At 45.9% G+C, this 72089-nt stretch overlaps 10 non-coding genes across 10 annotated transcripts; all 10 read right to left on the bottom strand.

Moving 5' to 3' along the window:
* Positions 1 to 15365: 15365 nt before the first annotated feature.
* On the bottom strand, positions 15366 to 15437 carry TRNAH-GUG (transfer RNA histidin (anticodon GUG)). The gene has a single exon. It is a non-coding gene; the product is annotated as a tRNA-His (tRNA).
* Positions 15438 to 17840: 2403 nt separating this feature from the next.
* On the bottom strand, positions 17841 to 17912 carry TRNAH-GUG (transfer RNA histidin (anticodon GUG)). Its single transcript has one exon. It is a non-coding gene; the product is annotated as a tRNA-His (tRNA).
* Positions 17913 to 22547: 4635 nt separating this feature from the next.
* TRNAH-GUG (transfer RNA histidin (anticodon GUG)) lies at positions 22548 to 22619 on the bottom strand. Its single transcript has one exon. It is a non-coding gene; the product is annotated as a tRNA-His (tRNA).
* A 9557-nt stretch (positions 22620 to 32176) lies between these two features.
* TRNAH-GUG (transfer RNA histidin (anticodon GUG)) lies at positions 32177 to 32248 on the bottom strand. Its single transcript has one exon. It is a non-coding gene; the product is annotated as a tRNA-His (tRNA).
* Positions 32249 to 34527: 2279 nt separating this feature from the next.
* TRNAH-GUG (transfer RNA histidin (anticodon GUG)) lies at positions 34528 to 34599 on the bottom strand. The gene has a single exon. It is a non-coding gene; the product is annotated as a tRNA-His (tRNA).
* Positions 34600 to 48982: 14383 nt separating this feature from the next.
* TRNAH-GUG (transfer RNA histidin (anticodon GUG)) lies at positions 48983 to 49054 on the bottom strand. The gene has a single exon. It is a non-coding gene; the product is annotated as a tRNA-His (tRNA).
* A 2161-nt stretch (positions 49055 to 51215) lies between these two features.
* Positions 51216 to 51287, bottom strand: TRNAH-GUG (transfer RNA histidin (anticodon GUG)). Its single transcript has one exon. It is a non-coding gene; the product is annotated as a tRNA-His (tRNA).
* A 4481-nt stretch (positions 51288 to 55768) lies between these two features.
* TRNAH-GUG (transfer RNA histidin (anticodon GUG)) lies at positions 55769 to 55840 on the bottom strand. The gene has a single exon. It is a non-coding gene; the product is annotated as a tRNA-His (tRNA).
* Positions 55841 to 58118: 2278 nt separating this feature from the next.
* On the bottom strand, positions 58119 to 58190 carry TRNAH-GUG (transfer RNA histidin (anticodon GUG)). Its single transcript has one exon. It is a non-coding gene; the product is annotated as a tRNA-His (tRNA).
* An 11567-nt stretch (positions 58191 to 69757) lies between these two features.
* TRNAH-GUG (transfer RNA histidin (anticodon GUG)) lies at positions 69758 to 69829 on the bottom strand. The gene has a single exon. It is a non-coding gene; the product is annotated as a tRNA-His (tRNA).
* Between the last annotated feature and the right edge of the window lie 2260 nt (positions 69830 to 72089).

Below are 72089 nucleotides of genomic sequence, written 5' to 3'. Positions count from 1 at the left end.
AAAAACTCCTCACTGTGTCTAAGAACGCTTTTTTTCACAGGACAATACAGATCAGATTGACTTGAAAGGTCCTTTCACGCGACTACAGAATGCCTCTCATTCCACTAAAAGATACGCCAGTGCCTACAATAGCCTAGGACTAGACTATGAGTCCCAATGTAGAAAGACCACAAGTCCACAGATATGCCTGTTTATTTAAACATCTGTATTATCATCAGCGTGTGACTGTAAAGGCGGGACTTTGCGCTCTCTGTAACGCGCTCCATTGGCAACATCAGTTAAATGTCGTTGGTTCAATCCCTCGCGGATGTTGTTTTTATTCCCATTTGTAACTGGGAAATACTGTCGCTGCAATACATATGTCTTAATCAAGCTAGTGGTTATTGACGTAAATGGCAGTGTTATAATGTTTCATGTACTGCAAATGTCACCATATAATGCGCTCTTAATTAGATTTGGTTGAAATACATTACAGTCACCCGATGAAAAAGTGTGCAAAGAGCATTAAAGAAACAAAAGGTTCATAACAGTAACAGGACATATCGAATTGTTTCAGTCCTCCACTGAGATTGCCAATGTATTAATGGAAATTCTAAAATATCTGCCCAACTGCCGTGACATTGCCTCTGCTGCGGCCACAACGCAGAGTACTAACCACTATACGATCACGGCGAGCTACTTGGGCTGCTACAATGTGACGTTCCACCTCTATCATAAGCTGTACTCCATCTGTGATGTCATGACTCATGTTTGAATTAAAGGTTGGTTGTGATGTTATACATGAGAATAAGTGGACACCTGATCCCCAGTCACTTATTTAAGATCTCAATAATCAAGTCAGAATCCAAATGAAAGTCATCAAAGTGGAGCCAATTAGAAATAATATAGTTACACAAACCTGGCAATGGTGCGGCAGCCAGGGCCGATAATGGCCCGCCAGCCTGAGAGCAGGAAAGTGTGAGAGCAGTGATGGTCTTGTGAGAGTTTACAGCTGTTATTGACCCTGTCCCCTTCCATTGCAGAGTTTTCTCCCTATAAGAAGTGCAGAGGCTCCCTCCGGGGTGCTAATAGTAAATTTATTTTTTTGCACAGGAGAAGTGCTCTTTGCCAATTGCACGTGCCAAATCACCCGAAGGCCACCACCATAAAATTCAGGCATTCATGTTCATGCGTCCTCCATGTTATGTCCTTATAAAGGGATGCATGTTCATGATGACTCCATGTCACACCTGCATACAAGGATGCATGTTCATGCCGCCTCGTTCTCTTGGCTTCATAAAGGGATTTTATCTCCTCCCTGTCTCACCCTCATGCAGGGATGCATGACCAATGCTCCTTCCCTTCTCGCCCGCATACATGTATGCACGTTCATGTCTTCTCGTTCTCTCGGCTTCATACGGGGATTTTATCTCCTCCCTGTCTCACCCTCAGGAAGGGATGCATGACCAATGCTCCTTCCCGTCTCGCCCGCATACATGGATGCACGTTCACGCCTCCTCCTTCTCTCGGCTTCATACGGGGATCATATCTCCTCCCTGTCTCACCCTCATGCAGGGATGCATGACCAATGCTCCTTCCTGTCTCGCCCGCATACATGGATGCACGTTCACGCCTCCTCCTTCTCTCGGCTTCATACGGGGATCATATCTCCTCCCTGTCTCACCCTCATGCAGGGATGCATGACCAATGCTCCTTCCCTTCTCGCCTGCATACATGGATGCACGTTCACGCCTCCTCCTTCTCTCGGCTTCATACGGGGATCATATCTCCTCCCTGTCTCACCCTCATGCAGGGATGCATGACCAACGCTCCTTCCTGTCTCGCCCGCATACATGGATGCACGTTCACGCCTCCTCCTTCTCTTGGCTTCATACGGGGATCATATCTCCTCCCTGTCTCACCCTCATGCAGGGATGCATGACCAATGCTCCTTCCCTTCTCGCCTGCATACATGGATGCACGTTCACGCCTCCTCCTTCTCTCGGCTTCATACGGGGATCATATCCCCTCAATGTCTCACCCTCACTTCCAACATGTGTAACTTCTTGTTCTCTTTGACGTCTGGGGCATGGGTGGCTACTGCACAGATCTAGATGTCGCCCACCTGCAAGGTGCTATGGAAAGCACTTTTCCACATTGGACGTGCTATATTAACCCCCTCTCCCCAAATACAATAAAAATAAAGAAATATATGTGCTTCCATAATGTCTACCTTCTAATGTTTCATATGTGTAAGCACATTGTCCTCCTCCTGACCACATTCTAAAACTATGTGCAAATTGTTCCTTCCATAAACTGTCACTTCCTTGGCCCTTTATTTATAATGACTGTTATACTCACTCTCTTTCCGCCACAGTATAAAAAAGCCTAGCACACCTCATGATTGGACTAAGAAATTCCTGTCATTTAGTTGGAAATGATTTTCCCATTATCCCCAAAAACTCCTCACTGTGTCTAAGAACGCTTTTTTTCACAGGACAATACAGATCAGATTGACTTGAAAGGTCCTTTCACGTGACTACAGAATGCCTCTCATTCCACTAAAAGATACGCTAGTGCCTACAATAGCCTAGGACTAGACTATGAGTCCCAATGTAGAAAGACCACAAGTCCACAGATATGCCTGTTTATTTAAACATCTGTATTATCATCAGCGTGTGACTGTAAAGGCGGGACCTCGCGCTCTCTGTAACGCGCTCCATTGGCAACATCAGTTAAATGTCGTTGGTTCAATCCCTCGCAGATGTTGTTTTTATTCCCATTTGTAACTGGGAAATACTGTCGCTGCAATACATATGTCTTAATCATGCTAGTAGTTATTGACGTAAATGGCAGTGTTATAATGTTTCATGTACTGCAAATGTCACCACATAATGCGCTCTTAATTAGATTTGGTTGAAATACATTACAGTCACCCGATGAAAAAGTGTGCAAAGAGCATTAAAGAAACAAAAGGTTCATAACAGTAACAGGACATATCGAATTGTTTCAGTCCTCCACAGAGATTGCCAATGTATTAATGGAAATTGTAAAATATCTGCCCAACTGCCGTGACTCGGATTCGAAACGAGGTTGCTATTAACCACTATACGATCACAGCGAACTACTTGGGCTGCTACAATGTGACGTTCCACCTCTATCATAAGCTGTACTCCATCTGTGATGTCATGACTCATGTTTGGATTAAAGGTTGGTTGTGATGTTATCCATGAGAATAAGTGGACACCTGATCCCCAGTCACTTATTTAAGATCTCAATAATCAAGTCAGAATCCAAATGAAAGTCATCAAAGTGGAGCCAATTAGAAATAATATAGTTACACAAACCTGGCAATGGTGCGGCAGCCAGGGCCGATAATGGCCCGCCAGCCTGAGAGCAGGAAAGTGTGAGAGCAGTGATGGTCTTGTGAGAGTTTACAGCTGTTATTGACCCTGTCCCCTTCCATTGCAGAGTTTTCTCCCTATAAGAAGTGCAGAGGCTCCCTCCGGGGTGCTAATAGTAAATTTATTTTTTTGCACAGGAGAAGTGCTCTTTGCCAATTGCACGTGCCAAATCACCCGAAGGCCGCCACCATAAAATTCAGGCATTCATGTTCATGCGTCCTCCATGTTATGTCCTTATAAAGGGATGCATGTTCATGATGACTCCATGTCACACCTGCATACAAGGATGCATGTTCATGCCGCCTCGTTCTCTTGGCTTCATAAATGGATTTTATCTCCTCCCTGTCTCACCCTCATGCAGGGATGCATGACCAATGCTCCTTCCCTTCTCGCCCGCATACATGGATGCACGTTCATGTCTTCTCGTTCTCTCGGCTTCATACGGGGATTTTATCTCCTCCCTGTCTCACCCTCAGGAAGGGATGCATGACCAATGCTCCTTCCCGTCTCGCCCGCATACATGGATGCACGTTCACGCCTCCTCCTTCTCTCCGCTTCATACAGGGATCATATCTCCTCCCTGTCTCACCCTCATGCAGGGATGCATGACCAATGCTCCTTCCTGTCTTGCCCGCATACATGGATGCACGTTCACGCCTCCTCCTTCTCTCGGCTTCATACGGGGATCATATCTCCTCCCTGTCTCACCCTCATGCAGGGATGCATGACCAATGCTTCTTCCCTTCTCGCCTGCATACATGGATGCACGTTCACGCCTCCTCCTTCTCTCGGCTTCATACGGGGATCATATCTCCTCCCTGTCTCACCCTCATGCAGGGATGCATGACCAACGCTCCTTCCTGTCTCGCCCGCATACAAACGGGGATCATATCTCCTCCCTGTCTCACCCTCATGCAGGGATGCATGACCAATGCTCCTTCCCTTCTCGCCTGCATACATGGATGCACGTTCACGCCTCCTCCTTCTCTCGGCTTCATACGGGGATCATATCTCCTCAATGTCTCACCCTCACTTCCAACATGTGTAACTTCTTGTTCTCTTTGACGTCTGGAGCATGGGTGGCTACTGCACAGTTCTAGATGTCGCCCACCTGCAAGGTGCTATGGAAAGCACTTTTCCACATTGGACGTGCTATATTAACCCCCTCTCCCCAAATACAATAAAAATAAAGAAATATATGTGCTTCCATAATGTCTACCTTCTAATGTTTCATATGTGTAAGCACATTGTCCTCCTCCTGACCAAATTCTAAAACTATGTGCAAATTGTTCCTTCCATAAACTGTCACTTCCTTGGCCCTTTATTTATAATGACTGTTATACTCTCTCTCTTTCCGCCACAGTATAAAAAAGCCTAGCACACCTCATGATTGGACTAAGAAATTCCTGTCATTTAGTTGGAAATGATTTTCCCATTATCCCCAAAAACTCCTCACTGTGTCTAAGAACGCTTTTTTTCACAGGACAATACAGATCAGATTGACTTGAAAGGTCCTTTCACGCGACTACAGAATGCCTCTCATTCCACTAAAAGATACGCCAGTGCCTACAATAGCCTAGGACTAGACTATGAGTCCCAATGTAGAAAGACCACAAGTCCACAGATGTGCCTGTTTATTTAAACATCTGTATTATCATCAGCGTGTGACTGTAAAGGGGGGACCTCGCGCTCTCTGTAACGCGCTCCATTGGCAATATCAATTAAATGTCGTTGGTTCAATCCCTCGAATCCCTCGCGGATGTTGTTTTTATTCCCATTTGTAACTGGGAAATACTGTCGCTGCAATACATATGTCTTAATCAAGCTAGTGGTTATTGACGTAAATGGCAGTGTTATAATGTTTCATGTACTGAAAATGTCACCACATAATGCGCTCTTAATTAGATTTGGTTGAAATACATTACAGTCACCCGATGAAAAAGTGTGCAAAGAGCATTAAAGAAACAAAAGGTTCATAACAGTAAGGACATATCGAATTGTTTCAGTCCTCCACAGAGATTGCCAATGTATTAATGGAAATTCTAAAATATCTGACCAACTGCCGTGACGTGACATTGCCTCACCGCAATGCCGTGACTCGGATTCGAACCGAGTTTGCTGCGGCCACAACGCAGAGTACTAATCACTATACGATCACGGCGAGCTACTTGGGCTGCTACAATGTTACGTTCCACCTCTATCATAAGCTGTACTCCATCTGTGATGTCATGACTCATGTTTGAATTAAAGGTTGGTTGTGATGTTATCCATGAGAATAAGTGGACACCTGATCCCCAGTCACTTATTTAAGATCTCAATAATCAAGTCAGAATCCAAATGAAAGTCATCAAAGTGGAGCCAATTAGAAATAATATAGTTACACAAACCTGGCAATGGTGCGGCAGCCAGGGCCGATAATGGCCCGCCAGCCTGAGAGCAGGAAAGTGTGAGAGAAGTGATGGTCTTGTGAGAGTTTACAGCTGTTATTGACCCTGTCCCCTTCCATTGCAGAGTTTTCTCCCTATAAGAAGTGCAGAGGCTCCCTCCGGGGTGCTAATAGTACATTTTTTTTTTTGCGCAGGAGAAGTGCTCTTCACCAATTGCACGTGCCAAATCACCCGAAGGCCACCACCATAAAATTCAGGCATTCATGTTCATGCGTCCTCCATGTTATGTCCTTATAAAGGGATGCATGTTCATGATGACTCCATGTCACACCTGCATACAAGGATGCATGTTCATGCCGCCTCGTTCTCTTGGCTTCATACAGGGATTTTATCTCCTCCCTGTCTCACCCTCATGCAGGGATGCATGACCAATGCTCCTTCCCTTCTCGCGCGCATACATGGATGCACGTTCATGTCTTCTCGTTCTCTCGGCTTCATACGGGGATTTTATCTCCTCCCTGTCTCACCCTCGGGAAGGGATGCATGACCAATGCTCCTTCCCGTCTCGCCCGCATACATGGATGCACGTTCACGCCTCCTCCTTCTCTCGGCTTCATACGGGGATCATATCTCCTCCCTGTCTCACCCTCATGCAGGGATGCATGACCAATGCTCCTTCCTGTCTCGCCCGCATACATGGATGCACGTTCACGCCTCCTCCTTCTCTCGGCTTCATACGGGGATCATATCTCCTCCCTGTCTCACCCTCATGCAGAGATGCATGACCAATGCTCCTTCCCTTCTCGCCTGCATACATGGATGCACGTTCACGCCTCCTCCTTCTCTCGGCTTCATACGGGGATCATATCTCCTCCCTGTCTCACCCTCATGCAGGGATGCATGACCAATGCTCCTTCCTGTCTCGCCCGCATACATGGATGCAATTTCACGCCTCCTCCTTCTCTCGACTTCATACGGGGATCATATCTCCTCCCTGTCTCACCCTCATGCAGGGATGCATGACCAATGCTCCTTCCCTTCTCACCTGCATACATGGATGCACGTTCACGCCTCCTCCTTCTCTCGGCTTCATACGGGGATCATATCTCCTCAATGTCTCACCCTCACTTCCAACATGTGTAACTTCTTGTTCTCTTTGACGTCTGGGGCATGGGTGGCTACTGCACAGATCTAGATGTCGCCCACCTGCAAGGTGCTATGGAAAGCACTTTTCCACATTGGACGTGCTATATTAACCCCCTCTCCCCAAATACAATAAAAATAAAGAAATATATGTGCTTCCATAATGTCTACCTTCTAATGTTTCATATGTGTAAGCACATTGTCCTCCTCCTGACCACATTCTAAAACTATGTGCAAATTGTTCCTTCCATAAACTGTCACTTCCTTGGCCCTTTATTTATAATGACTGTTATACTCTCTCTCTTTCCGCCACAGTATAAAAAAACCTGGCACACCTCGTGATTGGACTAAGAAATTCCTGTCATTTAGTTGGAAATGATTTTCCCATTATCCCCAAAAACTCCTCACTGTGTCTAAGAACGCTTTTTTACACAGGACAATACAGATCAGATTGACTTGAAAGGTCCTTTCACGCGACTACAGAATGCCTCTCATTCCACTAAAAGATACGCCAGTGCCTACAATAGACTAGGACTAGACTATGAGTCCCAATGTAGAAAGACCACAAGTCCACAGATATGCCTGTTTATTTAAACATCTGTATTATCATCAGCGTGTGACTGTAAAGGCGGGACCTCGCGCTCTCTGTAACGCGCTCCATTGGCAACATCAGTTAAATGTCGTTGGTTCAATCCCTCGCAGATGTTGTTTTTATTCCCATTTGTAACTGGGAAATACTGTCGCTGCAATACATATGTCTTAATCAAGCTAGTGGTTATTGACGTAAATGGCAGTGTTATAATGTTTCATGTACTGCAAATGTCACCACATAATGCGCTCTTAATTAGATTTGGTTGAAATACATTACAGTCACCCGATGAAAAAGTGTGCAAAGAGCATTAAAGAAACAAAAGGTTCATAACAGTAACAGGATATATCGAATTGTTTCAGTCCTCCACAGAGATTGCCAATGTATTAATGGAAATTCTAAAATATCTGCCCAACTGCCGTGACGTGACATTGCCTCACCGCAATGCCGTGACTCGGATTCGAACCGAGGTTGCTGCGGCCACAACGCAGAGTACTAACCACTATAAGATCACGGCGAGCTACTTGGGCTGCTACAATGTGACGTTCCACCTCTATCATAAGCTGTACTCCATCTGTGATGTCATGACTCATGTTTGAATTAAAGGTTGGTTGTGATGTTATCCATGAGAATAAGTGGACACCTGATCCCCAGTCACTTATTTAAGATCTCAATAATCAAGTCAGAATCCAAATGAAAGTCATCAAAGTGGAGCCAATTAGAAATAATATAGTTACACAAACCTGGCAATGGTGCGGCAGCCAGGGCCGATAATGGCCCGCCAGCCTGAGAGCAGGAAAGTGTGAGAGCAGTGATGGTCTTGTGAGAGTTTACAGCTGTTATTGACCCTGTCCCCTTCCATTGCAGAGTTTTCTCCCTATAAGAAGTGCAGAGGCTCCCTCCGGGGTGCTAATAGTACATTTATTTTTTTGCGCAGGAGAAGTGCTCTTCACCAATTGCACGTGCCAAATCACCCGAAGGCCACCACCATAAAATTCAGGCATTCATGTTCATGCGTCCTACATGTTATGTCCTTATAAAGGGATGCATGTTCATGTTGACTCCATGTCACACCTGCATACAAGGATGCATGTTCATGCCGCCTCGTTCTCTTGGCTTCATACAGGGATTTTATCTTCTCCCTGTCTCACCCTCATGCAGGGATGCATGACCAATGCTCCTTCCCTTCTCACCCGCATACATGGATGCACGTTCATGTCTCCTCGTTCTCTCGGCTTCATACGGGGATTTTATCTCCTCCCTGTCTCACCCTCGGGAAGGGATGCATGACCAATGCTCCTTCCCGTCTCGCCCGCATACATGGATGCACGTTCACGCCTCCTCCTTCTCTCGGCTTCATACGGGGATCATATCTCCTCCCTGTCTCACCCTCATGAGGGGATGCATGACCAATGCTCCTTCCCTTCTCGCCTGCATACATGGATGCACATTCACGCCTCCTCCTTCTCTCGGCTTCATACGGGGATCATATCTCCTCCCTGTCTCACCCTCATGCAGGGATGCATGACCAATGCTCCTTCCTGTCTCGCCCGCATACATGGATGCACGTTCACGCCTCCTCCTTCTCTTGGCTTCATACGGGGATCATATCTCCTCCCTGTCTCACCCTCATGCAGGGGTGCATGACCAATGCTCCTTCCCTTCTCGCCTGCATACATGGATGCACGTTCACGCCTCCTCCTTTTCTCGGCTTCATACTGGGATCATATCTCCTCAATGTCTCACCCTCACTTCCAACATGTGTAACTTCTTGTTCTCTTTGACGTCTGGGGCATGGGTGGCTACTGCACAGCTCTAGATGTCGCCCACCTGCAAGGTGCTATGGAAAGCACTTTTCCACATTGGACGTGCTATATTAACCCCCTCTCCCCAAATACAATAAAAATAAAGAAATATATGTGCTTCCATAATGTCTACCTTCTAATGTTTCATATGTGTAAGCACATTGTCCTCCTCCTGACCACATTCTAAAACTATGTGCAAATTGTTCCTTCCATAAACTGTCACTTCCTTGGCCCTTTATTTATAATGACTGTTATACTCTCTCTCTTTCCGCCACAGTATAAAAATGCCTAGCACACCTCATGATTGGACTAAGAAATTCCTGTCATTTAGTTGGAAATGATTTTCCCATTATCCCCAAAAACTCCTCACTGTGTCTAAGAACGCTTTTTTTCACAGGACAATACAGATCAGATTGACTTGAAAGGTCCTTTCACGCGACTACAGAATGCCTCTCATTCCACTAAAAGATACGCCAGTGCCTACAATAGCCTAGGACTAGACTATGAGTCCCAATGTAGAAAGACCACAAGTCCACAGATATGCCTGTTTATTTAAACATCTGTATTATCATCAGCGTGTGACTGTAAAGGCGGGACTTTGCGCTCTCTGTAACGCGCTCCATTGGCAACATCAGTTAAATGTCGTTGGTTCAATCCCTCGCGGATGTTGTTTTTATTCCCATTTGTAACTGGGAAATACTGTCGCTGCATTACATATGTCTTAATCAAGCTAGTGGTTATTGACGTAAATGGCAGTGTTATAATGTTTCATGTACTGCAAATGTCACCACATAATGCGCTCTTAATTAGATTTGGTTGAAATACATTACAGTCACCCGATGAAAAAGTGTGCAAAGAGCATTAAAGAAACAAAAGGTTCATAACAGTAGCAGGACATATCGAATTGTTTCAGTCCTCCACAGAGATTGCCAATGTATTAATGGAAATTCTAAAATATCTGCCCAACTGCCGTGACATTGCCTCACCGCAATGCCGTGACTCGGATTCGAACCGAGTTTGCTGCGGCCACAACGCAGAGTACTAACCACTATACGATCACGGCGAGCTACTTGGGCTGCTACCATGTGACGTTCCACCTCTATCATAAGCTGTACTCCATCTGTGTTGTCATGACTCATGTTTGAATTAAAGGTTGGTTGTGATGTTATCCATGAGAATAAGTGGACACCTGATCCCCAGTCACTTATTTAAGATCTCAATAATCAAGTCAGAATCCAAATGAAAGTCATCAAAGTGGAGCCAATTAGAAATAATATAGTTACACAAACCTGGCAATGGTGCGGCAGCCAGGGCCGATAATGGCCCGCCAGCCTGAGAGCAGGAAAGTGTGAGAGCAGTGATGGTCTTGTGAGAGTTTACAGCTGTTATTAACCCTGTCCCCTTCCATTGCAGAGTTTTCTCCCTATAAGAAGTGCAGAGGCTCCCTCCGGGGTGCTAATAGTAAATTTATTTTTTTGCGCAGGAGAAGTGCTCTTCACCAATTGCACGTGCCAAATCACCCGAAGGCCACCACCATAAATTTCAGGCATTCATGTTCATGCGTCCTCCATGTTATGTCCTTATAAAGGGATGCATGTTCATGATGACTACATGTCACACCTGCATACAAGGATGCATGTTCATGCCGCCTCGTTCTCTTGGCTTCATACAGGGATTTTATCTCCTCCCTGTCTCACCCTCATGCAGGGATGCATGACCAATGCTCCTTCCCTTCTCGCCCGCATACATGGATGCACGTTCATGTCTCCTCGTTCTCTCGGCTTCATACGGGGATTTTATATCCTCCCTGTCTCACCCTCGGGAAGGGATGCATGACCAATGCTCCTTCCCGTCTCGCCCGCATACATGGATGCACGTTCACGCCTCCTCCTCCTCTCGGCTTCATACGGGGATCATATCTCCTCCCTGTCTCACCCTCATGCAGGGATGCATGACCAATGCTCCTTCCTGTCTCGCCCGCATACATGGATGCACGTTCACGCCTCCTCCTTCTCTCTGCTTCATACGGGGATCATATCTCCTCCCTGTCTCACCCTCATGCAGGGATGCATGACCAATGCTCCTTCCTGTCTCGCCCGCATACATGGATGCACGTTCACGCCTCCTCCTTCTCTCGGCTTCATACGGGGATCATATCTCCTCCCTGTCTCACCCTCATGCAGGGATGCATGACCAATGCTCCTTCCCTTCTCGCCTGCATACATGGATGCACGTTCACGCCTCCTCCTTTTCTCGGCTTCATACGGGGATCATATCTCCTCCCTGTCTCACCCTCATGCAGGGATGCATGACCAATGCTCCTTCCTGTCTCGCCCGCATACATGGATGCACGTTCACGCCTCCTCCTTCTCTCGGCTTCATACGGGGATCATATCTCCTCCCTGTCTCACCCTCATGCAGGGATGCATGACCAATGCTCCTTCCCTTCTCGCCTGCATACATGGATGCACGTTCACGCCTCCTCCTTCTCTCGGCTTCATACGGGGATCATATCTCCTCAATGTCTCACCCTCACTTCCAACATGTGTAACTTCTTGTTCTCTTTGACGTCTGGGGCATGGGTGGCTACTGCACAGTTCTAGATGTCGCCCACCTGCAAGGTGCTATGGAAAGCACTTTTCCACATTGGACGTGCTATATTAACCCCCTCTCCCCAAATACAATAAAAATAAAGAAATATATGTGCTTCCATAATGTCTACCTTCTAATGTTTCATATGTGTAAGCACATTGTCCTCCTCCTGACCACATTCTAAAACTATGTGCAAATTGTTCCTTCCATAAACTGTCACTTCCTTGGCCCTTTATTTATAATGACTGTTATACTCTCTCTCTTTCCGCCACAGTATAAAAAAGCCTAGCACACCTCATGATTGGACTAAGAAATTCCTGTCATTTAGTTGGAAATGATTTTCCCATTATCCCCAAAAACTCCTCACTGTGTCTAAGAACGCTTTTTTTCACAGGACAATACAGATCAGATTGACTTGAAAGGTCCTTTCACGCGACTACAGAATGCCTCTCATTCCACTAAAAGATACGCCAGTGCCTACAATAGCCTAGGACTAGACTATGAGTCCCAATGTAGAAAGACCACAAGTCCACAGATATGCCTGTTTATTTAAACATCTGTATTATCATCAGCGTGTGACTGTAAAGGGGGGACCTCGCGCTCTCTGTAACGCGCTCCATTGGCAATATCAGTTAAATGTCGTTGGTTCAATCCCTCGCGGATGTTGTTTTTATTCCCATTTGTAACTGGGAAATACTGTCGCTGCAATACATATGTCTTAATCAAGCTAGTGGTTATTGACGTAAATGGCAGTGTTATAATGTTTCATGTACTGCAAATGTCACCACATAATGCGCTCTTAATTAGATTTGGTTGAAATACATTACAGTCACCCGATGAAAAAGTGTGCAAAGAGCATTAAAGAAACAAAAGGTTCATAACAGTAAGGACATATCGAATTGTTTCAGTCCTCCACAGAGATTGCCAATGTATTAATGGAAATTCTAAAATATCTGACCAACTGCCGTGACGTGACATTGCCTCACCGCAATGCCGTGACTCGGATTCGAACCGAGTTTGCTGCGGCCACAACGCAGAGTACTAATCACTATACGATCACGGCGAGCTACTTGGGCTGCTACAATGTTACGTTCCACCTCTATCATAAGCTGTACTCCATCTGTGATGTCATGACTCATGTTTGAATTAAAGGTTGGTTGTGATGTTATCCATGAGAATAAGTGGACACCTGATCCCCAGTCACTTATTTAAGATCTCAATAATCAAGTCAGAATCCAAATGAAAGTCATCAAAGTGGAGCCAATTAGAAATAATATAGTTACACAAACCTGGCAATGGTGCGGCAGCCAGGGCCGATAATGGCCCGCCAGCCTGAGAGCAGGAAAGTGTGAGAGAAGTGATGGTCTTGTGAGAGTTTACAGCTGTTATTGACCCTGTCCCCTTCCATTGCAGAGTTTTCTCCCTATAAGAAGTGCAGAGGCTCCCTCCGGGGTGCTAATAGTAAATTTATTTTTTTGCGCAGGAGAAGTGCTCTTCACCAATTGCACGTGCCAAATCACCCGAAGGCCACCACCATAAAATTCAGGCATTCATGTTCATGCGTCCTCCATGTTATGTCCTTATAAAGGGATGCATGTTCATGATGACTCCATGTCACACCTGCATACAAGGATGCATGTTCATGCCGCCTCGTTCTCTTGGCTTCATACAGGGATTTTATCTCCTCCCTGTCTCACCCTCATGCAGGGATGCATGACCAATGCTCCTTCCCTTCTCGCCCGCATACATGGATGCACGTTCATGTCTTCTCGTTCTCTCGGCTTCATACGGGGATTTTATCTCCTCCCTGTCTCACCCTCGGGAAGGGATGCATGACCAATGCTCCTTCCCGTCTCGCCCGCATACATGGATGCACGTTCACGCCTCCTCCTTCTCTCGGCTTCATACGGGGATCATATCTCCTCCCTGTCTCACCCTCATGCAGGGATGCATGACCAATGCTCCTTCCTGTCTCGCCCGCATACATGGATGCACGTTCACGCCTCCTCCTTCTCTCGGCTTCATACGGGGATCATATCTCCTCCCTGTCTCACCCTCATGCAGGGATGCATGACCAATGCTCCTTCCCTTCTCGCCTGCATACATGGATGCACGTTCACGCCTCCTCCTTCTCTCGGCTTCATACGGGGATCATATCTCCTCCCTGTCTCACCCTCATGCAGGGATGCATGACCAATGCTCCTTCCTGTCTCGCCCGCATACATGGATGCAATTTCACGCCTCCTCCTTCTCTCGGCTTCATACGGGGATCATATCTCCTCCCTGTCTCACCCTCATGCAGGGATGCATGACCAATGCTCCTTCCCTTCTCGCCTGCATACATGGATGCACGTTCACGCCTCCTCCTTCTCTCGGCTTCATACGGGGATCATATCTCCTCAATGTCTCACCCTCACTTCCAACATGTGTAACTTCTTGTTCTCTTTGACGTCTGGGGCATGGGTGGCTACTGCACAGATCTAGATGTCGCCCACCTGCAAGGTGCTATGGAAAGCACTTTTCCACATTGGACGTGCTATATTAACCCCCTCTCCCCAAATACAATAAAAATAAAGAAATATATGTGCTTCCATAATGTCTACCTTCTAATGTTTCATATGTGTAAGCACATTGTCCTCCTCCTGACCACATTCTAAAACTATGTGCAAATTGTTCCTTCCATAAACTGTCACTTCCTTGGCCCTTTATTTATAATGACTGTTATACTCTCTCTCTTTCCGCCACAGTATAAAAATGCCTAGCACACCTCATGATTGGACTAAGAAATTCCTGTCATTTAGTTGGAAATGATTTTCCCATTATCCCCAAAAACTCCTCACTGTGTCTAAGAACGCTTTTTTTCACAGGACAATACAGATCAGATTGACTTGAAAGGTCCTTTCACGCGACTACAGAATGCCTCTCATTCCACTAAAAGATACGCCAGTGCCTACAATAGACTAGGACTAGACTATGAGTCCCAATGTAGAAAGACCACAAGTCCACAGATATGCCTGTTTATTTAAACATCTGTATTATCATCAGCGTGTGACTGTAAAGGCGGGACCTCGCGCTCTCTGTAACGCGCTCCATTGGCAACATCAGTTAAATGTCGTTGGTTCAATCCCTCGCAGATGTTGTTTTTATTCCCATTTGTAACTGGGAAATACTGTCGCTGCAATACATATGTCTTAATCAAGCTAGTGGTTATTGACGTAAATGGCAGTGTTATAATGTTTCATGTACTGCAAATGTCACCACATAATGCGCTCTTAATTAGATTTGGTTGAAATACATTACAGTCACCCGATGAAAAAGTGTGCAAAGAGCATTAAAGAAACAAAAGGTTCATAACAGTAACAGGACATATCGAATTGTTTCAGTCCTCCACAGAGATTGCCAATGTATTAATGGAAATTCTAAAATATCTGCCCAACTGCCGTGACGTGACATTGCCTCACCGCAATGCCGTGACTCGGATTCGAACCGAGGTTGCTGCGGCCACAACGCAGAGTACTAACCACTATACGATCACGGCGAGCTACTTGGGCTGCTACGATGTGACGTTCCACCTCTATCATAAGCTGTACTCCATCTGTGATGTCATGACTCATGTTTGAATTAAAGGTTGGTTGTGATGTTATCCATGAGAATAAGTGGACACCTGATCCCCAGTCACTTATTTAAGATCTCAATAATCAAGTCAGAATCCAAATGAAAGTCATCAAAGTGGAGCCAATTAGAAATAATATAGTTACACAAACCTGGCAATGGTGCGGCAGCCAGGGCCGATAATGGCCCGCCAGCCTGAGAGCAGGAAAGTGTGAGAGCAGTGATGGTCTTGTGAGAGTTTACAGCTGTTATTGACCCTGTCCCCTTCCATTGCAGAGTTTTCTCCCTATAAGAAGTGCAGAGGCTCCCTCCGGGGTGCTAATAGTAAATTTATTTTTTTGCGCAGGAGAAGTGCTCTTCACCAATTACACGTGCCAAATCACCCGAAGGCCACCACCATAAAATTCAGGCATTCATGTTCATGCGTCCTCCATGTTATGTCCTTATAAAGGGATGCATGTTCATGATGACTCCATGTCACACCTGCATACAAGGATGCATGTTCATGCCGCCTCGTTCTCTTGGCTTCATACAGGGATTTTATCTCCTCCCTGTCTCACCCTCATGCAGGGATGCATGACCAATGCTCCTTCCCTTCTCGCCCGCATACATGGATGCACGTTCATGTCTTCTCGTTCTCTCGGCTTCATACGGGGATTTTATCTCCTCCCTGTCTCACCCTCGGGAAGGGATGCATGACCAATGCTCCTTCCCGTCTCGCCCGCATACATGGATGCACGTTCACGCCTCCTCCTTCTCTCGGCTTCATACGGGGATCATATCTCCTCCCTGTCTCACCCTCATGCAGGGATGCATGACCAATGCTCCTTCCTGTCTCGCCCGCATACATGGATGCACGTTCACGCCTCCTCCTTCTCTCGGCTTCATACGGGGATCATATCTCCTCCCTGTCTCACCCTCATGCAGGGATGCATGACCAATGCTCCTTCCCTTCTCGCCTGCATACATGGATGCACGTTCACGCCTCCTCCTTCTCTCGGCTTCATACGGGGATCATATCTCCTCCCTGTCTCACCCTCATGCAGGGATGCATGACCAATGCTCCTTCCTGTCTCGCCCGCATACATGGATGCAATTTCACGCCTCCTCCTTCTCTCGGCTTCATACGGGGATCATATCTCCTCCCTGTCTCACCCTCATGCAGGGATGCATGACCAATGCTCCTTCCCTTCTCGCCTGCATACATGGATGCACGTTCACGCCTCCTCCTTCTCTCGGCTTCATACGGGGATCATATCTCCTCAATGTCTCACCCTCACTTCCAACATGTGTAACTTCTTGTTCTCTTTGACGTCTGGGGCATGGGTGGCTACTGCACAGATCTAGATGTCGCCCACCTGCAAGGTGCTATGGAAAGCACTTTTCCACATTGGACGTGCTATATTAACCCCCTCTCCCCAAATACAATAAAAATAAAGAAATATATGTGCTTCCATAATGTCTACCTTCTAATGTTTCATATGTGTAAGCACATTGTCCTCCTCCTGACCACATTCTAAAACTATGTGCAAATTGTTCCTTCCATAAACTGTCACTTCCTTGGCCCTTTATTTATAATGACTGTTATACTCTCTCTCTTTCCGCCACAGTATAAAAAAACCTGGCACACCTCGTGATTGGACTAAGAAATTCCTGTCATTTAGTTGGAAATGATTTTCCCATTATCCCCAAAAACTCCTCACTGTGTCTAAGAACGCTTTTTTTCACAGGACAATACAGATCAGATTGACTTGAAAGGTCCTTTCACGCGACTACAGAATGCCTCTCATTCCACTAAAAGATACGCCAGTGCCTACAATAGACTAGGACTAGACTATGAGTCCCAATGTAGAAAGACCACAAGTCCACAGATATGCCTGTTTATTTAAACATCTGTATTATCATCAGCGTGTGACTGTAAAGGCGGGACCTCGCGCTCTCTGTAACGCGCTCCATTGGCAACATCAGTTAAATGTCGTTGGTTCAATCCCTCGCAGATGTTGTTTTTATTCCCATTTGTAACTGGGAAATACTGTCGCTGCAATACATATGTCTTAATCAAGCTAGTGGTTATTGACGTAAATGGCAGTGTTATAATGTTTCATGTACTGCAAATGTCACCACATAATGCGCTCTTAATTAGATTTGGTTGAAATACATTACAGTCACCCGATGAAAAAGTGTGCAAAGAGCATTAAAGAAACAAAAGGTTCATAACAGTAACAGGACATATCGAATTGTTTCAGTCCTCCACAGAGATTGCCAATGTATTAATGGAAATTCTAAAATATCTGCCCAACTGCCGTGACGTGACATTGCCTCACCGCAATGCCGTGACTCGGATTCGAACCGAGGTTGCTGCGGCCACAACGCAGAGTACTAACCACTATACGATCACGGCGAGCTACTTGGGCTGCTACAATGTGACGTTCCACCTCTATCATAAGCTGTACTCCATCTGTGATGTCATGACTCATGTTTTAATTAAAGGTTGGTTGTGATGTTATCCATGAGAATAAGTGGACACCTGATCCCCAGTCACTTATTTAAGATCTCAATAATCAAGTCAGAATCCAAATGAAAGTCATCAAAGTGGAGCCAATTAGAAATAATATAGTTACACAAACCTGGCAATGGTGCGGCAGCCAGGGCCGATAATGGCCCGCCAGCCTGAGAGCAGGAAAGTGTGAGAGCAGTGATGGTCTTGTGAGAGTTTACAGCTGTTATTGACCCTGTCCCCTTCCATTGCAGAGTTTTCTCCCTATAAGAAGTGCAGAGGCTCCCTCCGGGGTGCTAATAGTAAATTTATTTTTTTGCGCAGGAGAAGTGCTCTTCACCAATTGCACGTGCCAAATCACCCGAAGGCCACCACCATAAAATTCAGGCATTCATGTTCATGCGTCCTCTATGTTATGTCCTTATAAAGGGATGCATGTTCATGATGACTCCATGTCACACCTGCATACAAGGATGCATGTTCATGCCGCCTCGTTCTCTTGGCTTCATACAGGGATTTTATCTTCTCCCTGTCTCACCCTCATGCAGGGATGCATGACCAATGCCCCTTCCCTTCTCACCCGCATACATGGATGCACGTTCATGTCTCCTCGTTCTCTCGGCTTCATACGGGGATTTTATCTCCTCCCTGTCTCACCCTCGGGAAGGGATGCATGACCAATGCTCCTTCCCGTCTCGCCCGCATACATGGATGCACGTTCACGCCTCCTCCTTCTCTCGGCTTCATACGGGGATCATATCTCCTCCCTGTCTCACCCTCATGAGGGGATGCATGACCAATGCTCCTTCCCTTCTCGCCTGCATACATGGATGCACATTCACGCCTCCTCCTTCTCTCGGCTTCATACGGGGATCATATCTCCTCCCTGTCTCACCCTCATGCAGGGATGCATGACCAATGCTCCTTCCTGTCTCGCCCGCATACATGGATGCACGTTCACGCCTCCTCCTTCTCTCGGCTTCATACGGGGATCATATCTCCTCCCTGTCTCACCCTCATGCAGGGATGCATGACCAATGCTCCTTCCCTTCTCGCCTGCATACATGGATGCACGTTCACGCCTCCTCCTTTTCTCGGCTTCATACTGGGATCATATCTCCTCAATGTCTCACCCTCACTTCCAACATGTGTAACTTCTTGTTCTCTTTGACGTCTGGGGCATGGGTGGCTACTGCACAGCTCTAGATGTCGCCCACCTGCAAGGTGCTATGGAAAGCACTTTTCCACATTGGACGTGCTATATTAACCCCCTCTCCCCAAATACAATAAAAATAAAGAAATATATGTGCTTCCATAATGTCTACCTTCTAATGTTTCATATGTGTAAGCACATTGTCCTCCTCCTGACCACATTCTAAAACTATGTGCAAATTGTTCCTTCCATAAACTGTCACTTCCTTGGCCCTTTATTTATAATGACTGTTATACTCTCTCTCTTTCCGCCACAGTATAAAAATGCCTAGCACACCTCATGATTGGACTAAGAAATTCCTGTCATTTAGTTGGAAATGATTTTCCCATTATCCCCAAAAACTCCTCACTGTGTCTAAGAACGCTTTTTTTCACAGGACAATACAGATCAGATTGACTTGAAAGGTCCTTTCACGCGACTACAGAATGCCTCTCATTCCACTAAAAGATACGCCAGTGCCTACAATAGCCTAGGACTAGACTATGAGTCCCAATGTAGAAAGACCACAAGTCCACAGATATGCCTGTTTATTTAAACATCTGTATTATCATCAGCGTGTGACTGTAAAGGCGGGACTTTGCGCTCTCTGTAACGCGCTCCATTGGCAACATCAGTTAAATGTCGTTGGTTCAATCCCTCGCGGATGTTGTTTTTATTCCCATTTGTAACTGGGAAATACTGTCGCTGCATTACATATGTCTTAATCAAGCTAGTGGTTATTGACGTAAATGGCAGTGTTATAATGTTTCATGTACTGCAAATGTCACCACATAATGCGCTCTTAATTAGATTTGGTTGAAATACATTACAGTCACCCGATGAAAAAGTGTGCAAAGAGCATTAAAGAAACAAAAGGTTCATAACAGTAGCAGGACATATCGAATTGTTTCAGTCCTCCACAGAGATTGCCAATGTATTAATGGAAATTCTAAAATATCTGCCCAACTGCCGTGACATTGCCTCACCGCAATGCCGTGACTCGGATTCGAACCGAGTTTGCTGCGGCCACAACGCAGAGTACTAACCACTATACGATCACGGCGAGCTACTTGGGCTGCTACAATGTGACGTTCCACCTCTATCATAAGCTGTACTCCATCTGTGATGTCATGACTCATGTTTGAATTAAAGGTTGGTTGTGATGTTATCCATGAGAATAAGTGGACACCTGATCCCCAGTCACTTATTTAAGATCTCAATAATCAAGTCAGAATCCAAATGAAAGTCATCAAAGTGGAGCCAATTAGAAATAATATAGTTACACAAACCTGGCAATGGTGCGGCAGCCAGGGCCGATAATGGCCCGCCAGCCTGAGAGCAGGAAAGTGTGAGAGCAGTGATGGTCTTGTGAGAGTTTACAGCTGTTATTGACCCTGTCCCCTTCCATTGCAGAGTTTTCTCCCTATAAGAAGTGCAGAGGCTCCCTCCGGGGTGCTAATAGTAAATTTATTTTTTTGCGCAGGAGAAGTGCTCTTCACCAATTGCACGTGCCAAATCACCCGAAGGCCACCACCATAAATTTCAGGCATTCATGTTCATGCGTCCTCCATGTTATGTCCTTATAAAGGGATGCATGTTCATGATGACTACATGTCACACCTGCATACAAGGATGCATGTTCATGCCGCCTCGTTCTCTTGGCTTCATACAGGGATTTTATCTCCTCCCTGTCTCACCCTCATGCAGGGATGCATGACCAATGCTCCTTCCCTTCTCGCCCGCATACATGGATGCACGTTCATGTCTCCTCGTTCTCTCGGCTTCATACGGGGATTTTATATCCTCCCTGTCTCACCCTCGGGAAGGGATGCATGACCAATGCTCCTTCCCGTCTCGCCCGCATACATGGATGCACGTTCACGCCTCCTCCTCCTCTCGGCTTCATACGGGGATCATATCTCCTCCCTGTCTCACCCTCATGCAGGGATGCATGACCAATGCTCCTTCCTGTCTCGCCCGCATACATGGATGCACGTTCACGCCTCCTCCTTCTCTCGGCTTCATACGGGGATCATATCTCCTCCCTGTCTCACCCTCATGCAGGGATGCATGACCAATGCTCCTTCCTGTCTCGCCCGCATACATGGATGCACGTTCACGCCTCCTCCTTCTCTCGGCTTCATACGGGGATCATATCTCCTCCCTGTCTCACCCTCATGCAGGGATGCATGACCAACGCTCCTTCCCTTCTCGCCTGCATACATGGATGCACGTTCACGCCTCCTCCTTTTCTCGGCTTCATACTGGGATCATATCTCCTCAATGTCTCACCCTCACTTCCAACATGTGTAACTTCTTGTTCTCTTTGACGTCTGGGGCATGGGTGGCTACTGCACAGCTCTAGATGTCGCCCACCTGCAAGGTGCTATGGAAAGCACTTTTCCACATTGGACGTGCTATATTAACCCCCTCTCCCCAAATACAATAAAAATAAAGAAATATATGTGCTTCCATAATGTCTACCTTCTAATGTTTCATATGTGTAAGCACATTGTCCTCCTCCTGACCACATTCTAAAACTATGTGCAAATTGTTCCTTCCATAAACTGTCACTTCCTTGGCCCTTTATTTATAATGACTGTTATACTCTCTATCTTTCCGCCACAGTATAAAAATGCCTAGCACACCTCATGATTGGACTAAGAAATTCCTGTCATTTAGTTGGAAATGATTTTCCCATTATCCCCAAAAACTCCTCACTGTGTCTAAGAACGCTTTTTTTCACAGGACGATACAGATCAGATTGACTTGAAAGGTCCTTTCACGCGACTACAGAATGCCTCTCATTCCACTAAAGGATACGCCAGTGCCTACAATAGCCTAGGACTAGACTGTGAGTCCCAATGTAGAAAGACCACAAGTCCACAGATATGCCTGTTTATTTAAACATCTGTATTATCATCAGCGTGTGACTGTAAAGGCGGGACTTTGCGCTCTCTGTAACGCGCTCCATTGGCAACATCAGTTAAATGTCGTTGGTTCAATCCCTCGCGGATGTTGTTTTTATTCCCATTTGTAACTGGGAAATACTGTCGCTGCAATACATATGTCTTAATCAAGCTAGTGGTTATTGACGTAAATAGCAGTGTTATAATGTTTCATGTACTGCAAATGTCACCACATAATGCGCTCTTAATTAGATTTGGTTGAAATACATTACAGTCACCCGATGAAAAAGTGTGCAAAGAGCATTAAAGAAACAAAAGGTTCATAACAGTAACAGGACATATCGAATTGTTTCAGTCCTCCACAGAGATTGCCAATGTATTAATGGAAATTCTAAAATATCTGCCCAACTGCCGTGACGTGACATTGCCTCACCGCAATGCCGTGACTCGGATTCGAACCGAGGTTGCTGCGGCCACAACGCAGAGTACTAACCACTATACGATCACGGCGAGCTACTTGGGCTGCTACAATGTGACGTTCCACCTCTATCATAAGCTGTACTCCATCTGTGATGTCATGACTCATGTTTGAATTAAAGGTTGGTTGTGATGTTATCCATGAGAATAAGTGGACACCTGATCCCCAGTCACTTATTTAAGATCTCAATAATCAAGTCAGAATCCAAATGAAAGTCATCAAAGTGGAGCCAATTAGAAATAATATAGTTACACAAACCTGGCAATGGTGCGGCAGCCAGGGCCGATAATGGCCCGCCAGCCTGAGAGCAGGAAAGTGTGAGAGCAGTGATGGTCTTGTGAGAGTTTACAGCTGTTATTGACCCTGTCCCCTTCCATTGCAGAGTTTTCTCCCTATAAGAAGTGCAGAGGCTCCCTCCGGGGTGCTAATAGTACATTTATTTTTTTGCGCAGGAGAAGTGCTCTTCACCAATTGCATGTGCCAAATCACCCGAAGGCCACCACCATAAAATTCAGGCATTCATGTTCATGCGTCCTCCATGTTATGTCCTTATAAAGGGATGCATGTTCATGATGACTCCATGTCACACCTGCATACAAGGATGCATGTTCATGCCGCCTCGTTCTCTTGGCTTCATACAGGGATTTTATCTCCTCCCTGTCTCACCCTCATGCAGGGATGCATGACCAATGCTCCTTCCCTTCTCGCCCGCATACATGGATGCACGTTCATGTCTCCTCGTTCTCTTGGCTTCATACGGGGATTTTATATCCTCCCTGTCTCACCCTCGGGAAGGGATGCATGACCAATGCTCCTTCCCGTCTCGCCCGCATACATGGATGCACGTTCACGCCTCCTCCTCCTCTCGGCTTCATACGGGGATCATATCTCCTCCCTGTCTCACCCTCATGCAGGGATGCATGACCAATGCTCCTTCCTGTCTCGCCCGCATACATGGATGCACGTTCACGCCTCCTCCTTCTCTCGGCTTCATACGGGGATCATATCTCCTCCCTGTCTCACCCTCATGCAGGGATGCATGACCAATGCTCCTTCCTGTCTCGCCCGCATACATGGATGCACGTTCACGCCTCCTCCTTCTCTCGGCTTCATACGGGGATCATATCTCCTCCCTGTCTCACCCTCATGAGGGGATGCATGACCAATGCTCCTTCCCTTCTCGCCTGCATACATGGATGCACGTTCACGCCTCCTCCTTCTCTCGGCTTCATACGGGGATCATATCTCCTCCCTGTCTCACCCTCATGCAGGGATGCATGACCAATGCTCCTTCCTGTCTCGCCCGCATACATGGATGCACGTTCATGTCTCCTCGTTCTCTCGGCTTCATACGGGGATTTTATCTCCTCCCTGTCTCACCCTCGGGAAGGGATGCATGACCAATGCTCCTTCCCGTCTCGCCCGCATACATGGATGCACGTTCATGCCTCATCCTTCTCTCGGCTTCATACGGGGATCATATCTCCTCCCTGTCTCACCCTCATGAGGGGATGCATGACCAATGCTCCTTCCCTTCTCGCCTGCATACATGGATGCACGTTCACGCCTCCTCCTTCTCTCGGCTTCATACGGGGATCATATCTCCTCCCTGTCTCACCCTCATGCAGGGATGCATGACCAATGCTCCTTCCTGTCTCGCCCGCATACATGGATGCACGTTCACGCCTCCTCCTTCTCTCGGCTTCATACGGGGATCATATCTCCTCCCTGTCTCACCCTCATGCAGGGATGCATGACCAATGCTCCTTCCCTTCTCGCCTGCATACATGGATGCACGTTCACGCCTCCTCCTTTTCTCGGCTTCATACGGGGATCATATCTCCTCAATGTCTCACCCTCACTTCCAACATGTGTAACTTCTTGTTCTCTTTGACGTCTGGGGCATGGGTGGCTACTGCACAGCTCTAGATGTCGCCCACCTGCAAGGTGCTATGGAAAGCACTTTTCCACATTGGACGTGCTATATTAACCCCCTCTCCCCAAATACAATAAAAATAAAGAAATATATGTGCTTCCATAATGTCTACCTTCTAATGTTTCATAAGTGTAAGCACATTGTCCTCCTCCTGACCAAATTCTAAAACTATGTGCAAATTGTTCCTTCCATAAACTGTCACTTCCTTGGCCCTTTATTTATAATGACTGTTATACTCTCTCTCTTTCCGCCACAGTATAAAAATGCCTAGCACACCTCATGATTGGACTAAGAAATACCTGTCATTTAGTTGGAAATGATTTTCCCATTATCCCCAAAAACTCCTCACTGTGTCTAAGAACATTTTTTTTCACAGGACAATACAGATCAGATTGACTTGAAAGGTCCTTTCACGCGACTACAGAATGCCTCTCATTCCACTAGAAGATACGCCAGTGCCTACAATAGCCTAGGACTAGACTATGAGTCCCAATGTAGAAAGACCACAAGTCCAGAGATATGCCTGTTTATTTAAACATCTGTATTATCATCAGCGTGTGACTGTAAAGGCGGGACTTTGCGCTCTCTGTAACGCGCTCCATTGGCAACATCAGTTAAATGTCGTTGGTTCAATCCCTCGCGGATGTTGTTTTTATTCCCATTTGTAACTGGGAAATACTGTTGCTGCAATACATATGTCTTAATCAAGCTAGTGGTTATTGACGTAAATGGCAGTGTTATAATGTTTCATGTACTGCAAATGTCACCACATAATGCGCTCTTAATTAGATTTGGTTGAAATACATTACAGTCACCCGATGAAAAAGTGTGCAAAGAGCATTAAAGAAACAAAAGGTTCATAACAGTAACAGGACATATCGAATTGTTTCAGTCCTCCACAGAGATTGCCAATGTATTAATAGAAATTCTAAAATATCTGCCCAACTGCCGTGACATTGCCTCACCGCAATACCGTGACTCGGATTCGAACCGAGGTTGCTGTGGCCACAACGCAGAGTACTAACCACTATACGATCACGGCGAGCTACTTGGGCTGCTACAATGTGACGTTCCACCTCTATCATAAGCTGTACTCCATCTGTGATGTCATGACTCATGTTTGAATTAAAGGTTGGTTGTGATGTTATCCATGAGAATAAGTGGACACCTGATCCCCAGTCACTTATTTAAGATCTCAATAATCAAGTCAGAATCCAAATGAAAGTCATCAAAGTGGAGCCAATTAGAAATAATATAGTTACACAAACCTGGCAATGGTGCGGCAGCCAGGGCCGTTAATGGCCCGCCAGCCTGAGAGCAGGAAAGTGTGAGAGCAGTGATGGTCTTGTGAGAGTTTACAGCTGTTATTGACCCTGTCCCCTTCCATTGCAGAGTTTTCTCCCTATAAGAAGTGCAGAGGCTCCCTCCGGGGTGCTAATAGTAAATTTATTTTTTTGCGCAGGAGAAGTGCTCTTCACCAATTGCACGTGCCAAATCACCCGAAGGCCACCACCATAAAATTCAGGCATTCATGTTCATGCGTCCTCCATGTTATGTCCTTATAAAGGGATGCATGTTCATGATGACTACATGTCACACCTGCATACAAGGATGCATGTTCATGCCGCCTCGTTCTCTTGGCTTCATACAGGGATTTTATCTCCTCCCTGTCTCACCCTCATGCAGGGATGCATGACCAATGCTCCTTCCCTTCTCGCCCGCATACATGGATGCACGTTCATGTCTCCTCGTTCTCTCGGCTTCATACGGGGAATTTATCTCCTCCCTGTCTCACCCTCGGGAAGGGATGCATGACCAATGCTCCTTCCCGTCTCGCCCGCATACATGGATGCACGTTCACGCCTCCACCTTCTCTCGGCTTCATACGGGGATCATATCTCCTCCCTGTCTCACCCTCATGCAGGGATGCATGACCAATGCTCCTTCCCTTCTCGCCTGCATACATGGATGCACGTTCACGCCTCCTCCTTCTCTCGGCTTCATACGGGGATCATATCTCCTCCCTGTCTCACCCTCATGCAGGGATGCATGACCAATGCTCCTTCCTGTCTCGCCCGCATACATGGATGCACGTTCACGCCTCCTCCTTCTCTCGGCTTCATACGGGGATCATATCTCCTCCCTGTCTCACCCTCATGCAGGGATGCATGACCAATGCTCCTTCCCTTCTCACCTGCATACATGGATGCACGTTCACGCCTCCTCCTTTTCTCGGCTTCATACGGGGATCATATCTCCTCAATGTCTCACCCTCACTTCCAACATGTGTAACTTCTTGTTCTCTTTGACGTTTGGGGCATGGGTGGCTACTGCACAGCTCTAGATGTCGCCCACCTGCAAGGTGCTATGGAAAGCACTTTTCCACATTGGACGTGCTATATTAACCCCCTCTCCCCAAATACAATAAAAATAAAGAAATATATGTACTTCCATAATGTCTACCTTCTAATGTTTCATATGTGTAAGCACATTGTCCTCCTCCTGACCACATTCTAAAACTATGTGCAAATTGTTCCTTCCATAAACTGTCACTTCCTTGGCCCTTTATTTATAATGACTGTTATACTCTCTCTCTTTCCGCCACAGTATAAAAAAGCCTAGCACACCTCATGATTGGACTAAGAAATTCCTGTCATTTAGTTGGAAATGATTTTCCCATTATCCCCAAAAACTCCTCACTGTGTCTAAGAACGCTTTTTTTCACAGGACAATACAGATCAGATTGACTTGAAAGGTCCTTTCACGCGACTACAGAATGCCTCTCATTCCACTAAAAGATACGCCAGTGCCTACAATAGCCTAGGACTAGACTATGAGTCCCAATGTAGAAAGACCACAAGTCCACAGATATGCCTGTTTATTTAAACATCTGTATTATCATCAGCGTGTGACTGTAAAGGCGGGACCTCGCGCTCTCTGTAACGCGCTCCATTGGCAACATCAGTAAAATGTCGTTGGTTCAATCCCTCGCGGATGTTGTTTTTATTCCCATTTGTAACTGGGAAATACTGTCGCTGCAATACATATGTCTTAATCAAGCTAGTGGTTATTGACGTAAATGGCAGTGTTATAATGTTTCATGTACTGCAAATGTCACCACATAATACGCTCTTAATTAGATTTGGTTGAAATACATTACAGTCACCCGATGAAAAGTGTGCAAAGAGCATTAAAGAAACAAAAGGTTCATAACAGTAACAGGACATATCGAATTGTTTCAGTCCTCCACAGAGATTGCCAATGTATTAATGGAAATTCTAAAATATCTGCCCAACTGCCGTGACATTGCCTCACCGCAATGCGTGAACCGAGGTTGCTGCGGCCACAACGCAGAGTACTAACCACTATACGATCACGGCGAGCTACTTGGGCTGCTACAATGTGACATTCCACCTCTATCATAAGCTGTACTCCATCTGTGATGTCATGACTCTTGTTTGAATTAAAGGTTGGTTGTGATGTTATCCATGAGAATAAGTGGACACCTGATCCCCAGTCACTTATTTAAGATCTCAATAATCAAGTCAGAATCCAAATGAAAGTCATCAAAGTGGAGCCAATTAGAAATAATATAGTTACACAAACCTGGCAATGGTGCGGCAGCCAGGGCCGATAATGGCCCGCCAGCCTGAGAGCAGGAAAGTGTGAGAGCAGTGATGGTCTTGTGAGAGTTTACAGCTGTTATTGACCCTGTCCCCTTCCATTGCAGAGTTTTCTCCCTATAAGAAGTGCAGAGGCTCCCTCCGGGGTGCTAATAGTAAATTTATTTTTTTGCGCAGGAGAAGTGCTCTTCACCAATTGCACGTGCCAAATCACCCGAAGGCCACCACCATAAAATTCAGGCATTCATGTTCATGCGTCCTCCATGTTATGACCTTATAAAGGGATGCATGTTCATGATGACTCCATGTCACACCTGCATACAAGGATGCATGTTCATGCCGCCTCGTTTTCTTGGCTTCATACAGGGATTTTATCTCCTCCCTGTCTCACCCTCATGCAGGGATGCATGACCAATGCTCCTTCCCTTCTCGCCCGCATACATGGATGCACGTTCATGCCGCCTCGTTCTCTTGGCTTCATACAGGGATTTTATCTCCTCCCTGTCTCACCCTCATGCAGGGATGCATGACCAATGCTCCTTCCCTTCTCGCCTGCATACATGGATGCACGTTCACGCCTCCTCCTTTTCTCGGCTTCATACGGGGATCATATCTCCTCAATGTCTCACCCTCACTTCCAACATGTGTAACTTCTTGTTCTCTTTGACGTCTGGGGCATGGGTGGCTACTGCACAGCTCTAGATGTCGCCCACCTGCAAGGTGCTATGGAAAGCACTTTTCCACATTGGACGTGCTATATTAACCCCCTCTCCCCAAATACAATAAAAATAAAGAAATATATGTGCTTCCATAATGTCTACCTTCTAATGTTTCATATGTGTAAGCACTTTGTCCTCCTCCTGACCACATTCTAAAACTATGTGCAAACTGTTCCTTCCATAAACTGTCACTTCCTTGGCCCTTTATTTATAATGACTGTTATACTCTCTCTCTTTCCGCCACAGTATAAAAAAGCCTAGCACACCTCATGATTGGACTAAGAAATTCCTGTCATTTAGTTGGAAATGATTTTCCCATTATCCCCAAAAACTCCTCACTGTGTCTAAGAACGCTTTTTTTCACAGGACAATACAGATCAGATTGACTTGAAAGGTCCTTTCATGCGACTACAGAATGCCTCTCATTCCACTAAAAGATACGCTAGTGCCTACAATAGCCTAGGACTAGACTATGAGTCCCAATGTAGAAAGACCACAAGTCCACAGATATGCCTGTTTATTTAAACATCTGTATTATCATCAGCGTGTGACTGTAAAGGCGGGACCTCGCACTCTCTGTAACGCGCTCCATTGGCAACATCAGTTAAATGTCGTTGGTTCAATCCCTCGCGGATGTTGTTTTTATTCCCATTTGTAACTGGGAAATACTGTCGCTGCAATACATATGTCTTAATCAAGCTAGTGGTTATTGACGTAAATGGCAGTGTTATAATGTTTCATGTACTGCAAATGTCACCACATAATGCGCTCTTAATTAGATTTGGTTGAAATACATTACAGTCACCCGATGAAAAAGTGTGCAAAGAGCATTAAAGAAACAAAAGGTTCATAACAGTAACAGGACATATCGAATTGTTTCAGTCCTCCACAGAGATTGCCAATGTATTAATGGAAATTCTAAAACATCTGCCCAACTGCCGTGACATTGCCTGACCGCAATGCCGTGACTCGGATTTGAACCGAGGTTGCTGTGGCCACAACGCAGAGTACTAACCACTATATGATCAGGGCGAGCTACTTGGGCTGCTACAATGCGACGTTCCACCTCTATCATAAGCTGTACTCCATCTGTGATGTCATGACTCATGTTTGAATTAAAGGTTGGTTGTGATGTTATCCATGAGAATAAGTGGACACCTGATCCCCAGTCACTTCTTTAAGATCTCACTAATCAAGTCAGAATCCAAATGAAAGTCATCAAAGTGGAGCCAATTAGAAATAATATAGTTACACAAACCTGGCAATGGTGCGGCAGCCAGGGCTGATAATGGCCCGCCAGCCTGAGAGCAGGAAAGTGTGAGAGCAGTGATGGTCTTGTGAGAGTTTACAGCTGTTATTGAACCTGTCCCCTTCCATTGCAGAGTTTTCTCCCTATAAGAAGTGCAGAGGCTCCCTCCGGGGTGCTAATAGTACATTTATTTTTTTGCGCAGGAGAAGTGCTCTTGACCAATTGCACGTGCCAAATCACCCGAAGGCCACCACCATAAAATTCAGGCATTCATGTTCATGCGTCCTCCATGTTATGTCCTTATAAAGGGATGCATGTTCATGATGACTCCATGTCACACCTGCATACAAGGATGCATGTTCATGCCGCCTCGTTCTCTTGGCTTCATAAAGGGATTTTATCTCCTCCCTGTCTCACCCTCATGCAGGGATGCATGACCAATGCTCCTTCCCTTCTCGCCCGCATACATGGATGCACGTTCATGTCTTGTTGTTCTCTCGGCTTCATACGGGGATTTTATCTCCTCCCTGTCTCACCCTCAGGAAGGGATGCATGACCAATGCTCCTTCCCGTCTCGCCCGCATACATGGATGCACGTTCACGCCTCCTCCTTCTCTCGGCTTCATACGGGGATCATATCTCCTCCCTGTCTCACCCTCATGCAGGGATGCATGACCAATGCTCCTTCCCTTCTCGCCTGCATACATGGAGCAACGTTCACGCCTCCTCCTTCTCTCGGCTTCATACGGGGATCATATCTCCTCCCTGTCTCACCCTCATGCAGGGATGCATGACCAACGCTCCTTCCTGTCTCGCCCGCATACATGGATGCACGTTCACGCCTCCTCCTACTCTCGGCTTCATACGGGGATCATATCTCCTCCCTGTCTCACCCTCATGCAGGGATGCATGACCAATGCTCCTTCCCTTCTCGCCTGCATACATGGATGCACGTTCACGCCTCCTCCTTCTCTCGGCTTCATACGGGGATCATATCTCCTCAATGTCTCACCCTCACTTCCAACATGTGTAACTTCTTGTTCTCTTTGACGTCTGGGGCATGGGTGGCTACTGCACAGATCTAGATGTCGCCCACCTGCAAGGTGCTATGGAAAGCACTTTTCCACATTGGACGTGCTATATTAACCCCCTCTCCCCAAATACAATAAAAATAAAGAAATATATGTGCTTCCATAATGTCTACCTTCTAATGTTTCATATGTGTAAGCACATTGTCCTCCTCCTGACCACATTCTAAAACTATGTGCAAATTGTTCCTTCCATAAACTGTCACTTCCTTGGCCCTTTATTTATAATGACTGTTATACTCTCTCTCTTTCCGCCACAGTATAAAAAAGCCTAGCACACCTCATGATTGGACTAAGAAATTCCTGTCATTTAGTTGGAAATGATTTTCCCATTATCCCCAAAAACTCCTCACTGTGTCTAAGAACATTTTTTTTCACAGGACAATACAGATCAGATTGACTTGAAAGGTCCTTTCACGCGACTACAGAATGCCTCTCATTCCACTAGAAGATACGCCAGTGCCTACAATAGCCTAGGACTAGACTATGAGTCCCAATGTAGAAAGACCACAAGTCCACAGATATGCCTGTTTATTTAAACATCTGTATTATCATCAGCGTGTGACTGTAAAGGCGGGACTTTGCGCTCTCTGTAACGCGCTCCATTGGCAACATCAGTTAAATGTCGTTGGTTCAATCCCTCGCGGATGTTGTTTTTATTCCCATTTGTAACTGGGAAATACTGTCGCTGCAATACATATGTCTTAATCAAGCTAGTGGTTATTGACGTAAATGGCAGTGTTATAATGTTTCATGTACTGCAAATGTCACCACATAATGCGCTCTTAATTAGATTTGGTTGAAATACATTACAGTCACCCGATGAAAAAGTGTGCAAAGAGCATTAAAGAAACAAAAGGTTCATAACAGTAACAGGACATATCGAATTGTTTCAGTCCTCCACAGAGATTGCCAATGTATTAATGGAAATTCTAAAATATCTGCCCAACTGCCGTGACATTGCCTCACCGCAATGCCGTGACTCGGATTCGAACCGAGGTTGCTGCGGCCACAACGCAGAGTACTAACCACTATACGATCACGGCGAGCTACTTGGGCTGCTACAATGTGACGTTCCACCTCTATCATAAGCTGTACTCCATCTGTGATGTCATGACTCATGTTTGAATTAAAGGTTGGTTGTGATGTTATCCATGAGAATAAGTGGACACCTGATCCCCAGTCACTTATTTAAGATCTCAATAATCAAGTCAGAATCCAAATGAAAGTCATCAAAGTGGAGCCAATTAGAAATAATATAGTTACACAAACCTGACAATGGTGCGGCAGCAAGGGCTGATAATGGCCCGCCAGCCTGAGAGCAGGAAAGTGTGAGAGCAGTGATGGTCTTGTGAGAGTTTACAGCTGTTATTGAACCTGTCCCCTTCCATTGCAGAGTTTTCTCCCTATAAGAAGTGCAGAGGCTCCCTCCGGGGTGCTAATAGTAAATTTATTTTTTTGCGCAGGAGAAGTGCTCTTCACCAATTGCACGTGCCAAATCACCCGAAGGCCACCACCATAAAATTCAGGCATTCATGTTCATGCGTCCTCCATGTTATGTCCTTATAAAGGGATGCATGTTCATGATGACTCCATGTCACACCTGCATACAAGGATGCATGTTCATGCCGCCTCGTTCTCTTGGCTTCATACAGGGATTTTATCTCCTCCCTGTCTCACCCTCATGCAGGGATGCATGACCAATGCTCCTTCCCTTCTCGCCCGCATACATGGATGCACGTTCATGTCTCCTCGTTCTCTCGGCTTCATACGGGGATTTTATCTCCTCCCTGTCTCACCCTCGGGAAGGGATGCATGACCAATGCTCCTTCCCGTCTCGCCCGCATACATGGATGCACGTTCACGCCTCCTCCTTCTCTCGGCTTCATACGGGGATCATATCTCCTCCCTGTCTCACCCTCATGAGGGGATGCATGACCAATGCTCCTTCCCTTCTCGCCTGCATACATGGATGCACGTTCACGCCTCCTCCTTCTCTCGGCTTCATACGGGGATCATATCTCCTCCCTGTCTCACCCTCATGCAGGGATGCATGACCAATGCTCCTTCCTGTCTCGCCCGCATACATGGATGCACGTTCACGCCTCCTCCTTCTCTCGGCTTCATACGGGGATCATATCTCCTCCCTGTCTCACCCTCATGCAGGGATGCATGACCAATGCTCCTTCCCTTCTCGCCTGCATACATGGATGCACGTTCACGCCTCCTCCTTTTCTCGGCTTCATACGGGGATCATATCTCCTCAATGTCTCACCCTCACTTCCAACATGTGTAACTTATTGTTCTCTTTGACGTCTGGGGCATGGGTGGCTACTGCACAGCTCTAGATGTCGCCCACCTGCAAGGTGCTATGGAAAGCACTTTTCCACATTGGACGTGCTATATTAACCCCCTCTCCCCAAATACAATAAAAATAAAGAAATATATGTGCTTCCATAATGTCTACCTTCTAATGTTTCATATGTGTAAGCACATTGTCCTCCTCCTGACCAAATTCTAAAACTATGTGCAAATTGTTCCTTCCATAAACTGTCACTTCCTTGGCCCTTTATTTATAATGACTGTTATACTCTCTCTCTTTCCGCCACAGTATAAAAATGCCTAGCACACCTCATGATTGGACTAAGAAATTCCTGTCATTTAGTTGGAAATGATTTTCCCATTATCCCCAAAAACTCCTCACTGTGTCTAAGAACATTTTTTTTCACAGGACAATACAGATCAGATTGACTTGAAAGGTCCTTTCACGCGACTACAGAATGCCTCTCATTCCACTAGAAGATACGCCAGTGCCTACAATAGCCTAGGACTAGACTATGAGTCCCAATGTAGAAAGACCACAAGTCCACAGATATGCCTGTTTATTTAAACATCTGTATTATCATCAGCGTGTGACTGTAAAGGCGGGACTTTGCGCTCTCTGTAACGCGCTCCATTGGCAACATCAGTTAAATGTCGTTGGTTCAATCCCTCGCGGATGTTGTTTTTATTCCCATTTGTAACTGGGAAATACTGTCGCTGCAATACATATGTCTTAATCAAGCTAGTGGTTATTGACGTAAATGGCAGTGTTATAATGTTTCATGTACTGCAAATGTCACCACATAATGCGCTCTTAATTAGATTTGGTTGAAATACATTACAGTCACCCGATGAAAAAGTGTGCAAAGAGCATTAAAGAAACAAAAGGTTCATAACAGTAACAGGACATATCGAATTGTTTCAGTCCTCCACAGAGATTGCCAATGTATTAATGGAAATTCTAAAATATCTGCCCAACTGCCGTGACATTGCCTCACCGCAATGCCGTGACTCGGATTCGAACCGAGGTTGCTGCGGCCACAACGCAGAGTACTAACCACTATACGATCACGGCGAGCTACTTGGGCTGCTACAATGTGACGTTCCACCTCTATCATAAGCTGTACTCCATCTGTGATGTCATGACTCATGTTTGAATTAAAGCTTGGTTGTGATGTTATCCATGAGAATAAGTGGACACCTGATCCCCAGTCACTTATTTAAGATCTCAATAATCAAGTCAGAATCCAAATGAAAGTCATCAAAGTGGAGCCAATTAGAAATAATACAGTTACACAAACCTGGCAATGGTGCTGCAGCCAGGGCCGATAATGACCCGCCAGCCTGAGAGCAGGAAAGTGTGAGAGCATTGATGGTCTTGTGAGAGTTTACAGCTGTTATTGACCCTGTCCCCTTCCATTGCAGAGTTTTCTCCCTATAAGAAGTGCAGAGGCTCCCTCCGGGGTGCTAATAGTACATTTATTTTTTTGCGCAGGAGAAGTGCTCTTCACCAATTATACGTGCCAAATCACCCGAAGGCCACCACCATAAAATTCAGGCATTCATGTTCATACGTCCTCCATGTTATGTCCTTATAAAGGGATGCATGTTCATGATGACTCCATGTCACACCTGCATACAAGGATGCATGTTCATGCCGCCTCGTTCTCTTGGCTTCATACAGGGATTTTATCTCCTCCCTGTCTCACCCTCATGCAGGGATGCATGACCAATGCTCCTTCCCTTCTCGCCCGCATACATGGATGCACGTTCATGTCTCCTCGTTCTCTCGGCTTCATACGGGGATTTTATCTCCTCCCTGTCTCACCCTCGGGAAGGGATGCATGACCAATGCTCCTTCCCGTCTCGCCCGCATACATGGATGCACGTTCACGCCTCCTCCTTCTCTCGGCTTCATACGGGGATCATATCTCCTCCCTGTCTCACCCTCATGAGGGGATGCATGACCAATGCTCCTTCCCTTCTCGCCTGCATACATGGATGCACGTTCACGCCTCCTCCTTCTCTCGGCTTCATACGGGGATCATATCTCCTCCCTGTCTCACCCTCATGCAGGGATGCATGACCAATGCTCCTTCCTGTCTCGCCCGCATACATGGATGCACGTTCACGCCTCCTCCTTCTCTCGGCTTCATACGGGGATCATATCTCCTCCCTGTCTCACCCTCATGCAGGGATGCATGACCAATGCTCCTTCCCTTCTCGCCTGCATACATGGATGCACGTTCACGCCTCCTCCTTTTCTCGGCTTCATACGGGGATCATATCTCCTCAATGTCTCACCCTCACTTCCAACATGTGTAACTTATTGTTCTCTTTGACGTCTGGGGCATGGGTGGCTACTGCACAGCTCTAGATGTCGCCCACCTGCAAGGTGCTATGGAAAGCACTTTTCCACATTGGACGTGCTATATTAACCCCCTCTCCCCAAATACAATAAAAATAAAGAAATATATGTGCTTCCATAATGTCTACCTTCTAATGTTTCATATGTGTAAGCACATTGTCCTCCTCCTGACCAAATTCTAAAACTATGTGCAAATTGTTCCTTCCATAAACTGTCACTTCCTTGGCCCTTTATTTATAATGACTGTTATACTCTCTCTCTTTCCGCCACAGTATAAAAATGCCTAGCACACCTCATGATTGGACTAAGAAATTCCTGTCATTTAGTTGGAAATGATTTTCCCATTATCCCCAAAAACTCCTCACTGTGTCTAAGAACATTTTTTTTCACAGGACAATACAGATCAGATTGACTTGAAAGGTCCTTTCACGCGACTACAGAATGCCTCTCATTCCACTAGAAGATACGCCAGTGCCTACAATAGCCTAGGACTAGACTATGAGTCCCAATGTAGAAAGACCACAAGTCCACAGATATGCCTGTTTATTTAAACATCTGTATTATCATCAGCGTGTGACTGTAAAGGCGGGACTTTGCGCTCTCTGTAACGCGCTCCATTGGCAACATCAGTTAAATGTCGTTGGTTCAATCCCTCGCGGATGTTGTTTTTATTCCCATTTGTAACTGGGAAATACTGTCGCTGCAATACATATGTCTTAATCAAGCTAGTGGTTATTGACGTAAATGGCAGTGTTATAATGTTTCATGTACTGCAAATGTCACCACATAATGCGCTCTTAATTAGATTTGGTTGAAATACATTACAGTCACCCGATGAAAAAGTGTGCAAAGAGCATTAAAGAAACAAAAGGTTCATAACAGTAACAGGACATATCGAATTGTTTCAGTCCTCCACAGAGATTGCCAATGTATTAATGGAAATTCTAAAATATCTGCCCAACTGCCGTGACATTGCCTCACCGCAATGCCGTGACTCGGATTCGAACCGAGGTTGCTGCGGCCACAACGCAGAGTACTAACCACTATACGATCATAGCGAGCTACTTGGGCTGCTACAATGTGACGTTCCACCTCTATCATAAGCTGTACTCCATCTGTGATGTCATGACTCATGTTTGAATTAAAGCTTGGTTGTGATGTTATCCATGAGAATAAGTGGACACCTGATCCCCAGTCACTTATTTAAGATCTCAATAATCAAGTCAGAATCCAAATGAAAGTCATCAAAGTGGAGCCAATTAGAAATAATATAGTTACACAAACCTGGCAATGGTGCGGCAGCCAGGGCCGATAATGGCCCGCCAGCCTGAGAGCAGGAAAGTGTGAGAGCAGTGATGGTCTTGTGAGAGTTTACAGCTGTTATTGACCCTGTCCCCTTCCATTGCAGAGTTTTCTCCCTATAAGAAGTGCAGAGGCTCCCTCCGGGGTGCTAATAGTAAATTTATTTTTTTGCGCAGGAGAAGTGCTCTTCACCAATTGCACGTGCCAAATCACCCGAAGGCCACCACCATAAAATTCAGGCATTCATGTTCATGCGTCCTCCATGTTATGTCCTTATAAAGGGATGCATGTTCATGATGACTACATGTCACACCTGCATACAAGGATGCATGTTCATGCCGCCTCGTTCTCTTGGCTTCATACAGGGATTTTATCTCCTCCCTGTCTCACCCTCATGCAGGGATGCATGACCAATGCTCCTTCCCTTCTCGCCCGCATACATGGATGCACGTTCATGTCTCCTCGTTCTCTCGGCTTCATACGGGGATTTTATCTCCTCCCTGTCTCACCCTCGGGAAGGGATGCATGACCAATGCTCCTTCCCGTCTCGCCCGCATACATGGATGCACGTTCACGCCTCCTCCTTCTCTCGGCTTCATACGGGGATCATATCTCCTCCCTGTCTCACCCTCATGCAGGGATGCATGACCAATGCTCCTTCCTGTCTCGCCCGCATACATGGATGCACGTTCACGCCTCCTCCTTCTCTCGGCTTCATACGGGGATCATATCTCCTCCCTGTCTCACCCTCATGCAGGGATGCATGACCAATGCTCCTTCCTGTCTCGCCCGCATACATGGATGCACGTTCACGCCTCCTCCTTCTCTCGGCTTCATACGGGGATCATATCTCCTCCCTGTCTCACCCTCATGCAGGGATGCATGACCAATGTTCCTTCCCTTCTCACCTGCATACATGGATGCACGTTCACGCCTCCTCCTTTTCTCGGCTTCATAGGGGGATCATATCTCCTCAATGTCTCACCCTCACTTCCAACATGTGTAACTTCTTGTTCTCTTTGACGTCTGGGGCATGGGTGGCTACTGCACAGCTCTAGATGTCGCCCACCTGCAAGGTGCTATGGAAAGCACTTTTCCACATTGGACGTGCTATATTAACCCCCTCTCCCCAAATACAATAAAAATAAAGAAATATATGTGCTTCCATAATGTCTACCTTCTAATGTTTCATATGTGTAAGCACATTGTCCTCCTCCTGACCACATTCTAAAACTATGTGCAAATTGTTCCTTCCATAAACTGTCACTTCCTTGGCCCTTTATTTATAATGACTGTTATACTCTCTCTCTTTCCGCCACAGTATAAAAAAGCCTAGCACACCTCATGATTGGACTAAGAAATTCCTGTCATTTAGTTGGAAATGATTTTCCCATTATCCCCAAAAACTCCTCACTGTGTCTAAGAACGCTTTTTTTCACAGGACAATACAGATCAGATTGACTTGAAAGGTCCTTTCACGCGACTACAGAATGCCTCTCATTCCACTAAAAGATACGCCAGTGCCTACAATAGCCTAGGACTAGACTATGAGTCCCAATGTAGAAAGACCACAAGTCCACAGATATGCATGTTTATTTAAACATCTGTATTATCATCAGCGTGTGACTGTAAAGGCGGGACCTCGCGCTCTCTGTAACGCGCTCCATTGGCAACATCAGTTAAATGTCGTTGGTTCAATCCCTCGCGGATGTTGTTTTTATTCCCATTTGTAACTGGGAAATACTGTCGCTGCAATACATATGTCTTAATCAAGCTAGTGGTTATTGACGTAAATGGCAGTGTTATAATGTTTCATGTACTGCAAATGTCACCACATAATGCGCTCTTAATTAGATTTGGTTGAAATACATTACAGTCACCCGATGAAAAAGTGTGCAAAGAGCATTAAAGAAACAAAAGGTTCATAACAGTAACAGGACATATCGAATTGTTTCAGTCCTCCACAGAGATTGCCAATGTATTAATGGAAATTCTAAAATATCTGCCCAACTGCCGTGACATTGCCTCACCGCAATGCCGTGACTTGGATTTGAACCGAGGTTGCTGTGGCCACAACGCAGAGTACTAACCACTATACGATCACGGCGAGCTACTTAGGCAGCTACAATGCGACGTTCCACCTCTATCATAAGCTGTACTCCATCTGTGATGTCATGACTCATGTTTGAATTAAAGGTTGGTTGTGATGTTATCCATGAGAATAAGTGGACAACTGATCCCCAGTCACTTATTTAAGATCTCAATAATCAAGTCAGAATCCAAATGAAAGTCATCAAAGTGGAGCCAATTAGAAATAATATAGTTACACAAACCTGGCAATGGTGCGGCAGCCAGGGCTGATAATGGCCCGCCAGCCTGAGAGCAGGAAAGTGTGAGAGCAGTGATGGTCTTGTGAGAGTTTACAGCTGTTATTGAACCTGTCCCCTTCCATTGCAGAGTTTTCTCCCTATAAGAAGTGCAGAGGCTCCCTCCGGGGTGCTAATAGTACATTTATTTTTTTGCGCAGGAGAAGTGCTCTTGACCAATTGCACGTGCCAAATCACCCGAAGGCCACCACCATAAAATTCAGGCATTCATGTTCATGCGTCCTCCATGTTATGTCCTTATAAAGGGATGCATGTTCATGATGACTCCATGTCACACCTGCATACAAGGATGCATGTTCATGAACCCTCGTTCTCTTGGCTTCATAAAGGGATTTTATCTCCTCCCTGTCTCACCCTCATGCAGGGATGCATGACCAATGCTCCTTCCCTTCTCGCCCGCATACATGGATGCACGTTCATGTCTTGTCGTTCTCTCGGCTTCATACGGGGATTTTATCTCCTCCCTGTCTCACCCTCAGGAAGGGATGCATGACCAATGCTCCTTCCCGTCTCGCCCGCATACATGGATGCACGTTCACGCCTCCTCCTTCTCTCGGCTTCATACGGGGATCATATCTCCTCCCTGTCTCACCCTCATGCAGGGATGCATGACCAATGCTCCTTCCTGTCTCGCCCGCATACATGGATGCACGTTCACGCCTCCTCCTTCTCTCGGCTTCATACGGGGATCATATCTCCTCCCTGTCTCACCCTCATGCAGGGATGCATGACCAATGCTCCTTCCCTTCTCGCCTGCATACATGGAGCAACGTTCACGCCTCCTCCTTCTCTCGGCTTCATACGGGGATCATATCTCCTCCCTGTCTCACCCTCATGCAGGGATGCATGACCAACGCTCCTTCCTGTCTCGCCCGCATACATGGATGCACGTTCACGCCTCCTCCTTCTCTCGGCTTCATACGGGGATCATATCTCCTCCCTGTCTCACCCTCATGCAGGGATGCATGACCAATGCTCCTTCCCTTCTCGCCTGCATACATGGATGCACGTTCACGCCTCCTCCTTCTCTCGGCTTCATACGGGGATCATATCTCCTCAATGTCTCACCCTCACTTCCAACATGTGTAACTTCTTGTTCTCTTTGACGTCTGGGGCATGGGTGGCTACTGCACAGATCTAGATGTCGCCCACCTGCAAGGTGCTATGGAAAGCACTTTTCCACATTGGACGTGCTATATTAACCCCCTCTCCCCAAATACAATAAAAATAAAGAAATATATGTGCTTCCATAATGTCTACCTTCTAATGTTTCATATGTGTAAGCACATTGTCCTCCTCCTGACCACATTCTAAAACTATGTGCAAATTGTTCCTTCCATAAACTGTCACTTCCTTCGCCCTTTATTTATAATGACTATTATACTCTCTCTCTTTCCGCCACAGTATAAAAAAGCCTAGCACACCTCATGATTGGACTAAGAAATTCCTGTCATTTAGTTGGAAATGATTTTCCCATTATCCCCAAAAACTCCTCACTGTGTCTAAGAACGCTTTTTTTCACAGGACAATACAGATCAGATTGACTTGAAAGGTCCTTTCACGCGACTACAGAATGCCTCTCATTCCACTAAAAGATACGCCAGTGCCTACAATAGCCTAGGACTAGACTATGAGTCCCAATGTAGAAAGACCACAAGTCCACAGATATGCCTGTTTATTTAAACATCTGTATTATCATCAGCGTGTGACTGTAAAGGCGGGACCTCGCGCTCTCTGTAACGCGCTCCATTGGCAACATCAGTTAAATGTCGTTGGTTCAATCCCTCGCGGATGTTGTTTTTATTCCCATTTGTAACTGGGAAATACTGTCGCTGCAATACATATGTCTTAATCAAGCTAGTGGTTATTGACGTAAATGGCAGTGTTATAATGTTTCATGTACTGCAAATGTCACCACATAATGCGCTCTTAATTAGATTTGGTTGAAATACATTACAGTCACCCGATGAAAAAGTGTGCAAAGAGCATTAAAGAAACAAAAGGTTCATAACAGTAACAGGACATATCGAATTGTTTCAGTCCTCCACAGAGATTGCCAATGTATTAATGGAAATTCTAAAATATCTGCCCAACTGCCGTGACATTGCCTCACCGCAATGCCGTGACTCGGATTCGAACCGAGGTTGCTGCGGCCACAACGCAGAGTACTAACCACTATACGATCATAGCGAGCTACTTGGGCTGCTACAATGTGACGTTCCACCTCTATCATAAGCTGTACTCCATCTGTGATGTCATGACTCATGTTTGAATTAAAGCTTGGTTGTGATGTTATCCATGAGAATAAGTGGACACCTGATCCCCAGTCACTTATTTAAGATCTCAATAATCAAGTCAGAATCCAAATGAAAGTCATCAAAGTGGAGCCAATTAGAAATAATATAGTTACACAAACCTGGCAATGGTGCGGCAGCCAGGGCCGATAATGGCCCGCCAGCCTGAGAGCAGGAAAGTGTGAGAGCAGTGATGGTCTTGTGAGAGTTTACAGCTGTTATTGACCCTGTCCCCTTCCATTGCAGAGTTTTCTCCCTATAAGAAGTGCAGAGGCTCCCTCCGGGGTGCTAATAGTAAATTTATTTTTTTGCGCAGGAGAAGTGCTCTTCACCAATTGCACGTGCCAAATCACCCGAAGGCCACCACCATAAAATTCAGGCATTCATGTTCATGCGTCCTCCATGTTATGTCCTTATAAAGGGATGCATGTTCATGATGACTACATGTCACACCTGCATACAAGGATGCATGTTCATGCAGCCTCGTTCTCTTGGCTTCATACAGGGATTTTATCTCCTCCCTGTCTCACCCTCATGCAGGGATGCATGACCAATGCTCCTTCCCTTCTCGCCCGCATACATGGATGCACGTTCATGTCTCCTCGTTCTCTCGGCTTCATACGGGGATTTTATCTCCTCCCTGTCTCACCCTCGGGAAGGGATGCATGACCAATGCTCCTTCCCGTCTCGCCCGCATACATGGATGCACGTTCACGCCTCCTCCTTCTCTCGGCTTCATACGGGGATCATATCTCCTCCCTGTCTCACCCTCATGCAGGGATGCATGACCAATGCTCCTTCCTGTCTCGCCCGCATACATGGATGCACGTTCACGCCTCCTCCTTCTCTCGGCTTCATACGGGGATCATATCTCCTCCCTGTCTCACCCTCATGCAGGGATGCATGACCAATGCTCCTTCCTGTCTCGCCCGCATACATGGATGCACGTTCACGCCTCCTCCTTCTCTCGGCTTCATACGGGGATCATATCTCCTCCCTGTCTCACCCTCATGCAGGGATGCATGACCAATGTTCCTTCCCTTCTCACCTGCATACATGGATGCACGTTCACGCCTCCTCCTTTTCTCGGCTTCATAGGGGGATCATATCTCCTCAATGTCTCACCCTCACTTCCAACATGTGTAACTTCTTGTTCTCTTTGACGTCTGGGGCATGGGTGGCTACTGCACAGCTCTAGATGTCGCCCACCTGCAAGGTGCTATGGAAAGCACTTTTCCACATTGGACGTGCTATATTAACCCCCTCTCCCCAAATACAATAAAAATAAAGAAATATATGTGCTTCCATAATGTCTACCTTCTAATGTTTCATATGTGTAAGCACATTGTCCTCCTCCTGACCACATTCTAAAACTATGTGCAAATTGTTCCTTCCATAAACTGTCACTTCCTTGGCCCTTTATTTATAATGACTGTTATACTCTCTCTCTTTCCGCCACAGTATAAAAAAGCCTAGCACACCTCATGATTGGACTAAGAAATTCCTGTCATTTAGTTGGAAATGATTTTCCCATTATCCCCAAAAACTCCTCACTGTGTCTAAGAACGCTTTTTTTCACAGGACAATACAGATCAGATTGACTTGAAAGGTCCTTTCACGCGACTACAGAATGCCTCTCATTCCACTAAAAGATACGCCAGTGCCTACAATAGCCTAGGACTAGACTATGAGTCCCAATGTAGAAAGACCACAAGTCCACAGATATGCATGTTTATTTAAACATCTGTATTATCATCAGCGTGTGACTGTAAAGGCGGGACCTCGCGCTCTCTGTAACGCGCTCCATTGGCAACATCAGTTAAATGTCGTTGGTTCAATCCCTCGCGGATGTTGTTTTTATTCCCATTTGTAACTGGGAAATACTGTCGCTGCAATACATATGTCTTAATCAAGCTAGTGGTTATTGACGTAAATGGCAGTGTTATAATGTTTCATGTACTGCAAATGTCACCACATAATGCGCTCTTAATTAGATTTGGTTGAAATACATTACAGTCACCCGATGAAAAAGTGTGCAAAGAGCATTAAAGAAACAAAAGGTTCATAACAGTAACAGGACATATCGAATTGTTTCAGTCCTCCACAGAGATTGCCAATGTATTAATGGAAATTCTAAAATATCTGCCCAACTGCCGTGACATTGCCTCACCGCAATGCCGTGACTCGGATTTGAACCGAGGTTGCTGTGGCCACAACGCAGAGTACTAACCACTATACGATCACGGCGAGCTACTTAGGCAGCTACAATGCGACGTTCCACCTCTATCATAAGCTGTACTCCATCTGTGATGTCATGACTCATGTTTGAATTAAAGGTTGGTTGTGATGTTATCCATGAGAATAAGTGGACAACTGATCCCCAGTCACTTATTTAAGATCTCAATAATCAAGTCAGAATCCAAATGAAAGTCATCAAAGTGGAGCCAATTAGAAATAATATAGTTACACAAACCTGGCAATGGTGCGGCAGCCAGGGCTGATAATGGCCCGCCAGCCTGAGAGCAGGAAAGTGTGAGAGCAGTGATGGTCTTGTGAGAGTTTACAGCTGTTATTGAACCTGTCCCCTTCCATTGCAGAGTTTTCTCCCTATAAGAAGTGCAGAGGCTCCCTCCGGGGTGCTAATAGTACATTTATTTTTTTGCGCAGGAGAAGTGCTCTTGACCAATTGCACGTGCCAAATCACCCGAAGGCCACCACCATAAAATTCAGGCATTCATGTTCATGCGTCCTCCATGTTATGTCCTTATAAAGGGATGCATGTTCATGATGACTCCATGTCACACCTGCATACAAGGATGCATGTTCATGAACCCTCGTTCTCTTGGCTTCATAAAGGGATTTTATCTCCTCCCTGTCTCACCCTCATGCAGGGATGCATGACCAATGCTCCTTCCCTTCTCGCCCGCATACATGGATGCACGTTCATGTCTTGTCGTTCTCTCGGCTTCATACGGGGATTTTATCTCCTCCCTGTCTCACCCTCAGGAAGGGATGCATGACCAATGCTCCTTCCCGTCTCGCCCGCATACATGGATGCACGTTCACGCCTCCTCCTTCTCTCGGCTTCATACGGGGATCATATCTCCTCCCTGTCTCACCCTCATGCAGGGATGCATGACCAATGCTCCTTCCTGTCTCGCCCGCATACATGGATGCACGTTCACGCCTCCTCCTTCTCTCGGCTTCATACGGGGATCATATCTCCTCCCTGTCTCACCCTCATGCAGGGATGCATGACCAATGCTCCTTCCCTTCTCGCCTGCATACATGGAGCAACGTTCACGCCTCCTCCTTCTCTCGGCTTCATACGGGGATCATATCTCCTCCCTGTCTCACCCTCATGCAGGGATGCATGACCAACGCTCCTTCCTGTCTCGCCCGCATACATGGATGCACGTTCACGCCTCCTCCTTCTCTCGGCTTCATACGGGGATCATATCTCCTCCCTGTCTCACCCTCATGCAGGGATGCATGACCAATGCTCCTTCCCTTCTCGCCTGCATACATGGATGCACGTTCATGCCTCCTCCTTCTCTCGGCTTCATACGGGGATCATATCTCCTCAATGTCTCACCCTCACTTCCAACATGTGTAACTTCTTGTTCTCTTTGACGTCTGGGGCATGGGTGGCTACTGCACAGATCTAGATGTCGCCCACCTGCAAGGTGCTATGGAAAGCACTTTTCCACATTGGACGTGCTATATTAACCCCCTCTCCCCAAATACAATAAAAATAAAGAAATATATGTGCTTCCATAATGTCTACCTTCTAATGTTTCATATGTGTAAGCACATTGTCCTCCTCCTGACCACATTCTAAAACTATGTGCAAATTGTTCCTTCCATAAACTGTCACTTCCTTCGCCCTTTATTTATAATGACTATTATACTCTCTCTCTTTCCGCCACAGTATAAAAAAGCCTAGCACACCTCATGATTGGACTAAGAAATTCCTGTCATTTAGTTGGAAATGATTTTCCCATTATCCCCAAAAACTCCTCACTGTGTCTAAGAACGCTTTTTTTCACAGGACAATACAGATCAGATTGACTTGAAAGGTCCTTTCACGCGACTACAGAATGCCTCTCATTCCACTAAAAGATACGCCAGTGCCTACAATAGCCTAGGACTAGACTATGAGTCCCAATGTAGAAAGACCACAAGTCCACAGATATGCCTGTTTATTTAAACATCTGTATTATCATCAGCGTGTGACTGTAAAGGCGGGACCTCGCGCTCTCTGTAACGCGCTCCATTGGCAACATCAGTTAAATGTCGTTGGTTCAATCCCTCGCGGATGTTGTTTTTATTCCCATTTGTAACTGGGAAATACTGTCGCTGCAATACATATGTCTTAATCAAGCTAGTGGTTATTGACGTAAATGGCAGTGTTATAATGTTTCATGTACTGCAAATGTCACCACATAATGCGCTCTTAATTAGATTTGGTTGAAATACATTACAGTCACCCGATGAAAAAGTGTGCAAAGAGCATTAAAGAAACAAAAGGTTCATAACAGTAACAGGACATATCGAATTGTTTCAGTCCTCCACAGAGATTGCCAATGTATTAATGGAAATTCTAAAATATCTGCCCAACTGCCGTGACATTGCCTCACCGCAATGCCGTGCGAACCGAGGTTGCTGCGGCCACAACGCAGAGTACTAACCACTATACGATCACGGCGAGCTACTTGGGCTGCTACAATGTGACGTTCCACCTCTATCATAAGCTGTACTCCATCTGTGATGTCATGACTCATGTTTGAATTAAAGGTTGGTTGTGATGTTATCCATGAGAATAAGTGGACACCTGATCCCCAGTCACTTATTTAAGATCTCAATAATCAAGTCGGAATCCAAATGAAAGTCATCAAAGTGGAGCCAATTAGAAATATTACAGTTACACAAACCTGGCAATGGTGCGGCAGCCAGGGCCGATAATGGCCCGCCAGCCTGAGAGCAGGAAAGTGTGAGAGCAGTGATGGTCTTGTGAGAGTTTACAGCTGTTATTGACCCTGTCCCCTTCCATTGCAGAGTTTTCTCCCTATAAGAAGTGCAGAGGCTCCCTCCGGGGTGCTAATAGTACATTTATTTTTTTGCGCAGGAGAAGTGCTCTTCACCAATTGCACGTGCCAAATCACCCGAAGGCCACCACCATAAAATTCAGGCATTCATGTTCATGCGTCCTCCATGTTATGTCCTTATAAAGGGATGCATGTTCATGATGACTCCATGTCGCACCTGCATACAAGGATGCATGTTCATGCCGCCTCGTTCTCTTGGCTTCATACAGGGATTTTATCTCCTCCCCTGTCTCACCCTCATGCAGGGATGCATGACCAATGCTCCTTCCCTTCTCGCCCGCATACATGGATGCACGTTCATGTCTCCTCGTTCTCTCGGCTTCATACGGGGATTTTATCTCCTCCCTGTCTCACCCTCAGGAAGGGATGCATGACCAATGCTCCTTCCCGTCTCGCCCGCATACATGGATGCACGTTCACGCCTCCTCCTTCTCTCGGCTTCATACGGGGATCATATCTCCTCCCTGTCTCACCCTCATGCAGGGATGCATGACCAAGGCTCCTTCCTGTCTCGCCCGCATACATGGATGCACGTTCACGCCTCCTCCTTCTCTCGGCTTCATACGGGGATCATATCTCCTCCCTGTCTCACCCTCATGCAGGGATGCATGACCAATGCTCCTTCCCTTCTCGCCTGCATACATGGATGCACGTTCACGCCTCCTCCTTCTCTCGGCTTCATACGGGGATCATATCTCCTCCCTGTCTCACCCTCATGCAGGGATGCATGACCAATGCTCCTTCCTGTCTCGCCCGCATACATGGATGCACGTTCACGCCTCCTCCTTCTCTCGGCTTCATACGGGGATCATATCTCCTCCCTGTCTCACCCTCATGCAGGGATGCATGACCAATGCTCCTTCCCTTCTCGCCTGCATACATGGATGCACGTTCACGCCTCCTCCTTCTCTCGGCTTCATACGGGGATCATATCTCCTCAATGTCTCACCCTCACTTCCAACATGTGTAACTTCTTGTTCTCTTTGACGTCTGGGGCATGGGTGGCTACTGCACAGCTCTAGATGTCGCCCACCTGCAAGGTGCTATGGAAAGCACTTTTCCACATTGGACGTGCTATATTAACCCCCTCTCCCCAAATACAATAAAAATAAAGAAATATATGTGCTTCCATAATGTCTACCTTCTAATGTTTCATATGTGTAAGCACATTGTCCTCCTCCTGACCACATTCTAAAACTATGTGCAAATTGTTCCTTCCATAAACTGTCACTTCCTTGGCCCTTTATTTATAATGACTGTTATACTCTCTCTCTTTCCGCCACAGTATAAAAAAGCCTAGCACACCTCATGATTGGACTAAGAAATTCCTGTCATTTAGTTGGAAATGATTTTCCCATTATCCCCAAAAACTCCTCACTGTGTCTAAGAACGCTTTTTTTCACAGGACAATACAGATCAGATTGACTTGAAAGGTCCTTTCACGCGACTACAGAATGCCTCTCATTCCACTAAAAGATACGCCAGTGCCTACAATAGCCTAGGACTAGACTATGAGTCCCAATGTAGAAAGACCACAAGTCCACAGATATGCCTGTTTATTTAAACATCAGTATTATCATCAGCGTGTGACTGTAAAGGCGGGACCTTGCGCTCTCTGTAACGCGCTCCATTGGCAACATCAGTTAAATGTCGTTGGTTCAATCCCTCGCGGATGTTGTTTTTATTCCCATTTGTAACTGGGAAATACTGTCGCTGCAATACATATGTCTTAATCAAGCTAGTGGTTATTGACGTAAATGGCAGTGTTATAATGTTTCATGTACTGCAAATGTCACCACATAATGCGCTCTTAATTAGATTTGGTTGAAATACATTACATTCACCCGATGAAAAAGTGTGCAAAGAGCATTAAAGAAACAAAAGGTTCATAACAGTAACAGGACATATCGAATTGTTTCAGTCCTCCACAGAGATTGCCAATGTATTAATGGAAATTCTAAAATATCTGCCCAACTGCCGTGACATTGCCTCACCGCAATGCCGTGACTCGGATTCGAACCGAGGTTGCTGCGGCCACAACGCAGAGTACTAACCACTATACGATCACGGCGAGCTACTTGGGCTGCTACAATGTGTCGTTCCACCTCTATCATAAGCTGTACTCCATCTGTGATGTCATGACTCATGTTTGAATTAAAGGTTGGTTGTGATGTTATCCAGGAGAATAAGTGGACACCTGATCCCCAGTCACTTATTTAAGATCTCAATAATCAAGTCAGAATCCAAATGAAAGTCATCAAAGTGGAGCCAATTAGAAATAATATAGTTACACAAACCTGGCAATCGTGCGGCAGCCAGGGCCGATAATGGCCCGCCAGCCTGAGAGCAGGAAAGTGTGAGAGCAGTGATGGTCTTGTGAGAGTTTACAGCTGTTATTGACCCTGTCCCCTTCCATTGCAGAGTTTTCTCCCTATAAGAAGTGCAGAGGCTCCCTCCGGGGTGCTAATAGTAAATTTATTTTTTTTGCGCAGGAGAAGTGCTCTTCACCAATTGCACGTGCCAAATCACCCGAAGGCCACCACCATAAAATTCAGGCATTCATGTTCATGCGTCCTCCATGTTATGTCCTTATAAAGGGATGCATGTTCATGATGACTCCATGTCACACCTGCATACAAGGATGCATGTTCATGCCGCCTCATTCTCTTGGCTTCATACAGGGATTTTATCTCCTCCCTGTCTCACCCTCATGCAGGGATGCATGACCAATGCTCCTTCCCTTCTCGCCCGCATACATGGATGCACGTTCATGTCTCCTCGTTCTCTCGGCTTCATACAGGGATTTTATCTCCTCCCTGTCTCACCCTCAGGAAGGGATGCATGATCAATGCTCCTTCCCGTCTCGCCCGCATACATGGATGCACGTTCACGCCTCCTCCTTCTCTCGGCTTCATACGGGGATCATATCTCCTCCCTGTCTCACCCTCATGCAGGGATGCATGACCAATGCTCCTTCCCTTCTCGCCTGCATACATGGATGCACGTTCACGCCTCCTCCTTCTCTCGGCTTCATACGGGGATCATATCTCCTCCCTGTCTCACCCTCATGCAGGGATGCATGACCAATGCTCCTTCCCTTCTCGCCTGCATACATGGATGCACGTTCACGCCTCCTCCTTTTCTCGGCTTCATACGGGGATCATATCTCCTCAATGTCTCACCCTCACTTCCAACATGTGTAACTTCTTGTTCTCTTTGACGTCTGGGGCATGGGTGGCTACTGCACAGCTCTAGATGTCGCCCACCTGCAAGGTGCTATGGAAAGCACTTTTCCACATTGGACGTGCTATATTAACCCCCTCTCCCCAAATACAATAAAAATAAAGAAATATATGTGCTTCCATAATGTCTACCTTCTAATGTTTCATATGTGTAAGCACATTGTCCTCCTCCTGACCACATTCTAAAACTATGTGCAAATTGTTCCTTCCATAAACTGTCACTTCCTTGGCCCTTTATTTATAATGACTGTTATACTCTCTCTCTTTCCGCCACAGTATAAAAAAGCCTAGCACACCTCATGATTGGACTAAGAAATTCCTGTCATTTAGTTGGAAATGATTTTCCCATTATCCCCAAAAACTCCTCACTGTGTCTAAGAACGCTCTTTTTCACAGGACAATACAGATCAGATTGACTTGAAAGGTCCTTTCACGCGACTACAGAATGCCTCTCATTCCACTAAAAGATACGCCAGTGCCTACAATAGCCTAGGACTAGACTATGAGTCCCAATGTAGAAAGACCACAAGTCCACAGATATGCCTGTTTATTTAAACATCTGTATTATCATCAGCGTGTGACTGTAAAGGCGGGACCTCGCGCTCTCTGTAACGCGCTCCATTGGCAACATCAGTTAAATGTCGTTGGTTCAATCCCTCGCGGATGTTGTTTTTATTCCCATTTGTAACTGGGAAATACTGTCGCTGCAATACATATGTCTTAATCAAGCTAGTGGTTATTGACGTAAATGGCAGTGTTATAATGTTTCATGTACTGCAAATGTCACCACATAATGCGCTCTTAATTAGATTTGGTTGAAATACATTACAGTCACCCGATGAAAAAGTGTGCAAAGAGCATTAAAGAAACAAAAGGTTCATAACAGTAACAGGACATATCGAATTGTTTCAGTCCTCCACAGAGATTGCCAATGTATTAATGGAAATTCTAAAATATCTGCCCAACTGCCGTGACATTGCCTCACCGCAATGCCGTGACTCGGATTCGAACCGAGGTTGCTGCGGCCACAACGCAGAGTACTAACCACTATACGATCACGGCGAGCTACTTGGGCTGCTACAATGTGTCGTTCCACCTCTATCATAAGCTGTACTCCATCTGTGATGTCATGACTCATGTTTGAATTAAAGGTTGGTTGTGATGTTATCCAGGAGAATAAGTGGACACCTGATGCCCAGTCACTTATTTAAGATCTCAATAATCAAGTCAGAATCCAAATGAAAGTCATCAAAGTGGAGCCAATTAGAAATAATATAGTTACACAAACCTGGCAATCGTGCGGCAGCCAGGGCCGATAATGGCCCGCCAGCCTGAGAGCAGGAAAGTGTGAGAGCAGTGATGGTCTTGTGAGAGTTTACAGCTGTTATTGACCCTGTCCCCTTCCATTGCAGAGTTTTCTCCCTATAAGAAGTGCAGAGGCTCCCTCCGGGGTGCTAATAGTAAATTTATTTTTTTGCGCAGGAGAAGTGCTCTTCACCAATTGCACGTGCCAAATCACCCGAAGGCCACCACCATAAAATTCAGGCATTCATGTTCATGCGTCCTCCATGTTATGTCCTTATAAAGGGATGCATGTTCATGATGACTCCATGTCACACCTGCATACAAGGATGCATGTTCATGCCGCCTCATTCTCTTGGCTTCATACAGGGATTTTATCTCCTCCCTGTCTCACCCTCATGCAGGGATGCATGACCAATGCTCCTTCCCTTCTCGCCCGCATACATGGATGCACGTTCATGTCTCCTCGTTCTCTCGGCTTCATACAGGGATTTTATCTCCTCCCTGTCTCACCCTCAGGAAGGGATGCATGATCAATGCTCCTTCCCGTCTCGCCCGCATACATGGATGCACGTTCACGCCTCCTCCTTCTCTCGGCTTCATACGGGGATCATATCTCCTCCCTGTCTCACCCTCATGCAGGGATGCATGACCAATGCTCCTTCCCTTCTCGCCTGCATACATGAATGCACGTTCACGCCTCCTCCTTCTCTCGGCTTCATACGGGGATCATATCTCCTCCCTGTCTCACCCTCATGCAGGGATGCATGACCAATGCTCCTTCCCTTCTCGCCTGCATACATGGATGCACGTTCACGCCTCCTCCTTTTCTCGGCTTCATACGGGGATCATATCTCCTCAATGTCTCACCCTCACTTCCAACATGTGTAACTTCTTGTTCTCTTTGACGTCTGGGGCATGGGTGGCTACTGCACAGCTCTAGATGTCGCCCACCTGCAAGGTGCTATGGAAAGCACTTTTCCACATTGGACGTGCTATATTAACCCCCTCTCCCCAAATACAATAAAAATAAAGAAATATATGTGCTTCCATAATGTCTACCTTCTAATGTTTCATATGTGTAAGCACATTGTCCTCCTCCTGACCACATTCTAAAACTATGTGCAAATTGTTCCTTCCATAAACTGTCACTTCCTTGGCCCTTTATTTATAATGACTGTTATACTCTCTCTCTTTCCGCCACAGTATAAAAAAGCCTAGCACACCTCATGATTGGACTAAGAAATTCCTGTCATTTAGTTGGAAATTATTTTCCCATTATCCCCAAAAACTCCTCACTGTGTCTAAGAACGCTTTTTTTCACAGGACAATACAGATCAGATTGACTTGAAAGGTCCTTTCACGCGACTACAGAATGCCTCTCATTCCACTAAAAGATACGCCAGTGCCTACAATTGCCTAGGACTAGACTGTGAGTCCCAATGTAGAAAGACCACAAGTCCACAGATATGCCTGTTTATTTAAACATCTGTATTATCATCAGCGTGTGACTGTAAAGGCGGGACCTCGCGCTCTCTGTAACGCGCTCCATTGGCAACATCAGTTAAATGTCGCTGGTTCAATCCCTCGCGGATGTTGTTTTTATTCCCATTTGTAACTGGGAAATACTGTCGCTGCAATACATATGTCTTAATCAAGCTAGTGGTTATTGACGTAAATGGCAGTGTTATAATGTTTCATGTACTGCAAATGTCACCACATAATGCGCTCTTAATTAGATTTGGTTGAAATACATTACATTCACCCGATAAAAAAGTGTGCAAAGAGCATTAAAGAAACAAAAGGTTCATAACAGTAACAGGACATATCGAATTGTTTCAGTCCTCCACAGAGATTGCCAATGTATTAATGGAAATTCTAAAATATCTGCCCAACTTCCGTGACATTGCCTCACCGCAATGCCGTGACTCGGCAGAGTACTAACCACTATACGATCACGGTGAGCTACTTGGGCTGCTACAATGTGACGTTCCACCTCTATCATAAGCTGTACTCCATCTGTGATGTCATGACTCATGTTTGAATTAAAGGTTGGTTGTGATGTTATCCATGGGAATAAGTGGACACCTGATCCCCAGTCACTTATTTAAGATCTCAATAATCAAGTCAGAATCCAAATGAAAGTCATCAAAGTGGAGCCAATTAGAAATAATATAGTTACACAAACCTGACAATGGTGCGGCAGCCAGGGCCGATAATGGCCCGCCAGCCTGAGAGCAGGAAAGTGTGAGAGCAGTGATGGTCTTGTGAGCGTTTACAGCTGTTATTGACCCTGTCCCCTTCCATTGCAGAGTTTTCTCCCTATAAGAAGTGCAGAGGCTCCCTCCGGGGTGCTAATACTACATTTATTTTTTTGCGCAGGAGAAGTGCTCTTCACCAATTGCACGTGCCAAATCACCCAAAGGCCACCACCATAAAATTCAGGCATTCATGTTCATGTGTCCTCCATGTTATGTCCTTATAAAGGGATGCATGTTCATGATGACTCCATGTCACACCTGCATACAAGGATGCATGTTCATGCCGCCTCGTTCTCTCGGCTTCATACAGGGATTTTATCTCCTCCCTGTCTCACCCTCAGGAAGGGATGCATGACCAATGCTCCTTCCCGTCTCGCCCGCATACATGGATGCACGTTCACGCCTCCTCCTTCTCTCGGCTTCATACGGGGATCATATCTCCTCCCTGTCTCACCCTCATGCAGGGATGCATGACCAATGCTCCTTCCTGTCTCGCCCGCATACATGGATGCACGTTCACGCCTCCTCCTTCTCTCGGCTTCATACGGGGATCATATCTCCTCCCTGTCTCACCCTCATGCAGGGATGCATGACCAATGCTCCTTCCCTTCTCGCCTGCATACATGGATGCACGTTCACGCCTCCTCCTTCTCTCGGATTCATACGGGGATCATATCTCCTCCCTGTCTCACCCTCATGCAGGGATGCATGACCAATGCTCCTTCCTGTCTCGCCCGCATACATGGATGCACGTTCACGCCTCCTCCTTCTCTCGGCTTCATACGGGGATCATATCTCCTCATTGTCTCACCCTCATGCAGGGATGCATGACCAATGCTCCTTCCCTTCTCGCCTGCATACATGGATGCACGTTCACGCCTCCTCCTTCTCTCGGGTTCATACGGGGATCATATCTCCTCAATGTCTCACCCTCACTTCCAACATGTGTAACTTCTTGTTCTCTTTGACGTCTGGGGCATGGGTGGCTACTGCACAGCTCTAGATGTCGCCCACCTGCAAGGTGCTATGGAAAGCACTTTTCCACATTGGACGTGCTATATTAACCCCCTCTCCCCAAATACAATAAAAATAAAGAAATATATGTGCTTCCATAATGTCTACCTTCTAATGTTTCATATGTGTAAGCACATTGTCCTCCTCCTGACCACATTCTAAAACTATGTGCAAATTGTTCCTTCCATAAACTGTCACTTCCTTGGCCCTTTATTTATAATGACTGTTATACTCTCTCTCTTTCCGCCACAGTATAAAAAAGCCTAGCACACCTCATGATTGGACTAAGAAATTCCTGTCATTTAGTTGGAAATGATTTTCCCATTATCCCCAAAAACTCCTCACTGTGTCTAAGAACGCTTTTTTTCACAGGACAATACAGATCAGATTGACTTGAAAGGTCCTTTCACGCGACTACAGAATGCCTATCATTCCACAAAAAGATACGCCAGTGCCTACAATAGCCTAGGACTAGACTATGAGTCCCAATGTAGAAAGACCACAAGTCCACAGATATGCCTGTTTATTTAAACATCTGTATTATCATCAGCGTGTGACTGTAAAGGCGGGACCTCGCGCTCTCTGTAACGCGCTCCATTGGCAACATCAGTTAAATGTCGTTGGTTCAATCCCTCGCGGATGTTGTTTTTATTCCCATTTGTAACTGGGAAATACTGTCGCTGCAATATATATGTCTTAATCAAGCTAGTGGTTATTGACGTAAATGGCAGTGTTATAATGTTTCATGTACTGCAAATGTCACCACATAATGCGCTCTTAATTAGATTTGGTTGAAATACATTACAGTCACCCGATGAAAAAGTGTGCAAAGAGCATTAAAGAAACAAAAGGTTCATAACAGTAACAGGACATATCGAATTGTTTCAGTCCTCCACAGAGATTGCCAATGTATTAATGGAAATTCTAAAATATCTGCCCAACTGCCGTGACATTGCCTCACCGCAATGCCGTGACTCGGATTCGAACCGAGGTTGCTGCGGCCACAACGCAGAGTACTAACCACTATACGATCACGGCGAGCTACTTGGGCTGCTACAATGTGTCGTTCCACCTCTATCATAAGCTGTACTCCATCTGTGATGTCATGACTCATGTTTGAATTAAAGGTTGGTTGTGATGTTATCCATGAGAATAAGTGGACACCTGATCCCCAGTCACTTATTTAAGATCTCAATAATCAAGTCAGAATCCAAATGAAAGTCATCAAAGTGGAGCAAATTAGAAATAATATAGTTACACAAACCTGGCAATGGTGCGGCAGCCAGGGCCGATAATGGCCCGCCAGCCTGAGAGCAGGAAAGTGTGAGAGCAGTGATGGTCTTGTGAGAGTTTACAGCTGTTATTGACCCTGTCCCCTTCCATTGCAGAGTTTTCTCCCTATAAGAAGTGCAGAGGCTCCCTCCGGGGTGCTAATAGTAAATTTATTTTTTTGCGCAGGAGAAGTGCTCTTCACCAATTGCACGTGCCAAATCACCCGAAGGCCACCACCATAAAATTCAGGCATTCATGTTCATGCGTCCTCCATGTTATGTCCTTATAAAGGGATGCATGTTCATGATGACTCCATGTCACACCTGCATACAAGGATGCATGTTCATGCCGCCTCGTTCTCTTGGCTTCATACAGGGATTTTATCTCCTCCCTGTCTCACCCTCATGCAGGGATGCATGACCAATGCTCCTTCCCTTCTCGCCCGCATACATGGATGCACGTTCAGTCTCCTCGTTCTCTCGGCTTCATACAGGGATTTTATCTCCTCCCTGTCTCACCCTCAGGAAGGGATGCATGATCAATGCTCCTTCCCGTCTCGCCCGCATACATGGATGCACGTTCACGCCTCCTCCTTCTCTCGGCTTCATACGGGGATCATATCTCCTCCCTGTCTCACCCTCATGCAGGGATGCATGACCAATGCTCCTTCACTTCTCGCCTGCATACATGGATGCACGTTCACGCCTCCTCCTTCTCTCGGCTTCATACGGGGATCATATCTCCTCCCTGTCTCACCCTCATGCAGGGATGCATGACCAATGCTCCTTCCTGTCTCGCCCGCATACATGGATGCACGTTCACGCCTCCTCCTTCTCTCGGCTTCATACGGGGATCATATCTCCTCCCTGTCTCACCCTCATGCAGGGATGCATGACCAATGCTCCTTCCCTTCTCGCCTGCATACATGGATGCACGTTCACGCCTCCTCCTTCTCTCGGCTTCATACGGGGATCATATCTCCTCAATGTCTCACCCTCACTTCCAACATGTGTAACTTCTTGTTCTCTTTGACGTCTGGAGCATGGGTGGCTACTGCACAGCTCTAGATGTCGCCCACCTGCAAGGTGCTATGAAAAGCACTTTTCCACATTGGACGTGCTATATTAACCCCCTCTCCCCAAATACAATAAAAATAAAGAAATATATGTGCTTCCATAATGTCTACCTTCTAATGTTTCATATGTGTAAGCACATTGTCCTCCTCCTGACCACATTCTAAAACTATGTGCAAATTGTTCCTTCCATAAACTGTCACTTCCTTGGCCCTTTATTTATAATGACTGTTATACTCTCTCTCTTTCCGCCACAGTATAAAAAAGCCTAGCACACCTCATGATTGGACTAAGAAATTCCTGTCATTTAGTTGGAAATGATTTTCCCATTATCCCCAAAAACTCCTCACTGTGTCTAAGAACGCTTTTTTTCACAGGACAATACAGATCAGATTGACTTGAAAGGTCCTTTCACGCGACTACAGAATGCCTATCATTCCACTAAAAGATACGCCAGTGCCTACAATAGCCTAGGACTAGACTATGAGTCCCAATGTAGAAAGACCACAAGTCCACAGATATGCCTGTTTATTTAAACATCTGTATTATCATCAGCGTGTGACTGTAAAGGCGGGACCTCGCGCTCTCTGTAACGCGCTCCATTGGCAACATCAGTTAAATGTCGTTGGTTCAATCCCTCGCGGATGTTGTTTTTATTCCCATTTGTAACTGGGAAATACTGTCGCTGCAATACATATGTCTTAATCAAGCTAGTGGTTATTGACGTAAATGGCAGTGTTATAATGTTTCATGTACTGCAAATGTCACCACATAATGCGCTCTTAATTAGATTTGGTTGAAATACATTACAGTCACCCGATGAAAAAGTGTGCAAAGAGCATTAAAGAAACAAAAGGTTCATAACAGTAACAGGACATATCGAATATTTTCAGTCCTCCACAGAGATTGCCAATGTATTAATGGAAATTCTAAAATATCTGCCCAACTGCCGTGACATTGCCTCACCGCAATGCCGTGACTCGGATTCGAACCGAGGTTGCTGCGGCCACAACGCAGAGTACTAACCACTATACGATCACGGCGAGCTACTTGGGCTGCTGCAATGTGTCGTTCCACCTCTATCATAAGCTGTACTCCATCTGTGATGTCATGACTCATGTTTGAATTAAAGGTTGGTTGTGATGTTATCCAGGAGAATAAGTGGACACCTGATCCCCAGTCACTTATTTAAGATCTCAATAATCAAGTCAGAATCCAAATGAAAGTCATCAAAGTGGAGCCAATTAGAAATAATATAGTTACACAAACCTGGCAATGGTGCGGCAGCCAGGGCCGATAATGGCCCGCCAGCCTGAGAGCAGGAAAGTGTGAGAGCAGTGATGGTCTTGTGAGAGTTTACAGCTGTTATTGACCCTGTCCCCTTCCATTGCAGAGTTTTCTCCCTATAAGAAGTGCAGAGGCTCCCTCCGGGGTGCTAATAGTAAATTTATTTTTTTGCGCAGGAGAAGTGCTCTTCACCAATTGCACGTGCCAAATCACCCGAAGGCCACCACCATAAAATTCAGGCATTCATGTTCATGCGTCCTCCATGTTATGTCCTTATAAAGGGATGCATGTTCATGATGACTCCATGTCACACCTGCATACAAGGATGCATGTTCATGCCGCCTCATTCTCTTGGCTTCATACAGGGATTTTATCTCCTCCCTGTCTCACCCTCATGCAGGGATGCATGACCAATGCTCCTTCCCTTCTCGCCCGCATACATGGATGCACGTTCATGTCTCCTCGTTCTCTCGGCTTCATACAGGGATTTTATCTCCTCCCTGTCTCACCCTCAGGAAGGGATGCATGATCAATGCTCCTTCCCGTCTCGCCCGCATACATGGATGCACGTTCACGCCTCCTCCTTCTCTCGGCTTCATACGGGGATCATATCTCCTCCCTGTCTCACCCTCATGCAGGGATGCATGACCAATGCTCCTTCCCTTCTCGCCTGCATACATGGATGCACGTTCACGCCTCCTCCTTCTCTCGGCTTCATATGGGGATCATATCTCCTCCCTGTCTCACCCTCATGCAGGGATGCATGACCAATGCTCCTTCCCTTCTCGCCTGCATACATGGATGCACGTTCACGCCTCCTCCTTTTCTCGGCTTCATACGGGGATCATATCTCCTCAATGTCTCACCCTCACTTCCAACATGTGTAACTTCTTGTTCTCTTTGACGTCTGGGGCATGGGTGGCTACTGCACAGCTCTAGATGTCGCCCACCTGCAAGGTGCTATGGAAAGCACTTTTCCACATTGGACGTGCTATATTAACCCCCTCTCCCCAAATACAATAAAAATAAAGAAATATATGTGCTTCCATAATGTCTACCTTCTAATGTTTCATATGTGTAAGCACATTGTCCTCCTCCTGACCACATTCTAAAACTATGTGCAAATTGTTCCTTCCATAAACTGTCACTTCCTTGGCCCTTTATTTATAATGACTGTTATACTCTCTCTCTTTCCGCCACAGTATAAAAAAGCCTAGCACACCTCATGATTGGACTAAGAAATTCCTGTCATTTAGTTGGAAATGATTTTCCCATTATCCCCAAAAACTCCTCACTGTGTCTAAGAACGCTTTTTTTCACAGGACAATACAGATCAGATTGACTTGAAAGGTCCTTTCACGCGACTACAGAATGCCTCTCATTCCACTAAAAGATACGCCAGTGCCTACAATAGCCTAGGACTAGACTATGAGTCCCAATGTAGAAAGACCACAAGTCCACAGATATGCCTGTTTATTTACACATCTGTATTATCATCAGCGTGTGACTGTAAAGGCGGGACCTCGCGCTCTCTGTAACGCGCTCCATTGGCAACATCAGTTAAATGTCGTTGGTTCAATCCCTCGCGGATGTTGTTTTTATTCCCATTTGTAACTGGGAAATACTGTCGCTGCAATACATATGTCTTAATCAAGCTAGTGGTTATTGACGTAAATGGCAGTGTTATAATGTTTCATGTACTGCAAATGTCACCACATAATGCGCTCTTAATTAGATTTGGTTGAAATACATTACAGTCACCCGATGAAAAAGTGTGCAAAGAGCATTAAAGAAACAAAAGGTTCATAACAGTAACAGGACATATCGAATTGTTTCAGTCCTCCACAGAGATTGCCAATGTATTAATGGAAATTCTAAAATATCTGCCCAACTGCCGTGACATTGCCTCACCGCAATGCCGTGACTCGGATTCGAACCGAGGTTGCTGCGGCCACAACACAGAGTACTAACCACTATACGATCACGGTGAGCTACTTGGGCTGCTACAATGTGTCGTTCCACCTCTATCATAAGCTGTACTCCATCTGTGATGTCATGACTCATGTTTGAATTAAAGGTTGGTTGTGATGTTATCCAGGAGAATAAGTGGACACCTGATCCCCAGTCACTTATTTAAGATCTCAATAATCAAGTCAGAATCCAAATGAAAGTCATCAAAGTGGAGCCAATTAGAAATAATATAGTTACACAAACCTGGCAATCGTGCGGCAGCCAGGGCCGATAATGGCCCGCAAGCCTGAGAGCAGGAAAGTGTGAGAGCAGTGATGGTCTTGTGAGAGTTTACAGCTGTTATTGACCCTGTCCCCTTCCATTGCAGAGTTTTCTCCCTATAAGAAGTGCAGAGGCTCCCTCCGGGGTGCTAATAGTAAATTTATTTTTTTGCGCAGGAGAAGTGCTCTTCACCAATTGCACGTGCCAAATCACCCGAAGGCCACCACCATAAAATTCAGGCATTCATGTTCATGGTCCTCCATGTTATGTCCTTATAAAGGGATGCATGTTCATGATGACTCCATGTCACACCTGCATACAAGGATGCATGTTCATGCCGCCTCATTCTCTTGGCTTCATACAGGGATTTTATCTCCTCCCTGTCTCACCCTCATGCAGGGATGCATGACCAATGCTCCTTCACTTCTCGCCCGCATATATGGATGCACGTTCATGTCTCCTCGTTCTCTCGGCTTCATACAGGGATTTTATCTCCTCCCTGTCTCACCCTCAGGAAGGGATGCATGATCAATGCTCCTTCCCGTCTCGCCCGCATACATGGATGCACGTTCACGCCTCCTCCTTCTCTCGGCTTCATACGGGGATCATATCTCCTCCCTGTCTCACCCTCATGCAGGGATGCATGACCAATGCTCCTTCCCTTCTCGCCTGCATACATGGATGCACGTTCACGCCTCCTCCTTCTCTCGGCTTCATACGGGGATCATATCTCCTCCCTGTCTCACCCTCATGCAGGGATGCATGACCAATGCTCCTTCCTGTCTCGCCCGCATACAGGGATGCACGTTCACGCCTCCTCCTTCTCTCGGCTTCATACGGGGATCATATCTCCTCCCTGTCTCACCGTCATGCAGGGATGCATGACCAATGCTCCTTCCCTTCTCGCCTGCATACATGGATGCACGTTCACGCCTCCTCCTTCTCTCGGCTTCATACGGGGATCATATCTCCTCAATGTCTCGCCCTCACTTCCAACATGTGTAACTTCTTGTTCTCTTTGACGTCTGGGGCATGGGTGGCTACTGCACAGCTCTAGATGTCGCCCTCCTGCAAGGTGCTATGAAAAGCACTTTTCCACATTGGACGTGCTATATTAACCCCCTCTCCCCAAATACAATAAAAATAAAGAAATATATGTGCTTCCATAATGTCTACCTTCTAATGTTTCATATGTGTAAGCACATTGTCCTCCTCCTGACCACATTCTAAAACTATGTGCAAATTGTTCCTTCCATAAACTGTCACTTCCTTGGCCCTTTATTTATAATGACTGTTATACTCTCTCTCTTTCCGCCACAGTACAAAAAAGCCTAGCACACCTCATGATTGGACTAAGAAATTCCTGTCATTTAGTTGTAAATGATTTTCCCATTATCCCCAAAAACTCCTCACTGTGTCTAAGAACGCTTTTTTTCACAGGACAATACAGATCAGATTGACTTGAAAGGTCCTTTCACGCGACTACAGAATGCCTCTCATTCCACTAAAAGATACGCCAGTGCCTACAATAGCCTAGGACTAGACTATGAGTCCCAATGTAGAAAGACCACAAGTCCACAGATATGCCTGTTTATTTAAACATCTGTATTATCATCAGCGTGTGACTGTAAAGGCGGGACCTTGCGCTCTCTGTAACGCGCTCCATTGGCAACATCAGTTAAATGTCGTTGGTTCAATCCCTCGCGGATGTTGTTTTTATTCCCATTTGTAACTGGGAAATACTGTCGCTGCAATACATATGTCTTAATCAAGCTAGTGGTTATTGACGTAAATGGCAGTGTTATAATGTTTCATGTACTGCAAATGTCACCACATAATGCGCTCTTAATTAGATTTGGTTGAAATACATTACAGTCACCCGATGAAAAAGTGTGCAAAGAGCATTAAAGAAACAAAAGGTTCATAACAGTAACAGGACATATCGAATTGTTTCAGTCCTCCACAGAGATTGCCAATGTATTAATGGAAATTGTAAAATATCTGCCCAACTGCGGTGACATTGCCTCACCGCAATGCCGTGACTCGGATTCGAACCGAGGTTGCTGCGGCCACAACGCAGAGTACTAACCACTATACGATCACGACGAACTACTTGGGCTGCTACAATGTGACGTCCACCTCTATCATAAGCTGTACTCCATCTGTGATGTCATGACTCATGTTTGAATTAAAGGTTGGTTGTGATGTTATCCATGAGAATAAGTGGACACCTGATCCCCAGTCACTTATTTAAGATCTCAATAATCAAGTCAGAATCCAAATGAAAGTCATCAAAGTGGAGCCAATTAGAAATAATATAGTTACACAAACCTGGCAATCGTGCGGCAGCCAGGGCCGATAATGGCCCGCCAGCCTGAGAGCAGGAAAGTGTGAGAGCAGTGATGGTCTTGTGAGAGTTTACAGCTGTTATTGACCCTGTCCCCTTCCATTGCAGAGTTTTCTCCCTATAAGAAGTGCAGAGGCTCCCTCCGGGGTGCTAATAGTACATTTATTTTTTTGCGCAGGAGAAGTGCTCTTCACCAATTGCACGTGCCAAATCACCCGAAGGCCACCACCATAAAATTCAGGCATTCATGTTCATGCGTCCTCCATGTTATGTCCTTATAAAGGGATGCATGTTCATGATGACTCCATGTCGCACCTGCATACAAGGATGCATGTTCATGCCGCCTCGTTCTCTTGGCTTCATACAGGGATTTTATCTCCTCCCCTGTCTCACCCTCATGCAGGGATGCATGACCAATGCTCCTTCCCTTGTCGCCCGCATACATGGATGCACGTTCATGTCTCCTCGTTCTCTCGGCTTCATACGGGGATTTTATCTCCTCCCTGTCTCACCCTCAGGAAGGGATGCATGACCAATGCTCCTTCCCGTCTCGCCCGCATACATGGATGCACGTTCACGCCTCCTCCTTCTCTCGGCTTCATACGGGGATCATATCTCCTCCCTGTCTCACCCTCATGCAGGGATGCATGACCAAGGCTCCTTCCTGTCTCGCCCGCATACATGGATGCACGTTCACGCCTCCTCCTTCTCTCGGCTTCATACGGGGATCATATCTCCTCCCTGTCTCACCCTCATGCAGGGATGCATGACCAATGCTCCTTCCCTTCTCGCCTGCATACATGGATGCACGTTCACGCCTCCTCCTTCTCTCGGCTTCATACGGGGATCATATCTCCTCAATGTCTCACCCTCACTTCCAACATGTGTAACTTCTTGTTCTCTTTGACGTCTGGGGCATGGGTGGCTACTGCACAGCTCTAGATGTCGCCCACCTGCAAGGTGCTATGGAAAGCACTTTTCCACATTGGACGTGCTATATTAACCCCCTCTCCCCAAATACAATAAAAATAAAGAAATATATGTGCTTCCATAATGTCTACCTTCTAATGTTTCATATGTGTAAGCACATTGTCCTCCTCCTGACCACATTCTAAAACTATGTGCAAATTGTTCCTTCCATAAGCTGTCACTTCCTTGGCCCTTTATTTATAATGACTGTTATACTCTCTCTCTTTCCGCCACAGTATAAAAACGCCTAGCACACCTCATGATTGGACTAAGAAATTCCTGTCATTTAGTTGGAAATTATTTTCCCATTATCCCCAAAAACTCCTCACTGTGTCTAAGAACGCTTTTTTTCACAGGACAATACAGATCAGATTGACTTGAAAGGTCCTTTCACGCGACTACAGAATGCCTCTCATTCCACTAAAAGATACGCCAGTGCCTACAATAGCCTAGGACTAGACTATGAGTCCCAATGTAGAAAGACAACAAGTCCACAGATATGCCTGTTTATTTAAACATCTGTATTATCATGAGCTTGTGACTGTAAAGGCGGGACCTCGCGCTCTCTGTAACGCGCTCTATTGGCAACATCAGTTAAATGTCGTTGGTTCAATCCCTCGCGGATGTTGTTTTTATTCCCATTTGTAACTGGGAAATACTGTTGCTGCAATACATATGTCTTAATCAAGCTAGTGGTTATTGACGTAAATGGCAGTGTTATAATGTTTCATGTACTGCAAATGTCACCACATAATGCGCTCTTAATTAGATTTGGTTGAAATACATTACAGTCACCCGATGAAAAAGTGTGCAAAGAGCATTAAAGAAACAAAAGGTTCATAACAGTAACAGGACATATCGAATTGTTTTAGTCCTCCACAGAGATTGCCAATGTATTAATGGAAATTGTAAAATATCTGCCCAACTGCCGTGACATTGCCTCACCGCAATGCTGTGACTCGGATTCGAACAGAGGTTGCTGCGGCCACAACGCAGAGTACTAACCACTATACGATCACAGCGAGCTACTTGGGCTGCTACAATGTGACGTTCCACCTCTATCATAAGCTGTACTCCATCTGTGATGTCATGACTCATGTTTGAATTAAAGGTTGGTTGTGATGTTATCCATGAGAATAAGTGGACACCTGATCCCCAGTCACTTATTTAAGATCTCAATAATCAAGTCAGAATCCAAATGAAAGTCATCAAAGTGGAGCCAATTAGAAATAATACAGTTACACAAACCTGGCAATGGTGCGGCAGCCAGGGCCGATAATGGCCCGCCAGCCTGAGAGCAGGAAAGTGTGAGAGCAGTGATGGTCTTGTGAGAGTTTACAGCTGTTATTGACCCTGTCCCCTTCCATTGCAGAGTTTTCTCCCTATAAGAAGTGCAGAGGCTCCCTCCGGGGTGCTAATAGTACATTTATTTTTTTGCGCAGGAGAAGTGCTCTTCACCAATTGCACGTGCCAAATCACCCGAAGGCCACCACCATAAAATTCAGGCATTCATGTTCATGCGTCCTCCATGTTATGTCCTTATAAAGGGATGCATGTTCATGATGACTCCATGTCACACCTGCATACAAGGATGCATGTTCATGCCGCCTCGTTCTCTTGGCTTCATACAGGGATTTTATCTCCTCCCTGTCTCACCCTCATGCAGGGATGCATGACCAATGCTCCTTCCCTTCTCGCCCGCATACATGGATGCACGTTCATGTCTCCTCGTTCTCTCGGCTTCATACGGGGATTTTATCTCCTCCCTGTCTCACCCTCAGGAAGGGATGCATGACCAATGCTCCTTCCCGTCTCGCCCGCATACATGGATGCACGTTCACGCCTCCTCCTTCTCTCGGCTTCATACGGGGATCATATCTCCTCCCTGTCTCACCCTCATGCAGGGATGCATGACCAATGCTCCTTCCTGTCTCGCCCGCATACATGGATGCACGTTCACGCCTCCTCCTTCTCTCGGCTTCATACGGGGATCATATCTCCTCCCTGTCTCACCCTCATGCAGGGATGCATGACCAATGCTCCTTCCCTTCTCGCATGCATACATGGATGCACGTTCACGCCTCCTCCTTCTCTCGGCTTCATACGGGGATCATATCTCCTCCCTGTCTCACCCTCATGCAGGGATGCATGACCAATGCTCCTTCCTGTCTCGCCCGCATACATGGATGCACGTTCACGCCTCCTCCTTCTCTCGGCTTCATACGGGGATCATATCTCCTCCCTGTCTCACCCTCATGCAGGGATGCATGACCAATGCTCCTTCCCTTCTCGCCTGCATACATGGATGCACGTTCACGCCTCCTCCTTCTCTCGGCTTCATACGGGGATCATATCTCCTCAATGTCTCACCCTCACTTCCAACATGTGTAACTTCTTGTTCTCTTTGACGTCTGGGGCATGGGTGGCTACTGCACAGATCTAGATGTCGCCCACCTGCAAGGTGCTATGGAAAGCACTTTTCCACATTGGACGTGCTATATTAACCCCCTCTCCCCAAATACAATAAAAATAAAGAAATATATGTGCTTCCATAATGTCTACCTTCTAATGTTTCATATGTGTAAGCACATTGTCCTCCTCCTGACCACATTCTAAAACTATGTGCAAATTGTTCCTTCCATAAACTGTCACTTCCTTCGCCCTTTATTTATAATGACTGTTATACTCTCTCTCTTTCCGCCACAGTATAAAAAAGCCTAGCACACCTCATGATTGGACTAAGAAATTCCTGTCATTTAGTTGGAAATGATTTTCCCATTATCCCCAAAAACTCCTCACTGTGTCTAAGAACGCTTTTTTTCACAGGACAATACAGATCAGATTGACTTGAAAGGTCCTTTCACGCGACTACAGAATGCCTCTCATTCCACTAAAAGATACGCCAGTGCCTACAATAGCCTAGGACTAGACTATGAGTCCCAATGTAGAAAGACCACAAGTCCACAGATATGCCTGTTTATTTAAACATCTGTATTATCATCAGCGTGTGACTGTAAAGGCGGGACCTCGCGCTCTCTGTAACGCGCTCCATTGGCAACATCAGTTAAATGTCGTTGGTTCAATCCCTCGCGGATGTTGTTTTTATTCCCATTTGTAACTGGGAAATACTGTCGCTGCAATACATATGTCTTAATCAAGCTAGTGGTTATTGACGTAAATGGCAGTGTTATAATGTTTCATGTACTGCAAATGTCACCACATAATGCGCTCTTAATTAGATTTGGTTGAAATACATTACAGTCACCCGATGAAAAAGTGTGCAAAGAGCATTAAAGAAACAAAAGGTTCATAACAGTAACAGGACATATCGAATTGTTTCAGTCCTCCACAGAGATTGCCAATGTATTAATGGAAATTCTAAAATATCTGCCCAACTGCCGTGACATTGCCTCACCGCAATGCCGTGACTCGGATTCGAACCGAGTTTGCTGCGGCCACAACGCAGAGTACTAACCACTATACGATCACGGCGAGCTACTTGGGCTGCTACAATGTGACGTTCCACCTCTATCATAAGCTGTACTCCATCTGTGATGTCATGACTCATGTTTGAATTAAAGGTTGGTTGTGATGTTATCCATGAGAATAAGTGGGCACCTGATCCCCAGTCACTTATTTAAGATCTCAATAATCAAGTCAGAATCCAAATGAAAGTCATCAAAGTGGAGCCAATTAGAAATAATATAGTTACACAAACCTGGCAATGGTGCGGCAGCCAGGGCCGATAATGGCCCGCCAGCCTGAGAGCAGGAAAGTGTGAGAGCAGTGATGGTCTTGTGAGAGTTTACAGCTGTTATTGACCCTGTCCCCTTCCATTGCAGAGTTTTCTCCCTATAAGAAGTGCAGAGGCTCCCTCCGGGGTGCTAATAGTAAATTTATTTTTTTGCGCAGGAGAAGTGCTCTTCACCAATTGCACGTGCCAAATCACCTGAAGGCCACCACCATAAAATTCAGGCATTCATGTTCATGCGTCCTCCATGTTATGTCCTTATAAAGGGATGCATGTTCATGATGACTCCATGTCACACCTGCATACAAGGATGCATGTTCATGCCGCCTCGTTCTCTTGGCTTCATACAGGGATTTTATCTTCTCCCTGTCTCACCCTCATGCAGGGATGCATGACCAATGCTCCTTCCCTTCTCGCCCGCATACATGGATGCACGTTCATGTCTCCTCGTTCTCTCGGCTTCATACGGGGATTTTATCTCCTCCCTGTCTCACCCTCGGGAAGGGATGCATGACCAATGCTCCTTCCCGTCTCGCCCGCATACATGGATGCACGTTCACGCCTCCTCCTTCTCTCGGCTTCATACGGGGATCATATCTCCTCCCTGTCTCACCCTCATGAGGGGATGCATGACCAATGCTCCTTCCCTTCTCGCCTGCATACATGGATGCACGTTCACGCCTCCTCCTTCTCTCGGCTTCATACGGGGATCATATCTCCTCCCTGTCTCACCCTCATGCAGGGATGCATGACCAATGCTCCTTCCTGTCTCGCCCGCATACATGGATGCACGTTCGTTCACACCTCCTCCTTCTCTCGGCTTCATACGGGGATCATATCTCCTCCCTGTCTCACCCTCATGCAGGGATGCATGACCAATGCTCCTTCCCTTCTCGCCTGCATACATGGATGCACGTTCACGCCTCCTCCTTTTCTCGGCTTCATACGGGGATCATATCTCCTCAATGTCTCACCCTCACTTCCAACATGTGTAACTTCTTGTTCTCTTTGACGTCTGGGGCATGGGTGGCTACTGCACAGCTCTAGATGTCGCCCACCTGCAAGGTGCTATGGAAAGCACTTTTCCACATTGGACGTGCTATATTAACCCCCTCTCCCCAAATACAATAAAAATAAAGAAATATATGTGTTTCCATAATGTCTACCTTCTAATGTTTCATATGTGTAAGCACATTGTCCTCCTCCTGACCAAATTCTAAAACTATGTGCAAATTGTTCCTTCCATAAACTGTCACTTCCTTGGCCCTTTATTTATAATGACTGTTATACTCTCTCTCTTTCCGCCACAGTATAAAAATGCCTAGCACACCTCATGATTGGACTAAGAAATTCCTGTCATTTAGTTGGAAATGATTTTCCCATTATCCCCAAAAACTCCTCACTGTGTCTAAGAACATTTTTTTTCACAGGACAATACAGATCAGATTGACTTGAAAGGTCCTTTCACGCGACTACAGAATGCCTCTCATTCCACTAGAAGATACGCCAGTGCCTACAATAGCCTAGGACTAGACTATGAGTCCCAATGTAGAAAGACCACAAGTCCACAGATATGCCTGTTTATTTAAACATCTGTATTATCATCAGCGTGTGACTGTAAAGGCGGGACTTTGCGCTCTCTGTAACGCGCTCCATTGGCAACATCAGTTAAATGTCGTTGGTTCAATCCCTCGCGGATGTTGTTTTTATTCCCATTTGTAACTGGGAAATACTGTCGCTGCAATACATATGTCTTAATCAAGCTAGTGGTTATTGACGTAAATGGCAGTGTTATAATGTTTCATGTACTGCAAATGTCACCACATAATGCGCTCTTAATTAGATTTGGTTGAAATACATTACAGTCACCCGATGAAAAAGTGTGCAAAGAGCATTAAAGAAACAAAAGGTTCATAACAGTAACAGGACATATCGAATTGTTTCAGTCCTCCACAGAGATTGCCAATGTATTAATGGAAATTCTAAAATATCTGCCCAACTGCCGTGACATTGCCTCACCGCAATGCCGTGACTCGGATTCGAACCGAGGTTGCTGCGGCCACAACGCAGAGTACTAACCACTATACGATCACGGCGAGCTACTTGGGCTGCTACAATGTGACGTTCCACCTCTATCATAAGCTGTACTCCATCTGTGATGTCATGACTCATGTTTGAATTAAAGGTTGGTTGTGATGTTATCCATGAGAATAAGTGGACACCTGATCCCCAGTCACTTATTTAAGATCTCAATAATCAAGTCAGAATCCAAATGAAAGTCATCAAAGTGGAGCCAAATAGAAATAATATAGTTACACAAACCTGGCAATGGTGCGGCAGCCAGGGCTGATAATGGCCCGCCAGCCTGAGAGCAGGAAAGTGTGAGAGCAGTGATGGTCTTGTGAGAGTTTACAGCTGTTATTGAACCTGTCCCCTTCCATTGCAGAGTTTTCTCCCTATAAGAAGTGCAGAGGCTCCCTCCGGGGTGCTAATAGTAAATTTATTTTTTTGCGCAGGAGAAGTGCTCTTCACCAATTGCACGTGCCAAATCACCCGAAGGCCACCACCATAAAATTCAGGCATTCATGTTCATGCGTCCTCCATGTTATGTCCTTATAAAGGGATGCATGTTCATGATGACTCCATGTCACACCTGCATACAAGGATGCATGTTCATGCCGCCTCGTTCTCTTGGCTTCATACAGGGATTTTATCTCCTCCCTGTCTCACCCTCATGCAGGGATGCATGACCAATGCTCCTTCCCTTCTCGCCCGCCTACATGGATGCACATTCATGTCTCCTCGTTCTCTCGGCTTCATACGGGGATTTTATCTCCTCCCTGTCTCACCCTCGGGAAGGGATGCATGACCAATGCTCCTTCCCGTCTCGCCCGCATACATGGATGCACGTTCACGCCTCCTCCTTCTCTCGGCTTCATACGGGGATCATATCTCCTCCCTGTCTCACCCTCATGAGGGGATGCATGACCAATGCTCCTTCCCTTCTCGCCTGCATACATGGATGCACGTTCACACCTCCTCCTTCTCTCGGCTTCATACGGGGATCATATCTCCTCCCTGTCTCACCCTCATGCAGGGATGCATGACCAATGCTCCTTCCTGTCTCGCCCGCATACATGGATGCACGTTCACGCCTCCTCCTTCTCTCGGCTTCATACTGGGATCATATCTCCTCCCTGTCTCACCCTCATGCAGGGATGCATGACCAATGCTCCTTCCCTTCTCGCCTGCATACATGGATGCACGTTCACGCCTCCTCCTTTTCTCGGCTTCATACCGGGATCATATCTCCTCAATGCCTCACCCTCACTTCCAACATGTGTAACTTCTTGTTCTCTTTGACGTCTGGGCCATGGGTGGCTACTGCACAGCTCTAGATGTCGCCCACCTGCAAGGTGCTATGGAAAGCACTTTTCCACATTGGACGTGCTATATTAACCCCCTCTCCCCAAATACAATAAAAATAAAGAAATATATGTGCTTCCATAATGTCTACCTTCTAATGTTTCATATGTGTAAGCACATTGTCCTCCTCCTGACCAAATTCTAAAACTATGTGCAAATTGTTCCTTCCATAAACTGTCACTTCCTTGGCCCTTTATTTATAATGACTGTTATACTCTCTCTCTTTCCGCCACAGTATAAAAATGCCTAGCACACCTCATGATTGGACTAAGAAATTCCTGTCATTTAGTTGGAAATGATTTTCCCATTATCCCCAAAAACTCCTCACTGTGACTAAGAACATTTTTTTTCACAGGACAATACAGATCAGATTGACTTGAAAGGTCCTTTCACGCGACTACAGAATGCCTCTCATTCCACTAGAAGATACGCCAGTGCCTACAATAGCCTAGGACTAGACTATGAGTCCCAATGTAGAAATACCACAAGTCCACAGATATGCCTGTTTATTTAAACATCTGTATTATCATCAGCGTGTGACTGTAAAGGCGGGACTTTGCGCTCTCTGTAACGCGCTCCATTGGCAACATCAGTTAAATGTCGTTGGTTCAATCCCTCGCGGATGTTGTTTTTATTCCCATTTGTAACTGGGAAATACTGTCGCTGCAATACATATGTCTTAATCAAGCTAGTGGTTATTGACGTAAATGGCAGTGTTATAATGTTTCATGTACTGCAAATGTCACCACATAATGCGCTCTTAATTAGATTTGGTTGAAATACATTACAGTCACCCGATGAAAAAGTGTGCAAAGAGCATTAAAGAAACAAAAGGTTCATAACAGTAACAGGACATATCGAATTGTTTCAGTCCTCCACAGAGATTGCCAATGTATTAATGGAAATTGTAAAATATCTGCCCAACTGCGG

This window comes from Ambystoma mexicanum (assembly GCF_040938575.1).
Source record: "Ambystoma mexicanum isolate Mex_15411 chromosome 12 unlocalized genomic scaffold, UKY_AmexF1_1 Mex_chr12_unloc.1, whole genome shotgun sequence".
Classification (NCBI taxonomy): Eukaryota; Metazoa; Chordata; class Amphibia; order Caudata; family Ambystomatidae; genus Ambystoma; species Ambystoma mexicanum.
The sequence above is the reverse complement of the archived record's forward strand: the minus strand, read 5'-3'. Positions and strand labels throughout refer to the sequence as shown.